At 45.4% G+C, this 72,089-nt stretch overlaps 1 protein-coding gene and 1 long non-coding RNA gene across 8 annotated transcripts; one reads left to right on the top strand and one right to left on the bottom strand.

The window, feature by feature from the left end:
* Positions 1–29,480: 29,480 nt before the first annotated feature.
* LOC126546036 (uncharacterized) lies at positions 29,481–52,794 on the bottom strand. Of its 7 annotated transcripts, none has more exons than XR_011892456.1 (6): positions 52,716–52,794; positions 43,804–44,179; positions 43,270–43,493; positions 41,295–41,495; positions 31,105–31,198; positions 29,481–29,583 (listed from the first exon to the last, which is right to left on the bottom strand). It is a non-coding gene; the product is annotated as an uncharacterized lncRNA (long non-coding RNA). The 7 variants fall into 7 exon arrangements; XR_011892457.1 differs by lacking the exon at positions 52,716–52,794 and adding an exon at positions 52,576–52,693; XR_011892458.1 differs by lacking the exon at positions 52,716–52,794 and adding an exon at positions 52,128–52,562.
* Positions 52,795–54,548: 1,754 nt separating this feature from the next.
* Positions 54,549–56,007, top strand: LOC126546098 (exonuclease V-like). Its single transcript, XM_050194178.3, has one exon. It carries the CDS (start codon positions 54,765–54,767, stop codon positions 55,791–55,793), a length of 1,029 nt encoding a protein of 342 aa, XP_050050135.2. The 5' UTR covers positions 54,549–54,764; the 3' UTR covers positions 55,794–56,007.
* Positions 56,008–72,089: the final 16,082 nt, after the last annotated feature.

Here is a 72,089-nt window from a genome sequence, read left to right as displayed (position 1 = left end):
GCAGATCGAAAAATTCGGATAAAAAATATTCCACGCCGTTTTCCGCTTTACCACTTCGTGACGAGACACTCTGACCGGTAAGCTATCCATTCCACAAAAGAAAGTAGGTACCATGAAAACTGGTTGTCAGTCTCTTTAAGAAAAGCTGCTTATAGTAAGCCCGTTTTGCACGACTAAGTTGCCAATTTAATTGGTTTCGAAAAATTTTTTATTCTTTAGGTGCAATGTAGAACGTGACTATAAAAAAGAATGATACATGTGTATTATGATGATTTATTATAAGGCACTAGGCACAGTCTAGTTCTACTGGCAGTACACGAACGCTGATCGCGCGCACAGCCGACACAAGAGCGCCTTCTTCGTCCTCCTCTTCACTACAATGGCCCCCGGGAGAGAAGAGGAGCCATCCTGGCGACTTACGGCGTAGATAGGATGAGGGGGTCATAGTACGGCTTAAGTCGGTTTACATGAACCGTGTCACGCCCGCGATGCCTAAGGTCGGGTGAAGGCGTCACAGGTCCTACAACGTAGGTGACAGCGGAGGTACGGTCTATGACGCGGTAGGGGCCATCATAGCGTGCAAGGAGTTTGGTTGAAAGGCCAGGGCTGTTAGGCGGGACCCACAACCAAACAAGGGAACCAGTCGGGAAAACTGGTGTAAGCGCGTCACTGTCACGCCGCAGCTTTTGACGACCTTCAGCAGCGGTCGTAAGGGTTCGCGCGAGCTGCCTACAGTCCTCGGCGTATTTGGCGGCTTCAGACACAGGCGTGCATTCGGAAGCGTCGGGTCGGTATGGGAGTAGTGTGTCCATAGTACACGAGGGCTCTCGTCCATACAGCCGAAAAAAGGACGAAAAGCCAGTGGTAGTTAGTGTGGCCGTATTATAGGCATACGTGACGAACGGCAAAACAGTGTCCCAGTTACTGTGGTCCGAGGCGACGTACATAGTCAACATGTCACCGAGTATGCGGTTGAACCTCTCTGTCAAGCCGTTTGCGGGTGGTAGGCTGTAGACTTGCGGTGAACGATGCTGCATGCAGCGAGAAGGGCTTGGATTACTTCGGACAAGAAGACGCGTCCCCTGTCGCTGAGCAGTTCGCGTGGTGCGCCATGTCGAAGAACGGAGTTCCGCAAGATGAAAAACGCAACTTCCCGCGCATAGGCTGCCGGGAGTGCGGCAGTCTCGGCGTAGCGCGTCAAGTGGTCGACACCTACAATTATCCATCCATCGTAATTTTTAAATCTGATCATTTTCAAGTGTTCTTTCGTTATCGACGGCTGTCACGCTTTTATTTCGGCGGTTTTATTTGTTTCATAGGAAAATGCTTTTCATATATTTTTAGAAACGTTAGATACGTTCCCTGTAAGCCTTAGTTCCGGCCAGCCTGCGGGGCGTAGGCCAAGAACAAATGAATTGTTTGCTCGGGCCAGGCGACGATCAGGACTCTTCATGAGCCGGTCGTCGTAACGGTGGGTTTCTTGGACGCAGTCGCGGAATCGCATTGACACGACGATGCCGACGCTGCTGCGTCTTCGCGGAGTATCGGTGACGATTAGCTTGTAGCCGGGATCACCCTCATCGTCGTCGAGGGCTCGGGACTTCGCGCCACCCCACCTATAGTACGCAAAGGTCGATCCGCTGTCGATGCAGAGCTGTCAATAGTTCGCCGCTTTTTGCTATAATTGTGCCGAAGTTGAGTGTTGCTGCCCGACCTCGCCGCGTTGTTTTGGGACTCGTTTGATTGTCTCCCAGCGCCGCCTTTGTATCTGGAGCCTTTGGGCATTTATCTACAAGGTCGGGCGACAACGTATCGCGTCAATTCGGGAACGCCCTAGCTAGATGTTGTCCGAGATTCCTTGTGGCCAGGCTATGGTTCATGGGGTAGCAATGGCTTAATACACCTCCCCGCCGGCCTGTCGTCGTAGCCTGTCGCCCTGGAGACGGTTCGTGTTCCGCTCACCTCGCTGAAACGAGCAGCTTCCAGTGGCACCGGGGAAAGGAACGTACGCCACCCTACACTATGGGGGACTTTACCCCACACACAGCCTACAGAGAAAATCCGCCCGCTCTCACTGTGTGTTCGCGTAGCGTGGCGCTCTCTAATTACTGCCGATATTGTTTTGCTGTGTAATTTTATAAGTGCCCACACTACTAGGCCAAGAAACATTACGCATTTTATGTGCCTTCCAAAAAAAATGGCTGTGGCTTAGCTAAGGGTAAGCCCAGGATGCGAAGCATACTAGCCTTTATTTTAGTTGTTGAACCACTGTTTAGCCTGGTGAACTGCTGTTGCTTGGCTATATTTGGTTCGGCTAGACGAAGAAACAACTCATGCGTTACTCTGCTTCGCCTTCAAGAGTGGAACGCGATAGCGTTCCCGTCGACCCGCCAAGGGGTGTAAGACAATGGGCTACGGCGTAGCGACTACGCGCCCCGCATTGGACGCGGTGAGCGTCGAGCAACGCAGCGTTCGGCGCGGCAACGAAATGTGCGCCTGAGCAAGCGACGCACGCCTGAGCCTTAGAAACAGCTAGTTTCTATGGCAACACCGCATTCACTAGAGGCGCTTTTGTACCGCTTTGAAGCATCGTACTCGTGGCTAAGTGGTAGGGTCTCCGTCTCACACTCCGGAGACTCTGGTTCGATTCCCACCCAGCTCATCTTGCAAGAGTTGAGCCAAAGCCACCTAGAAACAAGCGCAGCTGCTTATATACCGCCGCGACGCCGCGAGCGACAGCGCGAGTTGGAGCCCCGTTTCTCCTCTGTCGTGACGTCACGGTGTCACGTGGTATTGAAGGCGACACCGCCGCGCCTGAGGAGCTGGGTTGAGCTCAACAGTAGTTGCACTACGTTTATCGTGTGCCGCAATCATCAAGGATGATTTACACTGTCTTCTTCTTGCATAGGAATAGTATGATCAATTAGAATTCGAAAATTATATGTTAATAATTTTGGTTAGCATGACGCCACTATTTCTGTTCTATAGGCCCTTATAGAACATGAAAATACCCGCAAAGCAACCCTGCGTCAGTGTAAAAAGAAAAATGTTCTATAGATTGAAAAATAAACTGAAAATAAGTTTGTGTTTACGGCAGCCGAATGCACACAACTTTCTTTATTGGGTTTGTTGAAGCGCTTACAGGAAATAAAGTTATGCAGATCCAACGCACATTGAAATTTACGTGAAGCGAAGCTTCATTTAAGCGATAATAAAAGCTATACAAATTGTCGTGCGTCTAATTGTGCTTATTTTAATCGTATTCAACGTGACACGTCACGCAATGTTTATGCTTACAGCCTCGCACAAGTCACAAGCTCAATCTCATATAATGTTTGCGGTTATGCACTACACCATTCCCAAGGTCAGCGCTGCCGCACATGACTGTCTCTTTGTTTTGCCTGCTTTTTCGTCGTCCCTGCTAACAGATGTTTTAGATATTTCGTAACTACCAAAAGCCGGTCAACGAGTGGGCGTCGGTAAGTTCTTGTATGTCAACAGCGGCGCTTAGCTGGGATATTGGTCTTTTTTTTTTTTTTGTGGCACTAGAACTCATACTGTCCTCGCACGTCACTTCTTATACAAAAAAACAGAGAACCTCTCTATGTAAGATAAAGAAAGCACGAAATGTCAGGCAAAGCTGGCACCCAACTACGCAGTGTGTATTCACACATTGATCGCGCTTTTCAGCAACTTCGGCTTTAATCAAGCCCGATGACGCACATAATCACTGCTTACCTAATATGTCACATTGCGGCAAAATGCCACGTTTTGCTCAAATGCACTGCATTGAGCACCGCAGCGACACCTTAATTTCTAGAGAACTGCACTGCAAACTGCAAATTTCTGCGGCCAACGTTACGTACTATACCGACCACGGAGAGCGCGCTGCACTCAAGCAAACACTGAATTTATTACAGCGCAGATACGGCAGCTCAGGGTCAGTGCTGCGTATCGTCGTCAAGGGGGAGGAGGAGGAGGAGGAGAAATAGACCGGAAAGACAGGGAGGCTAGCCAGTTCTCAGACCGGCTGGCCACCCTGTGCTGGGGAAAGGGCATGACCCAATATATTCACAAATATCTATGCAATGCATCAGGAGGCATATTTATGTCCGCCATGGTGGCTTGCAGATGATTCGAGGGGCGATCCGCACTAATGATAATTCCGACGGCCCATCGTGCGGCGACTTCGCTCGACCTCGCGGTGAACAGTGGTCTATAATATTTCGCACACTTTAGTATAGTATTGCAGACTCGTGAGATTTTAAAAACTCGAGGAGGCCTGGCTGACCGACCGCGTCAAGCAGCGTCCACGCAGCGAGCGCGCACGGCGCGTCGGCGGAGTCCCCGAGACCAAACTTTATATATAAAGGCTGCCCGAGCCGATGTCACGCGGAAGACAGTCACGAGCAAGACAGTGGGCAATGCATTTCTGTATTTCTATATTTATTTATTTCCCTATGTTTATTTATTTATTAAGGCGAAAGCCTTAAGTGGCTCGCAGCAATGGCTCATACCCGAAAAAAGCGGCGTCTAGTCCAGTTATGCAAAAAATCAGTGATGCAGAAAATATCATCATCAGGAATGGCTCATACCTACGTAAGCGAGCAAAGATGCAATGGTTGAATATGAATGAAGAAACGAAAGAAAGAAAGAACCTTCAGGAAGTCCATTAGGTGCTGAATTAAATTCTAGGGTTTTACGTGCCAAAACCGCGATTTGATCACGAGGTACACTGTAGTGAGGGACTCCGGATTAACTTTGGCCACTAGGGGATCTTTAACGCGCCCCCAAAGCGCGGGACGCGGGCGTTTTTGCATTTCGCCCCCGTCGAAATACGGCCGCCGCGGCTGGGATTTCATCCCGCAACCATGTGCTGAGCATGCTGCTCGCATGTGTCGTTCAGCAGGTCAACCTACAGCGCCATACGTTTACTTCACACTGCAGCTCGTTATGTTTTGCAAGAAGTCTGACGCCTCCAATCGTATAACTAAATGCATTGCCACGTGTGCAGTAGGCTTTCACTTTCACGTGTTACAGGAGTGCAACATGCTGCCGAACTTACGCATTCATTCATTCACACCTAGGTGACAAAGAGAGTTGTCACATTATCATCATCATCAGGTTAATATTTAACAAAAGACCAAAACTGATGAAAAACATGAAAAAATAATAACACTGCACGTTTAATCTTCTCAAAGGGTCCCTAAAACTCGAGGAGGCACACTTAGCGCCACCTCTGCGGCAAAGTCTAAAACAAGGATCGGCGCACCGAGCTTCCAAGATTTGTTCGCTCGCAGATGAACGTGCCATCTCAGAGGCCATGCGGCGCATGCCGTGGTTCCAACTAGTTCCAGTAGGTGTTCTGTAATTCCAGCCAGTGGCGGGAGGATTGTTCTTTTCGATTTCTGGGGCCATTGCTTAATTAAAAACCTAGAATACTTCAGCCAGAAGTATTACCTGGAGTTGGAGGGCTTCCTTTGACTGGAGTAATTCGTATTTCAATAGCTCAGAATAGGCCTTTATGTATAACATTTCTGTAATAGGTATTCAGGGAGCTTACGGCGGCGTAAACAGGGAATTGTTATGAGTTATATCCTTTGACCGCGAAGGCATAGACGACGATTTCGTTGGGGTGCTGAGGGAGATATATAAGGACAGCCGAGTACAAATCTAGTTGAAATTCCCCAAGGGCTGAAGCGAGGATTCCCTGCTTCCATTATTTGTTTTCCACGTTTAATGTTAATGGCATAGAAAGACGACTCGAAAACAGTGAATTAGGTTTTGATTTATCTTACATTCGTAATGGAAAAAGGGTGCGTGCAACGGAAGGTTTCCTGGTTGATGTATGCGGAAGACTGTGCTACTAGCGGACAATGCAGGGGTTTTACAGAGACTTGTGAATATATGCGACACTGAAATGACGAATCACAGAGAAATCTAGAATTATTATTTTTAAAGAAAGAAGTAATGAAATCGTATCAACAGCAAGTAATGCCCATAGTCAAGCAACATGAATACCTGAGTGTATACATAAACGAAGGAAAGGCCTACTAAAGCATCCATAAGATCATCTAAAAACCAAACGGAAGCGGAATGCAGCAATAATGAAACATATAGAAATTTAACTGGGGCGACAATAAATACGAGATAGCTCGGGGATCTCGGAAAAGTGTAATGGTGCCAGCGCTAACGCTCGCAAATGCAATTATGTGCTTTAAAGCAGATTTTGTCGGGGTTGGAAGTTAACCAAAGGCTTGGTGGGTCGATTGGCATTGGAGGCCCACGGTAAGACCGCAAGTGAGGTAGTGCAAGGTGACATGGGCTGGGCTTCTTTTGAAGTCAGAAACGCTCAGAGGAAAATTAGGTTTGAAGGAAAACTCAGAAACATGGATGAGAAAAAATGGTCTGCTAACGCGCGCACATACCTGTACCTCAAAAGCGCGGACACGGAATGGAGGAAGAGCCTCAGTGGCGTAGCTAGGTCGTCTGGCACCCGGGGCCCATAGGTCTTCCGTCACCCCCCCCCCCCGGTGTAGCCGGCGGAAAGAGGGGTGCCTTCAGACGTATAAGACACCCTCCCCCTCCACTGGCCCCTTGCACCCGGGGCCCACGGCCCCCCGGCCCCCCCTGTTGCTACGCCACTGGGAAGAGGCCAAGAAAGTTGGCAAACCAGTACAAGGCAACTGAAAGCGTAAATAGGCAAGCAGGGCTCATCAAAAGTAGTGAGATGAACAGAGACAGCAAAGTGGATGCAAAGAAGAGAAACAAAAAAAGTCCATAGGGGTTTACAAAGGGAAAATCTGTGTGTTAGCACAAAGGGCGGTGCCTAGCTTGCTATTTCCGACCCGAGCTGGTTGCCTCCATGCGGACAAAAATTAACATCTGGGGCAAATATGCGCCACAGGAGGAGGCATGTATATGCTGCAACCAAAGTTCGCAAACGACTCAGCATATCGCAGTGGAAAGCCAACATATTCACCCAGTGAGACCTGCAAGCAACAGCTACCTTCCAGAAACGTTGGGATTCAAAGATGATTCAAAGGATTCAAAGGATTAACTAGTATGCAGACGACATCAGTAGGATACGTTTAGAGTATTCGTGGGGAGAATGCAGAAAACAAATTGATAAAACCACAGTCGTTGCAAGCGCAGGTAGTGGTACAAAATATAGATATGGGTTCAGTGATGTTACTGCAGCTCCAATTGCGCCGAACTATGCCGAGAAGTGAACCATGCTACATTTTAGCAAAATACGATAAGCCTGCGCCCACCTTGCGCCGAAGGAGTTATCATCATCATCATCATCATCATCAGCCTAGTTACGCCCACTGCAGGGCAAAGGCCTCTCCCATACTTCTCCAACTACCCCGGTCATGTACTAATTGTGGCCATGTTGTCCCTGCAAACGTCTTAATGTCATCTGCCCACCTAACTCTCTGCCGCCCCCTGCTACGCTTCCCTTCTCTTGGAATCCAGTCCGTAGCTCTTAGTGACCATCGGTTATCTTCCCTCCTCATTACATGTCCGGCCCATGCCCATTTCTTTTTCTTGATTTCAACTAAGATGTCGTTTACCCGCGTTTGTTGCCTCACCCAATCTGCTCTTTTCTTATCCCTTAACGTTACACCCATCATTCTTCTTTCCATAGCTCGTTGCGTCGTTCTCAATTTCAGCAGAACCCTTTTCGTAAGCCTCCAGGTTTCTGCCCCATATGTGAGTACTGGTAACACACAGCTGTTGTACACTTTCCTTTTGAGGGATAGTGGCAACCTACTGTTCATGATTTGAGAATGCCTGCCAAACGCACCCCAACCCATTCTTATTCTTCTGGTTATTTCAGTCTCATGATCCGGATCCGTGGTCACTACCTGCCCTAAGTAGATGTATTCCCTTACCACTTCCAGTGTTTCGCTACCTATCGTAAACTGCTGTTCTCTTCCGAGACTGTTAAACAGTACTTTAGTTTTCTGCAGATTAATTTTCAGACCCACCCTTCTGCTTTGCCTCTCCAGGTCAGTGAGCATGCATTGCAATTGGTCTCCTGAGTTACTAAGCAAGGCAATATCATCAGCGAATCGCAAGTTGCTAAGGTATTCTCCATCGACTTTTATCCCCAATTCTTCCCACTCCAGGCCTCTGAATACCTCCTGTAAACATGCTGTGAATAGCATTGGAGATATCGTATCTCCCTGTCTGACGCCTTTCTTTATAGGGATTTTGTTGCTTTCTTTGTGGAGGACTACGGTGGCTGTGGAGCCGCTATAGATATCTTCCAGTATTTTTACATATGGCTCATCTACACCCTGATTCCGTAATGCCTCCATGACTGCTGAGGTTTCGACTGAATCAAACGCTTTCTCGTAATCAATGAAAGCTATATATAAGGGTTGGTTATATTCTGCACATTTCTCTATCACTTGATTGATAGTGTGAATATGGTCTATTGTTGAGTAGCCTTTACGGAATCCTGCCTGATCCTTTGGCTGACAGAAGTCTAAGGTGTTCCTGATTCTATTTGCGATTACCTTAGTAAATACTTTGTAGGCAACGGACAGTAAGCTGATCGGTCTATAATTTTTCAAGTCTTTGGCGTCCCCTTTCTTATGGATTAGGATTATGTTAGCGTTCTTCCAAGATTCCGGTACGCTCGAGGTTATGAGGCATTGCGTATACAGGGTGGCCAGTTTCTCTAGAACAATCTGACCACCATCCTTCAACAAATCTGCTGTTACCTGATCCTCCCCAGCTGCCTTCCCCTTTTGCATAGCTCCTAAGGCTTTCTTTACTTCTTCTGGCGTTACCTGTGGGATTTCGAATTCCTCTAGGCTATTCTCTCTTCCACTATCGTCGTGGGTGCCACTGGTACTGTATAAATCTCTATAGAACTCCTCAGCCACTTGAACTATCTCGTCCATATTAGTAACGATATTGCCGGCTTTGTCTCTTAACGCACACATCTGATTCTTGCCTATTCCTAGTTTCTTCTTCACTGTTTTTAGGCTTCCTCCGTTCCTGAGAGCCTGTTCAATTCTATCCATATTATAGTTCCTGATGTCCGCTGTCTTACGCTTGTTGATTAACTTAGAAAGTTCTGCCAGTTCTATTCTAGCTGTAGGATTAGAGGCTTTCATACATTGGCGTTTCTTGATCAGATCTTTCGTCTCCTGCGATAGCTTACTGGTTTCCTGTCTAACGGCGTTACCACCGACTTCTATTGCGCACTCCTTAATGATGCCCATGAGATTGTCGTTCATTGCTTCAACACTAAGGTCCTCTTCCTGAGTTAAAGCCGAATACCTGTTCTGTAGTTTGATCCGGAATTCCTCTAGTTTCCCTCTTACCGCTAACTCATTGATTGGCTTCTTGTGTACCAGTTTCTTTCGTTCCCTCCTCAAGTCTAGGCTAATTCGAGTTCTTACCATCCTGTGGTCACTGCAGCGTACCTTGCCGAGCACGTCTACATCTTGAATGATGCCAGGGTTCGCGCAGAGTATGAAGTCGATTTCATTTCTAGTCTCACCATTCGGGCTCCTCCACGTCCACTTTCGGCTAACCCGCTTGCGGAAAAAGGTATTCATTATACGCATATTATTCTGTTCTGCAAACTCTACTAATAATTCTCCTCTGCTATTCCTAGAGCCTATGCCATATTCCCCCACTGACTTGTCTCCAGCCTGCTTCTTGCCTACCCTGGCATTGAAGTCGCCCATCAGTATAGTGTATTTTGTTTTGACTTTACCCATCGCCGATTCTACGTCTTCATAAAAGCTTTCGACTTCCTGGTCATCATGACTAGATGTAGGAGCGTAGACCTGAACAACCTTCATTTTGTACCTCTTATTAAGTTTCACAACAAGACATGCCACCCTCTCGTTAATGCTATAGAATTCCTGTATGTTACCAGCTATTTCCTTATTAATCAGGAATCCGACTCCTAGTTCTCGTCTCTCCGCTAAGCCCCGGTAGCACAGTACATGCCCGCTTTTTAGCACTGTATATGCTTCTTTTGTCCTCCTAACCTCACTGAGCCCTATTATATCCCATTTACTACCCTCTAATTCCTCCAATAACACTGCTAGACTCGCCTCACTAGATAGCGTTCTAACGTTAAACGTTGCCAGGTTCAGATTCCAATGGCGGCCTGTCCGGAGCCAGGTATTCTTAGCACCCTCTGCAGCGTCACAGATCTGACCGCCGCCGTGGTCAGTTGCTTCGCGGCTGCTGGGGACTGAGGGCCGGGGTTTGATTGTTGTATTCATATAGGAGGTTGTGGCCAAGTACTGCACCAGGGTGGCCAATCCTGCTCTGGTGAGAGAGTGCGTTACCGGTTCTGGTCACCGGGATCAGGCCGCACTCCAGGCCTGTTTGTGCAATTTTCTCAACACACGTTTTTTTTTTTTTGTATTTTCCGGTGGAGAATAGCGCGGCACCGGGATTTGAATCACGGTCCTCTTGCACTGGAGACGGATACTCTACCGTCCCCGTAGGAGTTAAATTAAAAATTAATTTATGGGGTTTTACGTGACAAAACCACTTTCTGATTATGCACGCCGTAGTGGAGGACTCCGAAAATTTCGACCACCTGGGGTTCTTTAACGTGCACCTAATTTTAAGTACACGGGTGTTTTCGCATTTCGCCCCCATCGAAATGCGGCCGCCGTGGTCGGGGTCCGATCCCGCGACCTCGTGCTCAGCAGTCTAACACCATAACCACTGAGCAACCACGGCGGGTCCCGCAGGAGTTGTACGCCTCATTTAACCTACAGTGGTGCCCTACTTGGTCAGTCAAGGCCATAAATATTTGAAGATCTATATAAATATATATATTTTTTTTTTTTTAGGAGGGTTCCCGTACAGTGATAAAATAAAGGAAAAGACATTAAAAGAAAGAAAAAAAAGAAAAAAAAGAAAGAAAAAGGGGCAGAAAAAAAAAAGGAACATAACAGGTGATTTGAACTCGTGACCCTTCGATGTTGCCCAGAAAGATAGCTCAGTCGGTTGGTTCGTCAGGTCCCAGGCTACTTTCAAGCGCCACAGCTCCTGCTCCGAGCCTCACACTTACGTGGAAAGAGACTCATGTTGTCCGCGATAGTAGTTGGAAGGCATACTTTCTAGGAAAAATGGCCGCTCAAGGAGAAGAGCCAACTCGAGCGGCTTTAGAGGTTAGGAAAACTGCCTTAAAATATTTAGACTTGAGGGAAAGCTTCGTTAACAAACTATAACACGGCAATCAGCACTCGAATACGACGAGAGAAATTACTGAGACGTGGAAAATTCCCTTGAAAAAAAAAAAAAATCTGGTTTGCTAGGCAAATGCTTGTATGTATTGAACCTCTTAAAAGATGAGGGGTGAAATATGCGCTCACCGAGAGGGCATCTTCGGCACGAGACATCCCCAAGGCACCTTACAGAGATGTGGAGAGCTTCGCGGCCGGAACGAAGCTTCTCTTCTCCGCCGGCCAAGAGGGGGAAACGCGCTTTCCGATCGCTCAAGGTTGCGCGGACAAAGCCTAACTCTAGCGTCTAGGAAAAGCTTAACCAGGTGCGATGGCGGCACGCATAGCGTGGGAAGCTAGCCGCCAGAATAACTATACCAAGGACTGCTGCTGATGAGGGCGAAATACCTTCGTGTAATTATAATAACCCTAATAGGACTACTTTCGAAAAAAAAAAGGAAACGGCCCAGAGGGCTATACTACGAGAGCTATGACTGATAGTTTTCTCTCTCTCTCTATATATATATATATATATATATATATATATATATATATATATTCATCTCATCTATGGGATCGCATGCGCGCGCTGTTGCTTTGTCTCTGCGTGTAGTAGTTGAGAGAGCCAGTTTAAGGGCGGAGAAGAAGAAAGAAGAGAAAAGCAAAAACTGCAGCGCCGTGGTTTTAAAGCGCACCCGTGGTAGAGAAACGGAATGCGATATAAGCGTGCGTAGCCATGATACGCACACGACAAACTGCCTTAATATATTTAGACTTGAGGGAAAGCTTCGTTAGCAAACGATAGCACGGCAATCAGCACTCGAATATAATTATAACCCTAATACTAATTGTAAATATTCATCTCATCTATGGGATCTAATGCGCGCGCTGTTGCTTTGTCTCTGCGTGTAGTAGTTGAGAGAGCCAGTTTAAGGGCGGAGTAGTTGGAAGGCATACTTTCTAGGAAAAATGGCCGCTCAAGGAGAAGAGCCAACTCGAGCGGCTTTAGAGGTTAGGAAAACTGCCTTAAAATATTTAGACTTGAGGGAAAGCTTCGTTAACAAACTATAACACGGCAATCAGCACTCGAATACGACGAGAGAAATTACTGAGACGTGGAAAATTCCCTTGAAAAAAAAAAAAAATCTGGTTTGCTAGGCAAATGCTTGTATGTATTGAACCTCTTAAAAGATGAGGGGTGAAATATGCGCTCACCGAGAGGGCATCTTCGGCACGAGACATCCCCAAGGCACCTTACAGAGATGTGGAGAGCTTCGCGGCCGGAACGAAGCTTCTCTTCTCCGCCGGCCAAGAGGGGGAAACGCGCTTTCCGATCGCTCAAGGTTGCGCGGACAAAGCCTAACTCTAGCGTCTAGGAAAAGCTTAACCAGGTGCGATGGCGGCACGCATAGCGTGGGAAGCTAGCCGCCAGAATAACTATACCAAGGACTGCTGCTGATGAGGGCGAAATACCTTCGTGTATTTATAATAACCCTAATAGGACTACTTTCGAAAAAAAAAGGAAACGGCCCAGAGGGCTATACTACGAGAGCTATGACTGATAGTTTTCTCTCTCTCTCTATATATATATATATATATATATATATATATATATATATATATATTCATCTCATCTATGGGATCGCATGCGCGCGCTGTTGCTTTGTCTCTGCGTGTAGTAGTTGAGAGAGCCAGTTTAAGGGCGGAGAAGAAGAAAGAAGAGAAAAGCAAAAACTGCAGCGCCGTGGTTTTAAAGCGCACCCGTGGTAGAGAAACGGAATGCGATATAAGCGTGCGTAGCCATGATACGCACACGACAAACTGCCTTAATATATTTAGACTTGAGGGAAAGCTTCGTTAGCAAACGATAGCACGGCAATCAGCACTCGAATATAATTATAACCCTAATACTAATTGTAAATATTCATCTCATCTATGGGATCTAATGCGCGCGCTGTTGCTTTGTCTCTGCGTGTAGTAGTTGAGAGAGCCAGTTTAAGGGCGGAGTAGTTGGAAGGCATACTTTCTAGGAAAAATGGCCGCTCAAGGAGAAGAGCCAACTCGAGCGGCTTTAGAGGTTAGGAAAACTGCCTTAAAATATTTAGACTTGAGGGAAAGCTTCGTTAACAAACTATAACACGGCAATCAGCACTCGAATACGACGAGAGAAATTACTGAGACGTGGAAAATTCCCTTGAAAAAAAAAAAATCTGGTTTGCTAGGCAAATGCTTGTATGTATTGAACCTCTTAAAAGATGAGGGGTGAAATATGCGCTCACCGAGAGGGCATCTTCGGCACGAGACATCCCCAAGGCACCTTACAGAGATGTGGAGAGCTTCGCGGCCGGAACGAAGCTTCTCTTTTCCGCCGGCCAAGAGGGGGAAACGCGCTTTCCGATCGCTCAAGGTTGCGCGGACAAAGCCTAACTCTAGCGTCTAGGAAAAGCTTAACCAGGTGCGATGGCGGCACGCATAGCGTGGGAAGCTAGCCGCCAGAATAACTATACCAAGGACTGCTGCTGATGAGGGCGAAATACCTTCGTGTAATTATAATAACCCTAATAGGACTACTTTCGAAAAAAAAAAGGAAACGGCCCAGAGGGCTATACTACGAGAGCTATGACTGATAGTTTTCTCTCTCTCTCTCTATATATATATATATATATATATATATATATATATATATTCATCTCATCTATGGGATCGCATGCGCGCGCTGTTGCTTTGTCTCTGCGTGTAGTAGTTGAGAGAGCCAGTTTAAGGGCGGAGAAGAAGAAAGAAGAGAAAAGCAAAAACTGCAGCGCCGTGGTTTTAAAGCGCACCCGTGGTAGAGAAACGGAATGCGATATAAGCGTGCGTAGCCATGATACGCACACGACAAACTGCCTTAATATATTTAGACTTGAGGGAAAGCTTCGTTAGCAAACGATAGCACGGCAATCAGCACTCGAATATAATTATAACCCTAATACTAATTGTAAATATTCATCTCATCTATGGGATCTAATGCGCGCGCTGTTGCTTTGTCTCTGCGTGTAGTAGTTGAGAGAGCCAGTTTAAGGGCGGAGTAGTTGGAAGGCATACTTTCTAGGAAAAATGGCCGCTCAAGGAGAAGAGCCAACTCGAGCGGCTTTAGAGGTTAGGAAAACTGCCTTAAAATATTTAGACTTTAGACAGGCTTTTAAAAACGGAACGGAGTGCTCAAGCGCTGTTTCTCCGCACCACGGAAAGTGGAATGGCGTAAGCCAGCGGCTGCGCTTACTGCGCGGTAGACCTGGCCAAGTCTAAATTGTGCCGCTGTTTATTCAGTGCTTGTATATAGATGACGTTTTGAAGACAAGGTTTTCTTAGCTAACCTCCCACGTGTTTGGCGTATCTGGAATCTGGCTATCTTGTAACCCCTTCCAGAGAATAAGCGGCCTTTTCGTGCCTCCAGAGCGTCGTAGCGAGTCGCAAGGCGCATAAAAATGTAGGTCTGAACGAGACAAGAATAGTCAGTCGCAGAGCCGGTAAAATTAAAGGTATGGGCATAATTAGCGCCAATATAGTCGAAAATTGAATTGAATTATGTGGTTTTACGTGCCCTAACCACAATATGATTATGACGCACGCCGCAGTGGGGGACTCCCGATTAATTTTAACCACTTGGGGTTCTTTAACGTGCGCCCAATGTACGGTACACGGGCATTTTTGCATTTCGCCCCCATCGAAATGCGGCAACCGCCGACGAGATTCGGTCCCGCGGCCTCGGGCTTAGCAGTGCGATGCCACAGCCACTATGCCACCACGGCGGGTATAGTCGAAAATTTACAACATTGCCCCACACCACTGTAAAATATGCACCGCCGTAAAAATAGACCCTTTTCGCGAAGCGGTTTGCTCTAGAGGAATAAGATGGCGCTTTCGGCGGTGCGCTGCACGTTGCCTCGGCGAAAGCGCACGAATACGAAACCATTACCGCTTCTGCATCGCTGCTGTGCTTATCAGCTGCCGGATATGCAACTGGATGTTCTATAACGCACTGTGCTTTACGCATGCTGCAACATGTGGAAAAGTAGAGGGAAGAAGCGTGCAGCAGTTGGCTTCAAAAATAATATGCGACTTGATCTCGGAAACCCACCGTTTCTTTTTGCGATAGCAATTATATGGACACTCCAGGCACATTTTTTGCCGTCGCCATCGCCGTGATGTTCTGCGTAAAGTCCAAGGGCGGTAACACCGTCGCCGCGCGTTGTATGTTTTATGTGCGTATGAAAGCATGCGAGGGAAGCCGACGATCGCGGCTCAATTTGGCGTGCGCGAAGGAAGAAAGCGGAGAGCAAACGCACCGTCTTCCGTCGCGCGAAAGGCCGTGGGGCGTTGGGAGGGAGGGGCGGGGACGGCGTTGAGCTCAGGAACTGACGATCGCGGCTCAATCTCGCACAGGATGTATGGAGGAGCGGGGAGGTCAACAAGTGCGTACTTTGCACGATAGCAAGCGCCGTATCTTGATAAGGATCTACAGACGGCTCATACCTTTATGAGCACTGTGTTCTCGAGTGAAGCGATAGACCGCACGACGATCACTGCACTCGCTGCTGCTGCCGCGCTTGCTCACACCAGCGTTTTGACAGCGAGTGTCCGCGTTCATCGAGTGTGATGTGCTCATGTTTGCTTGTGCACGCTGACACCATGCTTGTTAATTCAGTTAGTAAGCAAATGTTTCCAAGTTTGTACGGCCGATAAAACCACTATCCTTACTTCGTATAGCTGTCTACTAATTTGCTATCGCAATCGATGCTTCGCCTTTCGGCGAAACTGCGATTTCTTTTTCTATAAGTAGAGATGCACCACAACCTGGCGCTCGGTTGTTTATATGGATTCTCATCTCGAAAGGGGCCTTATAAAGATTTGCGGAGGTCTCTGGGCGCATCTTTCCCTAACCACAGCTTTGGGGAAATCGTCGAGCATCCACCGCCGCTGTGGGAGGCAGATGAGTGCTGCTGCCGGGTACCTACCGGCAAAATAGGTGCAAGCGAGTTCCCTGAGCTGGTGCTCGACAACTAGAGGAGTTCCAGATGCTTGGAGGTTGGCGGTATGGGACCGCCAGACTCCTCTTTTCACATGCGGACTCCTTCCCCAGGCATATCACCCATGAATAAAACCGAGCGCCAGGCCGCGAGACGCTGGTACCCATTATTGAAATACCGGTAGATACTCGGCGGCAGCGAATATCGAACCCACGACGTCCTGCAGCCGAGGCGGACGCTCTACCACGAGGTCACGGTATCGTAACCACTTCCAGAGAACAAGCGGCCTTTTCGCGCCTCCAGAGCGTCGTAGCAAGTTGCAAGAGCTATCAAAATGTAGGTCTCAACGAGAAAAAAAAACGAGAATTAGTCGCAGAGTAGGTAAAATTAAAAGGTACGGGCATAATTAGCGCCAATATAGTAGAAAATTAACCCTATTGCATTATGCCCTTTTAGATACGGGACCTTTTCCTGAGCCTCCTTCGAGTTCACCAGACCACATCCAATCGCGCCACACCTAAGTAAGGAACGCAGAAGCAGATCTACCCCGTTCCCGAGGCGCGGCATGTGCAAACGAGTTGGCGTACCCCACCTCGTGCGCCGCAGGTGGAGCTATTCACTGTTTGACTCTTCCCGAAAGTGTAGCGGGAGCCTGGCACGGTTCCAGGTAACGTGGGTCCCGAGGCAAGACGGCTGTAATGCACCGTGAAGCCCTGGCAGCAATCCCCCCATCCGCTATTGTGACGGCGCTTGCAAGTCAGCAAGGAAATACCGCAGAGAGAAGTAAGCACTCGGACAATTCGGGCCCAAGGAGCGGCCCTCGGCGCCGGGTGTGACACAATCGCACGGGCGCCTACCATTGGCCGAAAATGACGACACCTGAGCGGGCTCGCCGATTGGCCGAACATCACGTGACTTCGAGACACCGATGGGCTTAAAAGCCAGAGACCGGGAGCAGCAAGAGAGCATTCCTTCATTCTTCTTTTTCGAGCTTCTTGCCACGGGCCGCAGCGTCCGAGTTGCTGCCGGCCCGTAATGACATTATGACTGTTAATTTCTTTGTACTCTCACTGTAAATAATGTAAATAAACCTCCAGTTTTCATCTCAAAGTCCTCCTCAACTTCGGCCAATTCCCGCACCCAACGGCAAGGTCCAAAATCTGGGGGACAGCAATTGGGATTGTCCTCCAAATCTTACAGCTCCTGTAAAGGGTGCACCGCCGTAAATAAATGCCCTTTTCCAGGATCAATTAGCTCCAGAGGAAAGAGGTGGCGCTTTCGGCGGCGTGCCGAACGTGGCCTCCGCGAAAGCGCACGAATACGAAACCATTACCGCTTATGCCTTGCTACTGTGCGATCAGCTGTCAGAAATACAACTGGGTGTTGGTTGACGCACTGTGCTCCACTCATACTGCAAAATATGGAACGGTAGAGGGAAGACGTGTGCAGTAGTTGGCTGCAAGAATAGTGGTGTCATATTAAGGAATGAAATGAATCTGTGTGACCGAGTTCACAGACCGCTCCTACATAAGGACTGGACAGCCTGTTTTACCAGCCCTTCGCGATGCACGACTCTTCTCAAGGACAAAAAGAAATTTACTCATCCACCAGCGTTGTACCGCTGGCAGATGAGAGAACGACTTTCATATAAACAACTTCAATCCCGGACCCTCCACAAGAGAGTGCCCGTTTTAAACAGTGAAAAAGACAGTTGAGCCACTTCCCAGCATAGCAAGTTCCTCGCGCGCTATCGACACCCACCGCCACTCAAGCGCAAACTTACACCGGCTCTATCGCCAGCGTATCAGGAATAAGTGAATGGACGTACTATTGAATCAATGCGCCCAAGCATGGATGACGACGCCAACGCCGACAGCACACGAGTGTTCGAAGCTGAACGCTTCGTCACGGTCCACATAGCAAGCGATCGAGTGAGATAATACGTCTTGGCTACAAGCTAATACAGCGCGCAGAACATCTACGTTTCAAGCCCTTGTGCGCAGCAAGAACAAATCTGTCGCAACTGAGCACATCCAGGAGCGATTGGGCAGACAATAAACAAGAGAGAGACCGCGCCGAGGAAGTTACTGATTCAGAAACATGACAAGTCACTGCTCCAATGTGTTTGCCAACAAAAGCACAAGAAGCAAAACATCCTGATCCGACATCCTGACGCGGGCTTTCTTCAATTTTAGCATTAGTTCAAACATGACGTCAAATTATACCCTAGCGGTGAACCGGTTTTGCAAATACTAGCCTCGTGGCCGCTCAAGTTAGCCTCAGTTTAGTTGCGCCTATATTAGGTGGATCCAAAGGGGGTTAAAGAAAACTGCTAGAGTGGAGGGAGCGCCCGTCAAGTGAATACAAGTGAAGCCGCCGCTTCGCCATCTTGCGAGGGGCAAAAGCACGCCAGTCGCCGCAGCTTGTGTTTTTCAGGACGTCGTATCTTGCCGTGCACGGTGCCATGCGGATCCCAAAATGTGCTAGCGCGCTCGGGTGTTTTTAGGAAAGTAGACATACAAGCAGTTGACATGTTAGCGTTATCCTTCTCATTCAAATAAGGTTGCAGGCTAGCACTGCCTTGCTCGAGAATAAAGGGCCAAAGTTTCGAGACCCTCCATGCAATTAATTAAGATGCTAAAGCACCGCCAACACCTGATAATAATGGAGATCATAATGAATACGTATGTTTGTTGCATGTGCTATTTTTATGCTACATTTTCAGTTTTTAATTGCAGTTTGTTCCAACAGCTTTCATGATTGATCAATTTCTAAACTGCACTAAATAAGGTGAATAAATGCTAATTATTGCGCAATTTTCTTTTTTTTTTTTTTTTTTTTTTGCGCGCGCGAGCTATAGCGGGAATTTTGCGGCAGCTGCATATTCACGCCAATAAAAGGGGGAAATGTCCCAGTACTCGGATATCTGCGATCTGGAGACCTCTAATATGGCTCGCCTCATAGCCCACAGAGATGCATTAGAACTTGAAAATCCGTTAAACAATTGAAAACCGCTTGAAAAGTCGGCGAACAGTGCTGCGAAGTTCTTGGCAGGCCGCTTCTTGGCAGGCCGCCGGTTTCACCCGGGTATGGTGGCTATAGCTAGCCACCATAGCCCGGGCCCACAGGCTGGTGTAGGTCATTTCCACTCCAGGAGTTTTTTCTTTAACCTCCTTGGGTGGGTCACGACCACATCACGCGCTGTGATTTAGGCACGGTCTGCGTTCTGAATTACCCACCGTATTGAAAAACCTGTAATTCTTCCAAAAGTATTTTTATGCGAGTGAACTACAAATAATCTTACACCGTTGGTGCATGCCCTGCGTCCAGCCAGATTGTTCTGTCATTCCGATTATTAACATAAAAGCGAAACGCATTTATATGTTTTGCTGTACGGTATTTTTTGTTTAGCATCTAGTGGCAATTAACGAGCTTCTTTTTTTTTCCAAAACATCTCTCTGACCTCTTCTGATGGTGCCTTCTGGATACTCGACAGCGTGCAAAAAAAGAAAAAGACATGGCGGGCGTTCGAAATTACCTTGGATGCTTGCGCAGGGTGCAACCATTTGCGACATCGTTCTTGGCCTCCATATTCTTGTGTCGTAGGCCATTATAGTTCTCTTGCTGTCTTTCTGTAGGAACTCCCGTCTATGAATGCGAAATTAGTCTACTTAGTGTCAAATTTGATTATCAATATCTCTGAAAAGAAACAGTCAGAAGAATCAAACAGAAATGGTGTTGTTTTCGAATATGACTGCTCAAGTTCTTAATATATTTAAACATATACCATAAATCGTAAAATCTTAAAACGTTCGCAGTTTTTATCAAACTTACTGACAACTGCAACTTTAAATGTCCGGTGCAATATATGAAGATAATAAGCGTTGTGGCTATCACACAAAAATATAACAAATTACCTATTTTATAAGGAGGTGAAGGGGGAGCCGCTGCCTCTGCTATATTATCAACATACACTTTTGTTTCATGGACTGTTCCAGCGTAAAAGATTCACCATATATTCGCCGGTTATCGCACCGCCTAAAGAAAATTGCACGCCACAATGACACAGATGTAGTTTTCCGTGCACCTAATAAACTAAGCCTTTGCAGAAAAAACAAGATCGGAGAAGAAAAAGAATGTTGAGCTGTCAAGTAAAAACAAAACAAGATTGTAGAATGCAAAACTTTAATTATCTATCGCATCCCTCTAACGTGTGGAAAGTGTTACGTCGGGCAGTCAGGTGTAAACGACAGATTGCGTGAACACAAAAAAAAATAAGATCGGCAAAGTGACGTCGCGTGGTTTTCTCGCCCTTTATTGCAAACAGCATCAGTGCTCCCCTCTCTTTCACTGAACTGTCATTACTGGTAGAAGTACGTGCGAACTTACTAGAGTGATAATATAAATTGAACAGATTGCTGCTCTCGGGAAAGCGTGTTAGTAAGCCATCGCTTGGCCGATAAGGTATCGAAGTTTTTGCGCGTGCCATGAGTTATCACTCAACGTATCGCTGCTCTAATTTGCGTGACTTATGTACACATGACTATGACTCATCTGAGCATTGAGGGCGAGGACTTACGAAGTCGCCACCTGTCGGAAGTGCCTCCCTTGCGTAGTATGAGGGATCACGCGGCGCGCTCGTCATAGGTTTCGCTTACGGCGCTCAATAAGAAAAAACCACACGGCAGCCCTCCTGGACATTTATGTAAGTACTCTCAAAACGAGGAAAGTTTTCGACTGTCGATATAATAATCTTGGGCAAACTGAAAGCACAGAATCATTTACAGACGCTATTTCTTTACCGAATACGTACAGTGAACGCCACTGCACGCGGTCGCCACGATGGAGCATCCGGAACCGGCTTCTTGCGTGAAAGATAGGCAAACGCTTTGAGTAAACTATGTGAAATACATTCTTATAGTGGGCTGTCTGTATGACCAAATGGAGCATAACAGAATGAAGCCTCAATGCAGCGATCGCACGGGTTCGCAGCGACCGACCGCGCGTCTGCATGCATGTCTGCGTACAATGTTTTGCTCTCGCTGTAAGCGCGTTTCCGCACCGTGCCGTGAGTTTTATGCCGCAGCATATGAGCATTTGACAGTACACAAGCAACCATCGTTGCGTGGACGCTATTAGAACTGTTCAAAAATAATTTCGTTATAGAGACTTCGACGCCGGCGACTGTGATGTGCCGTCGCGACGATTCAATCCTTTTTTGTCTTCTAAATTCTTGGACATTTCAACATTATTTCTCAAGTTTCGTTATCGGTCTTCTCAGCGTGCGATTTCCCTCTGCTTCTTTTTCGTAATCAGTGCATTAATTGATAACACAAACATGACTATATGCCATGCCTTTTTTTAATGTGCGTCTTACCGCTCCCTTTCTGTTTCAGTGGACTTGCCAGTATCTAGCATCAACAAGATTATAGACCAAACCGTCATGACATCAGCCGGGCAGCGGGCGCAGGCGAACGTCTCAGTGCGCGTTTTCTGCTACTCACCGAACATCGCAGTCCCGGCGCCGCAGCAGAAATCGTCCTCGCGTCTGTGCTTGCTGCATAACCGAGTTGTAGCCGATGGCTGCCTGCCAGTTCCAAGTTTCGCGAGCCAAACTTCACGCAGCTCCTTGTACTGCGGCTACGTGTGAATAAGGCTGACGCCAGGATCCATTGCGTACGTTCGGCACTGCGACACCGAGCAGTAGTCTACCATGCTACACGCCTCCAAAGGCAGCCACCTACCTATTATAGTACTTTCAAATGCTGTCAAGCAGACACCCAAGGCGGTAAAACCTCACCACTTAATCAGAACCGCAGCGCAGGTGGGACTTTAAACTTTCGTTTTCAGCTCGCTTCGGCGCTTCCGAAGCAGCCCACGCGGCCGCTGTGTCCACGTGATCCCTCATGCCACGTCACGCCGACGGTGGCGCCAGCTTTTCCAGTGGTGGAGCTCGCCCCCAATATATCTACGACCTTGTTATCGATAATAAAACATTGTTGGAAGTTAGCGCCGTGTGTGCCCTGTGTGTCTTCTTGTGTCCAGTCTTATCCGCGCTAAAAAACTCGGATCAAGAGGCCATACCAACAAGCCCACATTAAAATTAAATTATGGGGTTTTACGTGCCAAAACCACTTTCTGATTATGAGGCACGCCGTAGTGGAGGACTCCGAAAATTTAGACCACCTGGGGTTCTTTAACGTGCACCAAAATCTAAGTAAACGGGTGTTTTCGCATTTCACCCCCATCGAAATGCGGCCGCCGTGGCCGGGATTCAATCCCGCAACAAGCCCAGATTGCTACTCTGGTCATAGTTGCAATTGCAAGGCAAGCTCGAGGGACCCTCGACATCTTGGCCGGAGAGGACAACCAGCTCGTCGGACTCTTATCTAGATGAGGGCGTGAGAAATATATTAAAAAAACGTCGCAGTATCGCCCGAAAGGCGAAGCGTCGATTGCGATACCAAATTAGTAGACAGCTATACGAAGTAAGGATAGCAATTTTATCGGCCGTATAAACTTGGAAACATTCGCTTACAAACTGAATTAACAAGCTTAGTGTCAGCGTGCACAAGCAAACATGAACACATCAAACTCGATGAACGCGGACACTCGCTGTCAAAACGCTGGTGTTAGCAAGCGTGGCTGCAGCAGCGAGCGAAGTGACCGTCGTGTGGTCTATCGCTTCACGCGAGAACACAGCGCGCACAAAGGTTTTAGCGGTCTGCAGATCCCTATCAAGGTAGGGCGCTCGGGCACTTGCGACCGTGCAGAGAGTACGCACTTGTTGACGGAGACGAAGCCGCTCCCCTCCCTCCCGCGCTGCCTCACCGCTTTCCTCCATATATCGCGCTCTAGATTCACTTCCCCTTGCGCCCGGTCGCACTCCATCCCTCCAATCCTCCCACGGCCTTTCACGCGACGAAAGACGGCACGTTTGCTCTCCGCTTTCTTCCTTCTCGCGCGCCAGATACAGCCGCGATCGTCGGCGTCCTTCGCATGCTTTCACTCGCACTTACCACATACGACGCGCGGCGATGGTGTTATCGCCCCTGGACTTTGTACGGAACATCACGGCGACGGCAAAAATGCGTCTGGATTGTCCATATAATTGCTATCGCAATGAAACATCCCAGAAATAGAACTCATGGATGCAATGCACAAAACTAATGACAGAAGACTGCCATATTGCACTTCATCTGTGTAGAGGCTGGGTACACGAAGGTTGTTGGATTCTTCCTCTTTCTGCACTCTTTAAAAAGTTTATACGCTTTGGGGTGTACATCCGCCACACAACAATAATTGTCATCTGCCTTGCTTGCATTTCCTTTCTTGAAAACGCCGCGCCCACTACTTTCCTGTCGGCAATGCTATGTCATGCTGATAACACGCATGCCGTTCTTTACTGGGAAGTACCGGCCTCGCAGCATTAAAGAAAGGAAATGCGGACAAGACAGATGACATTTATTGCTGTGTGGCAAGATACGATTCAAAGGGTGTAAACTTTTTTAGAGTGTGGTGTGTCAGAAGACGAGGACACAGTGCAATCACTGTTTCACCAATTTGTTGTGCACTGTGGAAGCGAAGGCATGCATAGAACATCTGCAGGGATGCCTGACAAGGATTGTATGGAGAAGGTACTTTAAGAAATATTTCCGAATGTAGACTTCTACATTTGCTTGTTTCACGTCCTGCACCCCTTTAAGAGGGAAATTACATCACAGAAAATGTCCATAACACCAGCACTTAGAATCAATTAAAAAAAAGTGGGAATGTGCTACGCAAGGACAGACGAAGAGTACTCGCGACTACTGCAGAGCCTTCAAGATTTGCAGTGCCCTTCTGTGGTGACATACTTCATGAACAATTGGCACCTAATCAGACATGAGTGGTTGTCAGGAATGCAAGGGGCTGCTGACCTTAGGCAACAGGGCAAACAACAGAAGTGAGTCTACCAACCACGAAAGTAATGCAGATCGTTTCGAAATACAGAAGTCTGCCTCGGCTTTTCAGTGATCTCATGGCACTCTTAACCAGCTTTCACATTGAAAGGGACCAACGTGCTGTGGAGTCCTTATTGAAAGCTCCCGCACTCTTGAAAGATGAAACCAAGTTTGCACAGCTTCTCACACCATATTGCTTCAAGAGGGTGCGTGACCAACTGAGAGCATCTGAAAATGTGAACCAGGTGCCCCCTTCAGTGACATCAAGTACTGACCACTGCATATGTCGTACGCTAATAGAAGGTCACGTGTCAGGTCATCCTATTTGCTGCAATACTTTTGCCGGGTGGCAGCATCAAAGGTCACTTTTCATGACTTGCTGTGTTTTCTACAGAAGCCCCCCCACTTTGTCCCTATACAATACATTATTCCCAACCCCTTGCATGCTGGAGTTTAGGTGATTCAGCTATTCAAACATGTGACACAGATAAGCAAGCTTAGTGAGGAATGAAGGGTCTTTGATAGGCTCTCCCAGCCCCTTGTTTTCTGCTAAAAAAATACTTCCTTCCAGAGCTCAAATACCCTGAGCACTCTTCCGTGCGACAGCCAATGCACCTCTGTGTGTAGGAGCAGGTGCTGGTGTTCTGAACCCATCTTTTCGCACAGCACTTTGAAAAGACGACTGGCCTTAGGCCTTCCACTGGTGCTGTTCACAACTTTAACAACATGCTGCACCACACTCGCAAGCTCTTGGCTCAGTTTCTTTGATGCCAAAGCCTCCCTGTGAAGCATACAATGTATAAATACAACTGAACTGTCCATTTGCTTGACAGGGCTCAGCAAGCTTGCCAATCTGCCAACCATCGCACAGGCACCATCAGTGTACTACGACAAACGTATCCCAACTAAGTCCATGCAGAACAAAAAACTTAATAGCATTGAAGAAGTCCTGACCTTTCGCTGTCATTTTGAGCTCTTTGCACAAAAGCAACTCTTTGGCAATGACGAAGTTATCCACGAAACACACAAACACTATGAGGTATGGGCTGCCACAGGTGTTGCAGCTCTCAACCATGACAAGCGAAAACTTCCTGGCAGATTTTAGCTTATCAGTCATCTAGCTTGTGTCATCTGACATAGTGTCATCTGAAATAGTGTCATCTGACACTATTTCTCACTTTTCATACAACCATGTCACTTGAGTATGGTACTTTATTCCAATTTCTTTTCAAGTGCTCAATCTCAATGACAGTGCCGACAACTTCCTTCATGCAAGGCACGGTCAGCGTCTTGCACATGGCGTGGGGCTTTATCTGTTTCACTATGTTGTAGCTAATCACACAGTTTATTGCCACTACGACTGAATTAAGAGCTCACCAGCTGGAATGAAAGGAAGTTTCGTACAGTATAATCTATGAAAACGGTTTGGGCAGAATGTGGCAACATGAAATAAAAGTATACAGGTGCGTTGACAATGGCATGCAGTGTAGGTAGCAACATTACATAACACACTAAAGCAGCAAAACAGTGAACAAGACATACTTTTACAGTTCTGCATCCCCTAATGTGCCAGCAGTTGCAATCACAGCATGCATGAAACCAGCAGCACGTGCTGCTTAGACTTGTCCATAACATTGTGCGGGGAAAAAATAAGTTGATATGACTGCATTATGATAGGTGGACTTGCGCAGCTTAACCATCACACTGACCTCAAGGCAAAGGTTGCAGAGGCCTGGGCCAGCGTTTGCCTCACACCATGTGCACCATCTTGGCCCCCACATACTCATCTTGTGGCAGGCAAAATGGATTGCAAATGAACAAAAACAAAGAAAGAACACTTAACAATGCTTGGGCATCAGGCTGTCTGGCAACTTTGCCAGGCTCCTTAATTTTTGAGCCCTTGTAGGCTTGAAACTGTGTCCCCTGATCACCATCGCATTCTAGTAAGCTTGCCTTCACCTAACATCTTAGATCAAAACCGAATTCTTGAAAAAAAGCATCTGGCATGCTTTTTTTGTTTTGAAAACGCATGCCGTGCCAGTGCATGCAAATGCAAAGAAACTCATCACACAGCAACCGGACTCCTCTTGCACTTTTCTGGACACACATGCTGCAAGTAGTGGCACTGCTGAGAAATCGGCGCCTGGCCTCCGAGAAGAGAAGTGTGGTAAGCTGGTGCCTGTGAATGCCGAAAATTGCTCCCTCACTGGCCGCACACTCAGTGGTACATACTCAGTGACACAAGTTGGCAAGAGGTTCATTGAAGAGTGGCACATACTCAGTGCATTCATGGAATCGGATTGCTGTCCTAGTGATGTGGGTTCGATTCCGCTCAGCATCGGAGTAAGCTATCTTTTTCGTCATTGTAGAGCAGCACATTCCCAATGGCACTTACCTAGTTACCCAAGATGGCAATGACAAGGTTTGTTGAAGACCAACCAGACCGAGTGGCACATACCCACTGCTCCACGTCGGCATCAAAGTTTCTTTGAACAATGCTATCTAAACCAGTCTCACATCTACAGTGACCCATGTCAGCGTGAAAGAGGTTCATTGAAGAGCGGCGCATTTGTACACATTACCACATACTCAGTGACCCAAGTTGGTTCAATGTTTGGTTTCGAACCCTGTTCCCTCAGCACAGCAGCCTGATGCGCTACACATTCGACCCACTGACACAGGTAGGCGAGAACACGGTTATAGAAACATGCATAGATTCAAACTTAAATACATAGCTAGCCCCTAGAAAGGTGGTTAAGCTCTGTTGCACATTTGGCTAGGCCAGGGCAGTACTACTGTAACGGCTGCGGCGTGGTCACAGCTGGCTTGTTGGTTTGATTTAGCTGCGTTTTGTGGCTTACCCATACTTGGCTGTAGTTGGGGTAACAACAGTGACTAGAGCTGCTGAGAGCTCCTGAAAGCTGTTAACGATACTTGATGTCCGATTGGAGATAAAGTTTTTTTGTATGCTGCTGAGTGCCATCTGAATGTTTAGTGGTGCAGCAACCGTTCCCACAGGTTTCTTCAGAGTTGCCACCATTGCAGGTGGCTGTGAAGTAGAGTGCTGCAACCACAACGTGATTTGTTTTGAGGTTGGGGCTCTTGTATCCAGTCAGAGACTGTAAGACAAAGATTTATTCTCTGCTGTAGATCTCTTCGGTGTTCTTTCAGTCTTGTCATCACCTCCATTAAAAGCTGTAGCTGGCGCTGTATGGAGGTGAAGTCTTGTATCCTGTTAGTCTGGTTGTCTACGATGTGCATTATGGTCTGCGGTGTGCTAACTTTCAACAGAACTCTGCATGCTTGAGGGCTGTGGCATGGCGAGGCTGTCCTCAATGGTTAAAATATCTGGGATTGCCGAAGAGGCTTTGATGCAGGTTGCAGCTTCGGGAAGGCCGCGTCATAGTCATCAAATTGCAGTGGGTGTCACCTGCTGTTTCTGCATGGACAGCTCTAGATTTTGCCTTTGTGCATGTCTTGGCACTGTCAGCTGCGGGGGCGGTGTGCTGTCTTGGCTCACTTCTGTGCTTTTTTAGTCTGTGCTTGTCAGCGAGGGCATTCGTGGTCAGTTGCTAAATGGTCCAAGGTTTTGCATAGGACGCAATGCAGGTCTTCATTCATGCAGATGTCCATGCGTTTTTGTGCAGGGTGCCGCATTAGCTGAACGTGCCCTTGTTTCAGTAAATGTCTTGTTTATGAACCAAGCTGTGGCAGTGTAAATTTAACCGACAACAGGCCTCTGCTCGTACGGGTACATTTTCAGGGGCATGCAGCAGTAAAGTATGTGAGCCGGCGTCCTGCAAGCCTCCATCGTGACAAGGGCTGATTCAGAGTTTCGATGGGCAAATAGCAACGATTGTTTACCCTTCCAAGGAGAGCTTCACCATGAGCTTTTCGTTCGTGCTGTCCTTTGCAAACCCACAAATCACAGCTTGGTGCATGTCTGCACAGGATTCACTGAAACAGGAACACCACACTATGCAGTTGAACTCACAGAGCTGGCTGGTCAATTGCTTGGCGTGATTCAGCTGGGTCATGGGTAGTGACGATGTTCAATAAGAGCCTTGTTTGGAGTGAAGGCATCAAGTATCATGGCAAGATCCTCTATCACAAGCTTTGTCAAATCAGCTTGTGGTTTCAGCCTGATTGAGAGCATTATTTTGGGCAAGGAAAGGTACCTTTTGTGTTTGTTGCTGAGCTTCAGGCGTGTGCTTGGTTTTGATCATTTGGAAATGGCAATTAACCAGGCGCTAAAATCATTTCCAAGCATTGATTCCTAAGCTGTCCAATCCACCTGGAACAAAACAATGCAGACTTCATGCTCTGAGCATCTTTTTGGGGTTAATTGTCTTCGGACTCCCTGTCGTAAGTGTTGTCTTGTACTGTTGCCTGCGTACATATGGTCTTCAGATTCTCAAGAACTTCCGTTTGGTTGAGATTCTCCAGAGCATGGTAGCTCAGAAAGAGAGCGACTGGTGAGGGTTCTTACTTGCAAGATTGCAAACATGGCTACGTTTCTGGTGGGCTGGTGTGGGTTGGAAAACTGAAAGGGCTTCAATTTTTTATGTCGACTTGGCAGTCGTCATTATCGTCTTGTGCTGTGGTGGCTCCTGCAGTACCGACTTTATGGAAGCCACTGCTACAGCAACAGCGGCCATCAGCGAAGCAGTGCAGCTTCTGCAGGTAAAACTTTATCTACGAGGCGGTCGATGCCTCTCTTCATTCAGCTTAGCACCAGTGCCCCGGCATGGTCTACTCATATTATATCTGGAACACTAACATGTACACTGTACGATAAGGTCTACGAATAGAAAGAAAGGGGGGGGGGGGGTCGTAGCTCTGGTTAAAATACAAGCATAACACGGCTGAGACAAAACGATTCATGTGCTGTGCAAAACACTGCCATGAAAGGTTGAGCATCCAGTCGAGATAAGGTGCCCTGGTAGCATAAAGCATTGCTACAACCTTGCAGCAGTGATGCCTTTCAACTCTGTCACATGGATAATGTCCTCTCTGAATCACATTTTAGCAGTGTTAGCATGCAACATTGTAATAACGTTCCACTAATGGTTTAGCAACATTGCTTATATATTTTAACACTGTTAACATTTCAGAATGTTGCTTTGTCAGCTTTCCAACATAAGGGAAACATCTGCACATGCTCTGCATCCCATACACAGCTGACCTACATTTTGAATAATGAAGTATTCCCTCATGCATGGTATCTTTACAGTATGCCATTCCATTAGATAAGAGCAGCGAAGGAATGTTGACCAGCAGTCAGTATACACTACTAATTACACAACTACTTGGGTGGAAAAAGTCACTTTATTGTTTCTGAAAGCTTTGCTCAAAAACTGATTTATTCTATACACTATCGGCACAGCTGGAATCCTCCGGTGCACTCTAATGCTGAAAAAAAGACAATACAAAATGCTACTCATAACAAGATTAACATGAACCTTTCATAGCTCATATTGACACATGTACTTGTTTATCTTGCTCCGGTGATCGCTTTTCATAGACTAACAAATGCGAAACGTAATCGCTCAGTGCAGGCACACCTGCACACACCTGCATATTTCGGAAGTTTCCCAAATGTTATCAATAGTTCTATTTGTTGTCTGTTGTCGCCAAACCCAAACTTTGTGTAATCCAATTGCGTGCGCAATGAAAATTGTGTAGTACTTTCTGGAAGGCACGCAGTCACCAGCAATTACACTGAACCTTCGACTAGTCATGTATAAAAGTTGACATGCTTCACCTGCAGATCAGATTAAGACGATCGCCGACTGTGCTCGCCACTATCATTGAGCTTTGAGTGCAGCCTGTTTTCCTGAGCACAGTTTTGCCTAATAAACAGCTAGTTTCACAATACAGTTTTTGCTGCTGTGTTCTTCAGTCAGTACAACACGATATTTTGTGTGATGCAGAGCACAGTTGATGTAACACACAGGAAACTAGCAGAGCACATGTGATGAACAGAGCATAGCACTGCACATTTAAAGGAGGTATTGACATGAAAATTGCTTCTGCTGCTTTTCTTTAGGTAGTGTCTGACTAGTCAAAATTAGAGAACACATTTTATGCAACCTGTTCAAATTATGCATCAAGCACAGGTTTCAATGTGGCAACGGAGACAGGTAACGACACTGGAAGATTAGATTGTAGCCATGTGGTATTGCAAACTCTGAAAGCTACGAAACTGGTCCTGAACATAGGGGGACATGCTCCCTCCTCTTGTCCATTAAGTGGTGAATGGACTTGGTTTTTTCAAGCATGGCCACAGTGTCCGTACACCTGCCCTGGTGGCTTGGTGACAACGGCGCTACGCTGCTAAGCACAAGGTCACTGGTTCAATTCCCAGGTGAAGTAGCCGCATTTCGATGGGGGCAAAAAGAAAAAACATTCGTTCACTTAGATTTAGGTGCAAGTTAAAGAACCTGAGCGGGTCAAAATTAACTGAAAGTCCCTCAGTACGACATGCCTCAATCAGATGGTGGTTTTCTCACGTAAAAACCAAGAATATTGTGGCTTTTTTTTTTTTTGCTCTGTATGTACGCTTCAATGGTACCTGGTACTACGAGACCACTGCAAGAGGTTTTGAAGCTGTGCTGTCATTTTTGACATCGAAAGTCGTGCTGCTCATGGTGTGCATTTTGAAGTGGTCGCACTAAAAGGCAACGCAATCATTTGTTGTACTCTTGAGGAAGTAGCAGCATCATTACTGGGTCGGGGGCTATGAAATAAAGGAATAAAACAAGACACATTCTTCTGTCAGTACTTCTTTAACACTGATGAGAAACCTAAAGGCTCTTGGGTCTGGCATACGCATGAACTAATACGAGCTCACATGCCACATACCCTAGGTATATACAGCTTACAGCAATGCTTTCAGAGTACAGGCAGATCATTTGAGAAAAAAACATGTACCCTCTCTAAATCGTTGATGAAGCACAACACAGCCAATCAGCAGCATATGACTGCACCATCATGTCGGTGGCATCAGGGAACTTCTTCACTGCCTCTGGAAAGTTGCAATACAAAACCGTGGAAGCAGATTTAGGTTCTATGTTCGTATATGTTTCGAATATTTCACGATTTATTTAAATCCCAATGTTTTTTTACAATGCCGATGCCTCATATTCATACATGTGCAGGCCAAATTAGCTGAAATTATTCCTGGCAGCTAATTTATCTCTAGGTGATTTGGTATGTATAAGCAATAATTCAATTTGCCTTTGTGCAATATAACAAGGTTCGACGGTTCATTTCAGTTAAGGCAGGCACAGCAGCCCTGGCTTAGCAACAAGTTGTCCTCACGCTTTGAGGCTGGATGTGAGGTGTCTCACTTAGCTAACATGATCTATTGCGTTAAAGAAAAAAAAAACTATTTTTTTTTTAGTATCACAGCAACATCATAAGCAGCTTGGAATGGCTGGCACTATAATTATTATAGGTCTTGAGGTTCATACTGCGACCGGAGACAGCACGTGCGTGTGGGTATCAATCAATCAATCAATCAATCAATCAATCAATCAATCAATCAATCAATCAATCAATCAATCAATCAATGAACTTTATTTCTCTTGGAATAGGAGGAGTACAGGACTAAAAGCTTGAGCAGCTTGACGAGGTCCCGATCCCTTTACAGTTTGCAAAACAGCAGGATGACGGTCAGTCATACACAATGAGTTCAAATAAATCAATGAATACTACATAACCTCTAGCAACAAAAAAATGTTTGTAACAAAGCGCAAGAACAATATACAACCTAATTGCATAGGCTTGAAATGGCATGAACATGAAAAGCAGCGATTGACAAGTAGAGGGGAAAAAATTCAAAAGGATGTACTATTCCTGAAAATAAATGGACTGGGCGAAACGTTTAATGAGAGAATTTTGATTACACGAAGGATCAAAATCTCCATGGTTTAATAGGTTCAGAAGGGAAGGTAGCTTGTAGGACAAAGATTGTTCATCATAAGAAGTTCTAGGGGTGGGTACAGTCCACATTTCTTTGTGCCTGGTTGAACGAACACTTGTGTTTGCTTTTAACTTAGCAAGATTAATTATGGTACTGATACCATACCTAAGAAAAGCTTTATAACACAACATCAGCCTACAATTATATAAACAGAACACTGGAAGAATTTTGTACTTTGTAAAAAGAAGTTTTGTATAAGAAGCATAATGTACAGCAGCAATATGTCATATGGCTCTTTTCTGCAGCAAATACAGCTTGCACAAATTTGTTACACCAGTAGTACACCACACTATGCTGCAGTACTGCAACATAGAGGACACTAATGCATTGTAGCTCAAAATCTTCGCCTTTGTAGGAAGAATACATCGCGTACGTGCAAGGACACCAATGGCAGACGACATCTTTGAATGGAGAGAGAAAGAAAAAACTTTATTTTCATGTTGGGTGGTATGGTGAAAAGGCCCTCAGTCCAGAGCCTCGCTTGCAGCATTCTTCAGTGCAGCACTGATAAACGCCGCAAGGTACTGTTGGTCGTCGGCGCTGGCTGCTTCTGTCAGCCACCCGGCATGGGGTTTAGGGGGAAGGTTTGTGGAGGCAGGATGTGGAGGTGGGGGTGGTCCACAGGACCAGAGGATATGGGATGTGTTCGGGTGTTCGCCACAATATCGCCAGGGTGGGGGATCTTCAGGTAAAAGGCTGCGGAGGAGGTGCATTCGCGCTGGTGTAGGGAGTGTTTCAGTCTGGGCCTGACGAATCAGTACACCCTGTTCATGGGTGAGCACTTTGCTGAGCTTGGAGAACTTGCGTCTTGCCTCTTGATATGGCCGCAGAAGCAGGGGAGCCCACCTTTTCGTCTGGGCTGGTCGCGGAATGCAGGGTGCCTGGTTCAAAGTCTCGCAGGCGAGCTGATTAGCTCTTTCATTTCCCGGCAGCCCATCATGACCAGGTATCCAGATGATTTCCAGAGGACCCTGAAGGTGCTCTTGAATAAATGTCGAAATGTGGGCCGGGAGATCGTTGTGCAACAATTTTCTGCAAGCTGCCATGGAGTCTGCAAATATGATTCTTGGGTAGGCTGAGTTACTAAGGGGCATGTGTTTGATCGCGGTTGCGATGGCTGTCAGTTCCGCTAAGGTAGGATCTGTCTCTGGGAATAACTCAGTATGTACAGTTTGGAGGTCGTTATTCAGGACTGCTATAGCGGAGCCCCGTGCACCAACGCTAGCATCAGCGTAGAAGTATATGCCGTCAGGGTGTCTTGCTGTGTACCTCTTGAAGTAGGCAACTCGCTGTCGTCGCCTCTCCTTGCCTCGTTCTGGATTCATATGGCGTGGCAGTGGAGCTATGGTTAGGAGTTTGCGTTGTTTCGGGGGTAGTGGGGGCATGTTCAGAAGGGGCGCAGCTTCTGGATGATGACCGATGCTATGGAGGATGTACGTGCCTTGACACGTGCACTGCAAACGCAGTTCTTGGCGACAACGATGAATGCTGACTAGTTCCGCCACCGTGTTATGGCAACCGATGTCAAGGAGGAGCTTAGTGCTGGCACTAAACGGGATGCCAATGGCCAGCTTTGTCGCCTTCCATATGAGCGCATCAAGGCGATTGATATCTTGCTGACGGAGATTGGTATAGGGCAGGTGATAGCGCAGGCGCGACATAATTAGTGCGTTTCTTAGTTGAAGCATATCCGCCTCTTTCACTCCATTTGCTCGGTTGGAGACCCTACGGATCATGTGCAGCACCTCTTCTCCTTGCCTGAGCAGGTGATGCACCGTCGCCGCGGGACCTCCATCTTTCTGGATATGGAGACCGAGGATATTAATACATTTTGGTTGGGAAATCGGCACGCCTTCGTTTACAATTTGTATGGTAGGCGGTCTCCATCTTTTGTGATGGACCAGTAGCAACTCAGATTTTTCCGGTGCACATCTAAGGCCAATAGTTTGAGCAGCCTCATGCACCCTGTTCATAGCCTGTTGGAGAGTTTCTTGGATATGCCCTGGCGAACCCGTGTTGATCCAGATCGTGATATCATCTGTGTAGATCGCATATTTGATGTCGGGGATGTCTCGTAGCGCTCTATGGACTACGCACATGGCAAGATTAAAGAGTGTGGGCGAGATCACAGAACCCTGTGGGATACCTCTCTGCGGATGGGGATACTGTTGTGAGGTGATGTTGCCTACTCGTAGCGTGTATGTGCGACTCCGTAAGAATTCCTTAATATAGTTATAAAGCTTGGTTCCGCAGCCAGTAGCTTCGAGCTCTTGCAGCATAGCATCGTGGTCAACATAGTCAAAAGCTTTCTTGAGGTCTATGGCAAGAATAGCTTTAAGTTGAGCGCTGCTTGTTTCCTTCGTGATTTCTTCGTGTAGCTGCAGCAGAACGTCTTGAGTAGATAAGTGATGTCTGTATCCAATCAAATTATGGGGTAGGTGTTGTGATTGCTCAAGATGACTAAGAAGTCTGTTAAGCACGATGCGCTCCATTAGCTTACCCACGCATGATGTTAGCGATATTGGACGCAGATTCGCTATGGCTTGAGGCTTGCCAGGCTTCGGAATGAAAATGATGCTGGCTGTCTTCCACTCTTCTAGCAAGCTGCCCGTGTCCCACACATCGTTAATTTGCTGAAGTAAGAATGCATGATCGGCTTCTGTAAGGTTGCGGAGCTGTGTTGTCGTAATTTGGTCTGGTCCTGGCGCTTTATTCGGCTTTGCTTCTGCTAAGGCACACTGTAGTTCCGCTAATGTGATTGGGCCAGTGAGACCCTCATTTTCAGGCTCTGTGCTTTAGTAGTCGGCGTACTGTGGTTGCGCAGGATCCGCAGTGTGTGTTGTTATAAGCTCGTTGAATAGGTCGTCGATATGCTCAAATGTTTCGAGCAGCTTTCGCAGCTTATGGGACGTTTCCGTCTTTGTCTGGGTTGGTCAATGAGCGATCGGATGAGATTCCATGTGGAGCTCATATTCAATGTGTCATTGAGCTTGTTGCACGTATCGTACCACTGCTCACGAGTGAGATGTTCAGTGTAGTGGACCATCTGCTCATTGAGCATGTTGATGCGTGAGCGTAGTTTTCGATTGAGCTTATTTCTTTTCCATCTCTTAATGAGGGCATGTCGTGCCTCCCAGAGATGAAGAAGATGCTTGTCCGTGCTTGGTTGCTCCCACTTCTCTATTATTTCCTTTGTGTGTGACTGGATTCGTTGCCTGACCATCTCTACCCAATCTTTCAAGTGCATGTTTTGGAAGTCTCCTACATGTGTCTTGCAGAACTCATTCCAATCCCTGAGGCGATGCTTGCACTGGCATTTTGGGAAGCCTTTGATTTGCAGAAATATCTGTACGACAATGTGGTCACTCGTTAAAGTATCGTGCATGTTAACGCATTGCGCTGACAGTCGTCCTTTAATGAAAGTGAGATCGGCCGTGGTATCCCTTTCTATGGAGTTTCCGTGCCGCGTCGGGGAGTCGGCCTCGTTAAGGAGAGTTAGCTGGGCCTGTTGCATATGGTATAGTAGGGCGGATCCTTTGGAGGAGTTTTTTGTGTATCCCCATGAAGTGTGTGGCGCGTTGAAGTCACCTGCTATAAGGTGATCAAAATACTTCGTTGGCCGCAGATTCGCAACCTCCTTGAAGAAGTCTACTTTCTGTTTTGGCGGGCTATAAACATTCGTGATGAATAAGTGGGGCTGTGCCTTGCTCTTGACAATTTTAGTTGGAAAGACGCGTACAGTGAGGCTCTGTTCTGTGCTGTGGACAACATTTGCCGCTATATCATTACGAATAAGAATGGCCAGTGCCGAATTATGGCTATACGCCGTATAGCCTGCAAAATGAGGTGTTTGGTTAGTTTCCTGGAGTAGGAGAATGTCGGGTTGACGATCTTGAGCGGCAATGTACTGCGTGAGAAGGCCCCGTTTTTGAGCAATCCCTCTACAGTTCCACTGCCACACCACCAGATTAGTCGCCATTGTTCTACTGATGATTTTGCGGACCGCCCGCTGTAGGGTAAGGAGTAGGTCACGTTACGCTGGTAGATCGACGTGCTTTGAGTCATTCGCACTCTTCCCGGCGCGGTAATGCGGCCATCGCAGCCTGCACTTGTGTAGAGACCATCGCCTCTACCTGGCTGCTGAGGAGCTCGTTGAACAGGGAGCGCATTTGGCTCATCATTTGTTGAGTGTATCTTTTTAGCGCCTCCTCAACTTGAGCAGCAACCTGTTGAGCTATCTTGGCCTCTAGACTGGTTTGCATTTCTTTCATTTCGTCCCTTAGTTGTTTAAAATCTGCTTCAAGGTGTTGTAGGGCTGTTGTGTGGTGCCTTGCCTTTTTCACTGCCGGTTGCAATGACGCTGGTTCTACTTCCTGTACTAAGGGTTGCACTATATCACCCAATGGTGTAGCTTCAGGTGCGTGTGCCTCTGCTTGCATGTCCATGTCTTCGGTAGGCTCTAGTGATTGTGACGATAGTGTTGACATTTGATTAGGTCTACAGGTTTGAAGTAGAGCGTTCTTATAATCCTTGGCTACCTTTTGAGCTCGTGTTTGAACTTGAGATGCATAGGTCACGGGGGGGAAAGGGGAGGTGCCGGGTGACTGACTCACGTTTCGCTAGTTGGCGGGTTGCTCGTCTTGTTGACCTCGGGAATGGTTGTGATCCAGAGACTGGCTGCCACCTCTGAGCCGGTTGCAGTCCCCGGAGTGGCCGCCGCTCCCGCACTGGCCACTGCTGCCGGTCTGGCTTTGGCCCCCGAAGTGGTCCCGGCCCCTGGAATGGCCGCGTCCCCTAGATCGGCTGCGGCCCCTGGATCGCCTCCTGCCTCTGGAGCGGCTGCGGCCCCTGGACTGTTGACGGCTTCTGGAGCTACTTCTGTCTCTCTATGTGTTGTCGGAGTTGCGTTTTGGGCCTGGGCTTCGGCTTGCGATGGCGACTGTTTTCATTTGCTTGTTGTCCTTTAGTTGTTTCAAACGCTTCAGGTAGGCCGCTTCTCTGACCGCTTTATCAGCGGCTCGTCGCACTTCACAAGTTGGGTCATCGGCCTTGTGGTCCTTGCCACAATTAGGGCAGCCTGGTTTGCAGTCATGATCCCCTACAGGATCTCCGACAGACTTCCCACATGTTCTGCACTTTTGTTTTCCATTGTCGCGACAAACGTCTGATCGGTATAGCAAAGCACGTTGAGCAAAATTGCGCCTTGGGTCGATGAGGGACACAGCGGTATACACCTCCGCCGAAGATGACCTGGCGAGGTACATGCGAGCCCTTGAAAGTTATGATTGCAGTGGCTGTTTTACCCATCATACGAGCCGCAATAATTTCATAATTTGGGGCTTGGAGTTCACGCATCAATTATTCAGTTGAGGTGTTCAGTTCCACGTTGTGAATCACACCTCTACACGAGTTGTGGGGCGAAGCGATATAGATGTGGACAGGGTAAGTTTTGCCATTAAGAGTGGTTTCGTTAATGCGCTGGAGCTTTTCTGTTGCCGAGGAGTCATCACTGGTTATTATAGCCAAGTTCTTTTCTTTTTTGATGTCTACTGTAGCGACGCGAGCCTCTGCAGCAGTCAGGGCTGCTGAGACGCTTAGCGCGTCGTGAAGTGTTCGTGGGCTCCGCTGAGATAGGAAAAGGCCAGTTGGCGGATGCAAAATGAGCGTTGCAACGTGCTGCGTACTTTGGGAATGTTTTGATGCTCGGGTGGTCCCTCCATCAGCGTCGGTGACAAATTTCGGGGCCATTGCTGCTGCAGGAGTGCGGGCCTTTGGCGTACTTGACGGTAGGCCTACTCTCCCAGCCGTTAGGGCTAGCTGAGCGCCCTGCCAGGTCCCTGACAAAAGCACAGAAACTCACAGTACGTTGGTCCGATCACAGCAGAAGTTAGCCAGAATGTTCGGATGATGTTCTGGAGGAGCCGAGTCGCGTCTGAGGACTGGTCCTTGTCGAATAAGTTGGCATTCGGGTCTTTCCTGTATAGTGATGCGAAGGCACGTGTGCTCGGACAGGAGCGACGCTCGCATCCCCTTTGAATGGAGGTTTTCAACATGTACATTCCATGCAAGGTGCTTTGAAAAATGTATTCCAAGGAATTTAACAGAATCCACCAACTCTAACGGCTGAGAGCCCAAAAATAAATTCAACTTCTTTGTCAGCGTTTTTCCTTTAGGTGTGTACAAAATAACTTGTGTTTTTGAAGGGTTTATTTTTTGATAAATTCGCCGTGGCCCAGGCATCTAGGTTAGACAGCGTTTTGTTGGCCATCGCTTCTATCTCTGTTTCCAAGTTCCCTGTAATAAAAACTGGCATGTCATCAGCATACGAGACGAATGTTGCATTGTCTGTGCAGTGTACAATACCATTTATGTAAATCAAAAATAAGAGTGGCCCTAGAATGCTTCCCTGTGGCACACCAACAATGACCGGCTTCCTTGCAGATGTTTCATTGTTTGTATTGATGAATTGTGTCCTGTTTGAAAGATAGGATTCTAAAAGTGCATGCGCTGTTCCACGCACACCATAGTTTTCTAATTTGCTAAGAAGGATGGTATGATCAATTAAGTCAAATGCCTCAGAAAAATCGACGTATATGCCTAATGCCATTTATTACGACTGAATGCACCTATAATTATTTCTTTTTGAGTCAAGAGGGCTGTTTCGGTAGGGCGATGCTTCCTAAACCCAGGTTGAAAGTCTTGAAACAAATCGTGGTGATTAAAAACTGATAGCAATCTGATATGCATTAATTTCTCAATACCTTTCGAACACCCTGGAATTATTGAAATGGGTCGATAGTTGTTTAGTTCCCCCTTATCACCATGCTTGAAGACTGGAACAACGTGTGAAGTCTGCATTTGTTTAGGAAATATGCCTGTAGTTAATATTAAGTTATAGATATGGTTAAGAACAGGGCATATAATATCAAGCACATACTTTATGGGGCGAATCTGGATGCCATCGGCGTGCAGGGACCAGCTGTTACCTATATCGCTGAAGCAAGAAAAGACTTCTAAGGGACTAGTTTGGGCAAGAAATAGAATGCTACTAAACGCATTTACAGGCAAGAACTGAGTATAGTTGTTCAGGCCATCAACGTCATTTAACTGTGGTTTTAATGTGAAGATTTCATTAAACGCGTTTGGTATAGCATTTCCGGAAATTTTCTGCCCGTTATGACACAAAACATCTGGAATAGCTGAAATTGAATTGGGCTTTAGTAAAGCATTCAATCTGCGCCAAAGAACATCACTTTTTTGATTGGCTGGGTCACTACAAATTCCCACGTAATAAGCATGCTTAGCAGCCCTAAGCTGATTTGTGAGATTATTTCTATATTTCTTAATCTCCGTGAGCAGGGCAGGATCTCTAGATTTCACAAATCGAGTATACATGGCGTGTTTGTGTTTAATCATACCAAGGAGCTCAGGTGTTAGCCAAGGTTTTCGTGCTCAGGATGGCCGTGTCATTTTTTTCATGGGGAAGTGTTCATGGTAAACAGTTCTGAAAGTGCTCATAAAAGCAGTATACGCCGTGTCACTATCTTCTGCTCGGTAAACACTGTTCCAAGCTACATGAGTATAGCTTGGCGAAATGCTTCAAGATTTGATGAAGTAATGTATTGAATAAAGACTGGTTTTTTTTTAGTTTTACTAGCAATGCAGTGAATTCTATTTACTAGTAATATAATACCCAAATGATCACCGATATCAGTGTACACAACTTCGGCCTCTAATGAATCAATATTAATGTTTGAAATGAATACACCTAATAGGGATGCACCTTCAATAGTCACACATATTGCAGTAGACATTGTTTGAAAAACCATATGTTGTGACAAGAGATTGAAAATCCTTTTGTAGCAGGGAAGACGAAAGAGAGTTTATATTGACATCACCGCCTAAGATTAGATTGATCTTCTCTTCTAATGTATAACTGAAAAGTTTTTCAAGAAACACAAGAAATCGGGTTGCGACACCTGATGGTGGTCTCTACACAACGGAAAACATATTGCTATGACACTGCATTGTTAACACCTCATAGTCGGAAGTTATATCAGTGAATTCACCTACAGGCTTAGTCACAATATCGTCCCTGAGCAAAAGTGCGACACCGCCCCCACGCTTAACCTGACGACTTCGGAAAAACTATTGATAGCCAGGAGCCTGAAACATGTGCGATGTGGGCATCAACCAAGTTTCAGTTAACATTATTGCTGTAAACGGTACTCCGAAAGTGTCGATTAGCAAGGTCAAGTCACATAATTTATTTGGAAGTGATCGAACATTTTGATGAAAAAATGTCAGTTCCGGCTTTTTAACTGACACTAATAGTTTTTTTTTTTCGGATGGAACATAGCCCATTATCAAGCCAAGTGAAGCATGGTTAGTCCCAATCAGCAAATTTTAGACAGGTCCCTTGCGCTTTCAATGACACACACCTGGCTAACTTCTGTTTCCCTCGCCTTGATGCGGCAACCATTGGTCCACATAAACTTCCATTTTCTTTCTCTCTTCAGGGCCAATGCCTGGGCAAAAAGACGCTTATTGTCGGCCATCAAGTGTTCATTGATAAAGACTGGAGTGGCTGGGGTCCGAGAGAGATCAAGGTCTGTCGTAGTTAACCTAGCGTTTCTAGCTTTGCTGATAAAATCAGCCTTCTTTGTTCTCAGGCAAAATCGGGCTATTATGTTTTTGTCTTTCTTGGCGGGTACCCGGTGAAATACGTGAATACCTGCAGAAGTCACTGGTAACCGATTTTTTGCAAAATGGCATTGCAGTCCTCCCCTTGCGTGCACGGCATACCCTTAATCTCAACGTTGATTCGAGAGTACTGCTCCGAATCGGCGAGCCTTTTGGCTAAGTGCTCGTTTTCTAGCTTTAAAGCTTTGTTGTCCAATGTTAGCGCTTCCTGATCTTGTTTAATTTTTTCGTACAGGGAGTTGAACATCTCTAGGCTTTTGCACATTTCAGCCACTTCTCGTCGAAGTATGTCAACCTTGCGCGACAATTCTGCGTTCGTAACCATCGTTCACAAAGATACACCAGGTTGGCAACAGCAGGTGCGGCAATATGAATTGGGTGGAAAGATTCAATTAATGAAAACTAACCTGCGTAGTGAAATGCGTGGGCTTACCGGCAGAAACTTGTTGCCAAAGCCGCTGCTGCCAACCGAAGTGCAGAGTGATGAGCGCGGTTTAAGTAGTGTCGATGGCAGCGCCATGTCAGGGTCCACTTCCTCTCGTCACTGCAAGCAGGTGCACATGTCGATCTGTCGTCCTCAAGGGATGATACCAACGGCTTGGAATGGTGACCGCTGAAAGCAGTGCCTCGGTGCCTGCGTAGTGAAATGCGTGGGCTTAGCGGCAGAAGCTTGTTGCCACAGCTGCTGCTGCCAACCGAAGTGTATAATTAAGGAACGGAGTATAAGGAAGTGGGTATAATTAAGGAACGCACACAATGACCCGTTACAGTGGCTCCTTCCCACTTTTATATGCTTCACCACATTACAGGCCTCTAATGCGGCGAAGCTGACTTCAGGAAAACCTGTCATTTTGCAACACGTATTAGACCTTTGCCTCTGGTGCAGTTCTCAATGCAAGCCTCGATCTGAAGTAAACTGAATTAGGCCTACAATGCCTACAAAGTAGTGGCGTGGATTTAAATCAGATTTCGGCTAGCCACCTAGTGCATAATGGCAATTATGATGTGGCTGTTCTGCATGGTGCGTATCTTTATTTTATTTCCTTTTTTTTCAGTGAGCTGGGGTAGTTTTACAGGGAAATTATGGCCTTGTCCGTGCAATCGGGAGTCTCCCAGACAAATTGGTAGAGTTGGCAGGTATGGTATACCTGCAGCAAACAAGAGAAAAAATAAATGCTTTAGCTGGCTTACCAGTCATGATACTGAGAAAGTGCAGGCCCATGATTGCTTTCTTCCCTTTCCTCCCCGTCATGCTAAAACGTTGGGCATAACTGTCTTGCATGCACTTCTGCTCTATGTGGTGCAGGGCATCCCTCAGAGACGATCCTCCTATCATTGACAGGCAGAAGACCTAAGAACAGAAGTATTATAAAAGACCACCAGAGCAGCATATTATTATTACTACAAAATAAAACTGAGTAAGTGCCTAATAACTTGCTATAGGCTGTCGTAAGAGCCCTGATGAAAATGGACGATGCTATAACTTCAGTCATTTTTGCCAGTCTTGTAGGCTACATTCAGAAAATGAAAATATGTTAGGCGTCAATGACCAGATGTACAGAATTATTTTACAGGCAAAATATTCAACTTAGGGCAAGTAGTGACCACGGACGCAAATCATGAGACTGAAATAATCAGAAGAATAAGAATGGGCTGGGGTGCGTTTGGCAGGCATTCTCAGATCATGAACAGCAGGTTGCCATTATCCCTCAAGAGAAAAGTGTATAACAGCTGTGTCTTACCATACTCACGTACAGGGCTGAAACCTAGAGGCTTACGAAAAGTGTTCTACGTAAATTGAGGACGACACAACGAGCTATGGAAAGAAGAATGATGGGTGTAACGTTAAGGGATAAGAAAAGAGCAGATTGGGCGAGGGAACAAACGCGAGTTAATGACATCTTAGTTGAAATCAAGAAAAAGAAATGGGCATGGGCAGGACATGTAATGAGGAGGGAAGATAACTGATGGTCATTAAGGGTTACGGACTGGATTCCAAGGGAAGGGAAGCGTAGCAGGGGGCGGCAGAAAGTCAGGTGGGCGGATGAGATTAAGAAGTTTACAGGGGCAACATGGCCACAATTAGCACTTGAGCGGGCTAGTTGTAGAAGTATGGGAGAGGCCTTTGACCTGCAGTGGGCGTAACCAGGCTGATGATGATGATGATTCAACATATGCAACAAGGCATATAATACCACAAATGCCGCATTTGAACCTTATTTGGAGCACATCCTGCTGCTGGAGGTAAGCCATATATAAACAGAGTGAATAAAGGGCCAGGCTTTTACCATGAAAAAAGTACTACAAAGATGACAGCCACAGTAGCAGTGAATACTATTATATGGCTGAAATGCATTAAAAATGAGTGCACAACGCTGACTTCGAACAATAATAAACATAAAACTTACACAGTTATTCCTGCTCTGGGCAATAGAGAGTTGACTCTCGAGCTCCTGAAACCCTTCACGGGATGTCAACGGTAGCACATCAAGGACGCTGTTGCCAACAGGTCTGGAACTTCAGGCATGTGCTTCCAGCGAGTACAACATTTCCAACGTCATTAAGATCTCTCCTTATGCTGAGAGCTCTGCTCTCATCTCTTCCAACTTCTTCAGAATTTTATTCTGCAGTCCTGTTAAGGAAAGGCAAAGCAGTGTTTCACATTAGTATATCAGAGATGACAACTAGATTTTCTTCAAGACTAATGAACGGCAATAAGAGTTCTCATACTTCTTAAACAATGCACAATGAAAGCTACGAGACCTAATGACAAAATGTTTGAGTAGCACCACAACTGCTACAGCAGCTGCTGGTTGCTGAGTGAGCTCACATGCAAGTCAGAAGTGAAATAAGGTGGTTCCATTTTGTCATTAAAACAAGTAATCAGCAGTTACATTTATTTGTAAAAACATGTACAAACCGCCAGTGCTCCTTCTACTCACTCGACTTCTGTGAATCCCTCTCTGCATGTTTGACCTTGCACTGATGATGCAGGCATGGCTGAAGATCCAGAGTGCTCAGAGTTCATCAACATGAAAGGCACATCAGTCGAGCGGCTACTGGTACTATTCTGCGAGACTAGAGGCTCAGGAGGGACAGCGAAGCTTGCTTGCAGACGTGAATGCGTTGGAAAAGTTTCCCTTAAGCCTTGTAAAAAGCCACCATTGTCTGCACCAGACACACGCTCCTCATCTGAAGAAGTCAATCATGCGGCACACCGTCGCCGCCGCCTTCTGTGCTGGTTGCTGTCATCTTCAATTGCCAGGCCCAGTGTTAAAGCAGCCAGCTGCTCTTTTTCTCATGCTGCATTATAAATGGCTGCAAACAAAAAAATAAATAAACAAGCACATGAAATAAAGGAACAACATGAAATAAAACATCTCTGAAACGAAGTCAACATTACAGGGCTAGGACCAATTTCTATGAATGTACAGCTTACTAAACTCGCACAGTACACAACAGCTGCATTCTTCCCAAGCAGTCATTGGAATTTCCTAGTTTTTTATTGCCAATGATATACTGAGAAAATTCTTATATGGTGGCCAAGCAGCTTTCCATCTGCTTATTAGCCACGTAGATTGTATGGCAGACACCTCATGACTTTGTTTAAGTGAACAACACAGAATCTCTGCAGTGCTGAAAAAAATGTTGCAGTTTCACCCAAAAGGTGAAGCATCGACTGCGATAGCAAATTATTAGACAGCAATATGAAGTAAGGATAGTAGCTTTAGTGGCCGTATAAACTTGCAAACATTCACTTACTAAATTAACAAGCAGAGTGTCATGTGCACACAGGCAAACTTAAGCACATCTCACTCTACGACCGCGGACATTCGCTGTCAAAATGCTGGCATGAAAAAGAGCAGCAACAGCAGCAAGCGAATTGCCCTTCATGGTGCCTCTCACAACGTAAACTAAGTGGCAAGAACACAGCACACATGAAGCCATCAGCTCTCGCTGTGCCTAGACTCAGTACCCACCGCAGATTGCTTTCAAAACAGGGCTCACACAGCCGCATTCAGCTGCCACCGGAGCATAACTGCCCCCTGCTACCTTGCACACAATAGAAGACAGCATGCTTCCTTCCCACCTTCCTCCCTTGCACATGCGAGATCGAGCCACTATCCTCCTCAGCTCACCCTCACACCCACAGTATATGGTGTGAGGCTGCGATGTTATCGCACTTGGACTTTATATGGAATATGATCGTGATGGCAATGACGATGGTGGAAGTGCGCCTGGGGTGTCCCTATAGTTTCCATCGCAATAAAATGCACAAAAGCATTTCAGTACAAGCAAGACAAGCCATGGCAATTGAAGGAAGAATACAGGCATAAAATGCTATAAGTTCTCAATCAGACCTCGGTAAGAGTACAAATAATGGCTGCATTAAATGTGAACTTTGCTTAATTCACATAATTCTGAGTCATAGCCTGCATTATGCCACATTTAATTTCACAGTGCTTGGACATGTGGTCTCAAGCAGTGTCCCTCACCAGCAGCCTAAGTCCATCTCAGGCCAATGATTTCCAAGTACTCCTGCTCTGCATCAAACAAACTAACCCACTCCATAACATTTTTATCTCACTAGTTTTCCAATTGTGTGCCACAGGAAGGAAAACCATGAGAAAAAGTAACAAGTTCTCCGTTACTCTCAACTTAATACACCACTGGTTACATGTACTTTCCTAATTCCTAATCTACAGGAAAGCATACATGCCAATTTGTTTATAATTACGACAAACAGCTACACCTCAGTCATAGAAAATTGAGAAACTCACAAACCATAAAAAGGGATTCAGTGTTGCATTGCCTCTAGCTTTTATGTGTGCAGAAAAGAAAAACTGCATAGAACACTGGTCCATACGGTAGACACACACACTTGCGTTCAATGTCAGTTATGCTCCACACAGAAAAACCTGTTGAAAGCTGTGGAGCTGCGAAGATGTTCAAGCTTGCAGATAGCAAAAGGCTGATGGTAGAAGCTGTCCAGTCTTTAAAAAAAAAACATAAGCTGATCCTTTATCGTTGCTTATGATGTTCACTACCTGGACAATGTGCCCATCTTTTAACTTCACATGTGCACAGTTGTCTCCCTTGTCAGCCGTGAAATGGTGCCTTTAATTTTAAGTGCAGAATATTGACTGCCCTTAAAACCAGGAGGAACTGGTCCATTGCAGTGCTGGCCAGACAGTTGGTATGCTGGCATAGAAGAAAATCGCACTGCATAACGCCCTGCTCCTTTTCCCCTCAACCAACACACAACTTGTAGTAGAGCTCGAACATGCATCTTCAGCAGTGCCTTTATCTCATAAAGATAACTCTCAAATATAAAAGCTCAGTATGCATCAAGAGGTCCAAATGTTACGGCTTCATCAGCTATGTTCAGTAAGGAAAGAACATTATATAAATAAATTCCATTTCCATAATGCTCACCAGCCTCAGCAATAAACCCTCTTAGGAGCGTTTATTACAGTATCAACATGAGTAGCTGAAAATTTCTCACTTGTAAAGATCATAATCGTAACAGTTCAGAAGGTGTTTCCTCATCACACATAAACAAACCAGGCTCATACAGACTTTTGGAAACTGGCTTAGTAAACCTATGCTTAAACACAGCAAGGCTGATTAGCCACTGATTTATCATCATCATCTCATCAGCTCTCATCAGTTTGCAGGGGACTCATAGAATCAGGAAAAATAACTTTGCTGTTTGTGCACGAGTACACACCTTCTTGAGTAAATTTCTCACATCCCTACTAAGTAGTGGGACCCACAATACATTTTAGAAATGCTCTTGCAGGCATATCGCAATCAATGCATTTAGCTGAACCCTGAAGGAACGATCATTATAGCCGACACCTTCATTTAAAACTGCATTCATCCCTTCCGTAATGTCGTGGATGTAAGTGTGCAAGTTCTCAGGCTTTGTTTCCTTCATAAAGGGTGGCAATGAAAGGGGTACCGATGACACTCTCATTCACAATTACAAGTAACGGCCAGAAATGCCTTCTCGAACTTCTTGAAATGGGTATCCATCTACATTTACCATAAATGACAAAGTGTTGTACACCTCGGGGAATTTTTGGCTACTGGTCCTGGAGCACAGAACTTATTCAAAAATAACAATATAAGCCACCATCCGTTGGAACTATTCACATCACTCTTCGGGTTCTCAGCAACATTCTTGCATCTACAGGCAAATCAAGGTGATGAGGCTTGAGGATTTTCAAAAGGGAGCTCAAGTGAGGGGCAGTATTTTTGTTTCCAGTGTCTAGTGCTGTAATTACAGTTGAAAACTGTCCTCCTCAAGGAACTCTCCTGTCCCTAGATCTTCATTAACAGCCGTCAAAGACCCATCGTCGCCACTTGCACAATCGGCCGCAGAACACTGCACTTCAAGACATGGTCCTTCTCTTGGAAAGCTAACATCACAACTACCATGGCTGGCGTATGCACTACTGGCAGAACAGCCAGTGGTTTCTGTAGCTGTCGCAACTCCGTTAGGAGCATCACCAAACCCATCTCTGCTGCTATGATCGCAACAATCGGATCCACCTTACAAGATAACGTCCAGCTCATTCCGGACACGTTCCGCAATCTGTTGCTCTCTCTGTAGAGAGGACACTTCACTGAACAAGCTTCTTACCCTTGACCTCTTTATGTTCACATGGGAAGGTATAAAACCAACTGAGTTAAAATGATCGACGGAACAGTAACCACCGCTGTCAACACAAAAACAAAGTAGGACTGTCTATAGGGCCTATGTTACTTTATGATTAATTTAGTTCTGGTGTTTTGCATGCCAAAACCACTGTCTGATTATGAGGCAAGCTGGAGTGGAGAACTCCAGATTAATTTTGATTACCTGGGGTTTAACGTGCACCCAAAGCACGGTACACTGGCATCTCTGCATTTTTGCCAATCGAAATGAGGCCGCCATGGCTGAGATTTGATCCCATGACCTCGTGCTTAGCAGCGTATTGTCCTAGCCACTAAGAAACCATGGTGGGTGTTACTCGATGATGGGACTGTCAACATGGCTGTGTCGGCAAACGAACTGAACAAACCGCGACGCACGCAAAGTGGATTGGGAATGTGGCACCACTCATAACATTTTTAATTTACTAGACTAAATAAATCTGCATATAAGTTTTAAGAAATGACACATCTGCACTTATTCACAATAAATATGAAATATTTCTTTGGTATGTTCATCTCTTATTTTCTGTACACCCATTCCGCGAAAGGAGTGGCACATGGCCTCCCAGGTTGTGAACGCCGGCAGGTTTTGCTCTGGCTGTCCCATTCACACAGAAAGAGCGTAAGTTCAGTGGTGGGCATGGCCAGTTTCTTCTCCTCACTATAACAACCGAGAGCTTTTCATGCATCGGGGAGGCTTTCGAGCACACCGGTACTATCGGTGTGGCTTGTAATTGGTGAGAATTTCTTTTGCACTGCTATGTGATCCTTTACTGATTTGTAACACCTGGCAGTCTACTAGGGGCAAACTGCATGCTGGCACCTATTTATTCTCAAATACATTATTTTCTTTCCACACACATACTCCCGGCCACCACATTTATGTTGGCATGTAGAAGTGGAACACATCTGCAAGAGTTCGTCATGTGCTGGAAATGCAGTATACTTCACAGTTTGCGAGTTATATGCATGTTCATCATTTTGTGAGCTGGTTCCAGAGCTTTAAACCAATCACTTGCTGGTGTCGGCACTTGCTTTCATCTATGCATTTCGCCATCGCGATAGGGTGGGAAGCAAGATGGAAACAAGCATGACCCGCCCACACAAACATGCTGCAATCGCTCGTGTACTTAATATAGGTGAACATTAGAGAATCCAATGTGGTTAAAGTTAACCTGGAGCCCTTTACTATGGCGTTCCACATAATTATGTCATGTTTTTGGTATGTATTCCCCAGGATCCATTTATTTATATTTAAGATTTTTTAAATTTATTCTTCACTTATATACTTACACTCTAAAAACAGTTGCACCCTTTGGGGTGTATATTTGCCACACAACAATAATCGTCATATGTCTTGTCCACATTTCCTTTCTTTAACGTGGCGAGCCCGGTACTTTCCAGTAACGAACGGCATGTGCGTTATCAGCATGACATAGCATTCCCGACAGGAAAGTAACGAGCGCAGCGTTTTTAAGAAAGGAAATGCGGGCAAGACAGATGACGATTATTGTTGTGTGTAGCAAATATACACTCCAAAGGGTGTAAACTTTTCTTAGAGTGTATTAAGTACACCAGTCAAAAGGCAAATATTCCAGGTTCAGTGTCACCAAAATGTGCAAATGCACAAAGAATGTTTCACCTAAGGCGCAGCACACTTTAAGAAAGGTGTTTTTGCAGATTAAAGAAAATTCGTATGTTCTGTTGCTTAAGTTTGCATGCCGTTACCTGCTGCGTGTCACAGTCACAAGGCTGGATGAAGCAAGAAATTGCACGCCAAGTGTTAAATGACACATTATGCAATTATTTACTCTCTTATTAATGAGCGTAGTTGCCACCCAAGCAGGCATTACCATAACTAAAAACAGTAATGATTTAAATGTTACATAGAATACAAAAATGCTAGTTGCTTTTCTGCATGACTGCTTAGGGCATGTTTACTTTTTTAAATATATTTATTTATGAATATATTGTGCGGCCTTCAGGAAGGCATTTGGCTTACCCAATGCCTTTAAAAATTCAAATTCAATGGGCAAGTAACGTTACATCAATGCAAAGTAAGTGTTAATCAACAAGGCAAAAAAAACATCACATAACAAAAGAATTATTCACAGAATGCGATGGGAAGCAACATGAAAATAAGAACAGGAAAAAAGGACCCATGGTAAGATACAAGTAAATATTACACGAACATAACTGCACAACAAGGTAGGCCTACAAATGCAAAAACTGTCATATCAATTGATGAATCATTGCAATGCAAAGTGAAAATAATAATAACTAGGCAGATGACAATTAAACTCTGCGCTTTATGATGAGCTACCATTTCAGACAATGAATGGTGTGTGAAGCCACACATGATCTGTTTTGAAAAATAAATTATTGAACATAAGTACAGGCTATATAGATACTACAAATTCAATGGCTAAATAAATGGCTAACAACAAAAGAAGATAAAGGAAAACATAAGGTACAAAAGAACTAAATGGTTGAGACAGCAAAATGTTTGAGGTAGAGCACGAGGTCGAGCTAGCCTGTGAAAATCTCCTACAGCACATGAAAAGAGAGGCAATGCGCATGTTGAAATCTCGAACGGTCAGCCTTCCGCTGCAGTCTCGCCAGATGGATGGATGGATGGATGTTATGAGCGTCCCCTTTGGAACGGGGCAGTGGATTGTGCCACCAAGCTCTTACCTAATGCCTATATATATACCTACCTACCTCTACCTATATTGCCTAATGCCCTACCTATGTTAAATAAGAAAAAAAAAAAACCCACGATGAATACCCATAACCAAAGTTTCTGAACCCCTATTGCGAACTTCGTTTTTGTACGCCTCCATTGTTTGTAGTTTCCCTTCTTTTCTTCCACCAATCTTCCCATCACCTCTTACTAATCTCTATTGCAGACATGTTTACTTTGCCCCTGGTCTCGCTGAACCCAAGGACTTCAAGGAGGCCAGTGGTGCCTAAATCGACCGCTGGGCAGATTTCTTGACATTCTAATAAAACATGCTCCATCGTATCCCTAGCTCTAATGCAGCAAGCACATGCTTCTTCTACCTTCTTATATCTCGCTTTATAAGTGCGTGTTCTAAGGCATCCTGATCTCACTTTGGAAAGTAATGAGCTTCCCTTTGAGTAATCATAAATTGTTTCTTTCCTGATTTCATTTTTTCCTTTTAAGTAATTACTCAGGGCAGCTTTCTTTTCCACTGCCACCACCCATGACATTATCTCATCCTCTCTGACTTTCCGCTTGGCATTCTTTGTTGCTGTGTTCATCACCATACTTGCTGGTAAGCTTCGTAGTTCTTCTCCTCCATTCTGAATCAATGTTTTTCCTGTAGATATACCTTAACGCTCTCCCAGCCCATTTACTTTCTTTCATATTCCTCAGTCTTCATATTCTTCATAATCAATTTTACTGTGAGCTTCCCTCACTTCAAAAATTGTCCACCCCATATCACCCTGCGCAGCTTCATTTGTAGTCTTCCCGTGAGCACTCAATGCAAGGCATCTCACTGACCTTTGGTTCCCATCGAGTCCTGATTGTAGCCCTGATTTAAAGCAAGCAACCGCATTTCCAAAAGTAAGTCCTGGAACCATTACACCTTTCCACATATCTCGGAGGACCTCGTACCTATTGTATCCCCATAGCGCTCTGTGCTTCATTATGGCTGAATTTCCCTTCCTGTTCACTGTTATTGTTTTTTCCTGTGTTTCCATATATCGGCTGCCGTCATTTATCCATAACCAAGGTATTTATATTCTTTTACACGAGATATTTGCTGGCTCTGTGTTGACACTGTCTGTTCACTGTTTTCATTGAATACCATAACACCTGATTTTCTAACGCTACATTTCACACCTAAATTCTCACCTTCCTGTCCACAGATATTTGCCAGACGTTGCATATCACTTTGCTTGTTAACTAGCAACACAATGTCATCTGCATAAAACAAACCTTCAAGTTGTTGCTCTCCTAATTTACCCGTCTGTCTGTATAAAGGTTAAGCCCTAGGCTATATTAATTCCTTCTAGTGCTCTTTCCATCCTCACCATGTACATCATAAACAGCAATGGGGATAACGGGCACCCCTACCTCAGTCCCTTGTTGATATCAACTTTCTCCTCACGCCTCATTCCTTCCCATTCAACGCAAAGGGTATTTTCTAGGTAAATCTCTCTCAAAAGCTGTAGACAATCATTGCCCAAGCTCCTGTAATGCTTAAAAAGGCCACATATAACGGTCTCCTTTCTAGTCTTGGTATTTCAATACACTGAGTAAGGACAAATAAGTTATCATCCAAACGCCTACCTATTATGAAGCCATTCTGAAGTTCTCCCGAAATGCCATTATTCTCTGCCTATACTTGCTGCTTTAATTGAATTGCCTGCTTTTCTAACCTGTATATTACCGATGCAATGGTCTGTATGAGTGAATTCTGTATTTCTCCCCATTACCTTTATAAATTAAGTTCATTCTACTTTGTCGCCAACTGCCTGGTACTCGTCTATCTTCTAAAGTTTTTTTTCACTGCTTTCAACAGAGCTTCCTTACTTTTTGGTCCTAGTTCATTAATCAGCCTAACGGGAACCTCGTCTAGTCCTCTGGCTGTGCGTTTAGGAAATTTCTCTTCGGCTTTCTTCCACTTGAAATTTGTCTGCACCAGCTCCTTTTCCATTTGGTTCTCTTTCATGGTATGCGGCGTAAGCCCCTCCATCCACGCGCCACCGCATGGTCGGCGAAAACGTGTATGGGGCCGGAGCAAAACCGGCCAGCGCACGCTATCTCGGAGGCCATGAAGCGCATCTGCTATAGGTCGCCTGCGAGCCGCGATTTTCTTCCCTTGCATATTTACAATCACGAATTTAATCGATCATCTCGTCGCGTTGCCAACCGGAGAAAACGCTCACAAAATCATAAAATTTTCTACAGGTGGGACTGCAACAATGGACAATGCACACAGAGCTGATTTTAAAAAAAGAAGAAGAAAGAAAATCCTCACCATGTTCACTTTACGTTCACTCACGCTCATGGAGGAAAAAATTTCTTTTTTTCCTCCATGCTCACATTGCTGTAAGCCATGGCATGCATGGCATAGAACACTATAGTGAGAAACTCTATGGCATAGAATAAAGAACGAACTTTGGCCATGGTCCGAGACACACTTGAAGACGGTCGCATTGTTCACTTTAAAACCATGCCAAAACTATGGCCAAAACAATTACCGATGGCCATGGTGATCGCACTTGATCAAAAATAATATGTTGCGCACAATGTGACAGCGTGCTGGAACTGTTTCTGAAATAAGTTTACTTTCGTGTGAAAAGCGTTTCGCATGCCTGGTAGTAACAACTGGCTTTCTCGCAGTAACAAATGGCAATCTCGAAGGACATGCTTTTCTATACTGCAAGCAACAGAAACGATTGGAAGAGGCGAAAGTACGCTTCTTTATTCTATGAGTACGCCATATCTTCAAAATATCGATAGTGACGGCCTCCAATATTTTATGCATATGATTTTATGTACCATCTACGGCCTGCATAGGTGGTGTCTGAATCCACGTCCCAGCGACGGCCCCCAAGATATGCAAATCTTGAAGGCAAGTGCATACGGCGGCAGCGTTTGCGGAAGTCGTAAACCCGCCAACTTTTGCACACTATCTATCCCACACTATGATTCAGTAAAACCCGACGTCTATGACGGGTTTCAGGCTCCCAGAATTGCTTCCGCCGCTTTTAACTATAGATTTTAGCAAGCAGAAGCATAGCCTTCAATTAAGATTTCAATTTTTAATCCACACGTCACCTTTGTTCTTTTAACTGGTGCAAAAAAGTTTATCTTCGCGCACTTACACGAAGCCATTTTTCAGAGCAGTAGTGTAGCGGGCAAAGTACACTTTCTGCACCGTACTTTCGATGAGTGTAGGTAGCAGACGACAAACAGGTGTCGCAAACAGGTGGCACCATTTTGTCTAGGACTCTCGGTACTGATATGGCGATGATAGAGAAGGTACCTGCATGGATAGGCATCGAAATTCCGCCGTGACCATGTGTCACAGATCACTGCACAGACGGTCACAGGGGAAGGTGAACTAATCCTCCAAGAATACAAAATTATCACAGATGGTGAAGACTGATTCAGACTCCGCGTGCATAGAGAAGTCGTCTTCAAGGGCTGTGCATTCGCGATATATTCAGCTGCAATTTGTTTACATTTGTTGCTGAAAGGAAACGCGTGATTTGGCAATTAGTTTCAGGCAAGGGCATATACGTAGCCAGTAAGTGCAAAGTCAGGCACTTTTCGTCTGCTTATGCAGAAAACCACGAATATAAAGTGGCGCCCTCTTAAGTTAATTTTGGGAAGTTGAAGTCTATGCTCATGGCCTACGAGATTTGCGCACGCTGACAGCTTGAGCCATGCTTGATCCCGTGCAATCCCGGAGGCCATGCTATGCTTTTGCATGTTGAGTGTGCCGGAGGCGATTGTGGGAGCCGAAAACGCCACAGACGTCTGGTTTTGCACATCACCAATACCACAGCACACGTACAACCCCATCGAGGAAGGAAAAAGACTTCCTTTTTTCATGTATGAACCCCTACGCCTATCCACTCAGGCGCGGTACCCGCAGGGATCCACAGTAGGCAAAAACCAACGTTACTAGAGCCAGCTCTCCGTGGTGCTACATAGTGATGCTAGTAATATTGCGCTATAGCCATCGAGAAAGGACAGGCAATAACATGGCCTTTACGATTTGGTTTTGATACTTTGAAGGGGTTAAAGAGGGGCGCGACGTGGGCACCACTAACGTTGGGCACCACCCGCACCACCACATACACCATTTACTTTCCCAAATATAGTAAAGTTGTTTTCAAAGGAACTTTAATATAAATATTCTACTATGTTGTCATATAAAGTTATTGGTATTTTATTTAGCAGGTTTACAGTGGAACCGAACAATAATATTTGGCCAATTGGCAACTATGAGCACAACAAGTTCTGACTTGTGCGAGCTTGTGCGCGCGCTACATGACGCGAGTTTGCGTTTGTCGGAGTGTGCCGGAAGGCCACAAGAAAGCTTTTTGCCTTATGTTTTACCGAAGTGTATGTGGATGTTATTAGTGGTAACATGTTCCATGATAACAGTTGATCTGGCTGTTACAGTGCGTTCTGACAACCGCTGAAAACATAGTAATGGATGACAACAGTGCTTGGGACGACCCTGAAGGTGACGATATCATAGCGAAACTTCGATGTGACTATGTCGCCGATTCAAGACCTCCTCTACAGAAGTATCGGAATGGTCGGATTTACGTGTCTGATTTGTCTAGTCAAATGTACTGTGAGCAGAAATTGCTGTATACGCTCATCGGAGTTCCTCGTCTGAAGGAAATGGGCTACGAAGTTGAAGAAGGCGAGAGTCCACAAGTAACTCGTGGTTCGGATATCCACATGGCGAGGCAGCTCGAAGTTCAAGATGTGATTGCTGTGGACACAGAGACACGGGAGGATAATATTGCGGTCCTGTTTATGAATCTGTTGCATTCTATTCGCTCTCTGCTGAGTGGTGAACCTATTGCCAGAGAAGTGCCTGTGTTTGGAAGAGCCTTTGGCGGCGACATTTTCGTCAACGGAGTTGTGGATGAAATGCGTTGCGACTCAGATACGCTTCAAATCGACATCGTTGAACTGAAAACGACAATGGGCACTAGGCTGCCAAACACATCGGTGCGCCACTCGCACCGGTTACAAGTCATGCTGTATCATCATCTGCTGAGCAACCTTATTCAGGGCAACGTGGACATAAAAGATATTGAAAAAGGATTCCGAGTAAATCTGGATGTGGAGTTGAGCTCTGTTGTGCTTGAGCTGTTGTCACGGGATGAGCGGCATTTGAACTCCCTGCGTCATCTGGTACCGTTCGTATTAAGTGCGGTTCAAGCGTTGCCTCTTCCCAGTCAATTGCTTGTGGAGTATTTCAGCCAGAAAACCAACACCACGCTGTGTTTTGAAGGTGTTGATTATGATGAAAAGTGGTTGATGGACACTCTTCAGCAGATGTTTCCATTCTGGACTGGTGAGAGGCCTGCGGAAGGAATTCAAGACATCGAAGATGCATGGAAATGTAATTGTTGCCCGTTTCAAAATATGTGTGAATGGCGTCAGGCCAAAGAGGCGGAATGCATTAGGCGCAACTCAAGCTGCTTTGTACAAACAAAATGAAACATGCAATAGCAGCTTTTAACTTGTTACAGCAGTAGTGACCTACTACAGCTGAATGTTGATCTTTCTTCTTTTGTTACTGCTTATTTGTACCATCATATTCCTCATTCATGAATTCCATCAAATGTATTTTTATCAGAAGTCATTTATGGCGAAATAGTGGAATTAAATGTGATGTAATTTTGTGGAACAAATAAATGCAAATTAATTAATACATTGTGGGTGTTTATGGGCCAAAACCACAATCTGATTATGAGGCATGCCGCAGTGGGGGACTCCAGAATAACTTGGACCACGTGGGGTTCTTTAACATGCACCGAAATCTAAGTGCACAAGTGTTTTCGCATTTTGCCCCCACCGAAATACAGCCGCCTTGGCCGGGATTTGGTCTCGCGACGTGTTTAGCAGCCCAATGCCATAGCCACTAAGCAACCACGGCAGGTTAGTGTGCAAGTCATCTCTACTATAATAGCTCTAGAAGGAGTATAAATGTTGCTAAATGGATTTGTCTCCAGCCAAGTCAGCTGTCTTCAGCAAGTAATTAGGGTGAACTTAGTTTCATAAATATGGCATTATGAGCATCTCATCAACATTGTTTATTACATGACTGTTAGGCTGTTGAGTTCATTTGTAGCTGACCTGCATAGGACTGATGTGCGCATTGTTAGATTATTATTTGCAACACTGATGGAAAATGAGAAGTGTTTAATTTTTATCAAGTGCTGTGTTATGTGTCCACTGTACTGGACATTTCTTTCTTAAATTTTGGACATTTTAGTTTGCAACGCAAATTTTTTTAATGCATTGGCTGCCACAAAGTATGCTTGAATTTATCTGCAGTTTAGTGATTTTATTGGCTTTATTTGCGATTTTATTGGCTTTATTTGCTGTGCTTCTCCAGCTCAAAATAGAGGTATTTAGTAGTAATCTATTTCATTACCTTTTCGAGATCTGTGAGGCACCAAATTTGCACTTTTTCACTTCATTGTATGCAATAGAATTGTGCCCTGTCATTCATGTGGACTTCTTCAGATTCGTTGATCAAGTGTGAAAAATTTTAAAAGAGTTGAATGTTGGGATAGTTGGTATTTTGACATGAGAACCGTCTTGATATGGCGCGCAATGGGACAGCACAACAGAAAGGAAGACGGACACAGGTGCAAACGAACAACTAATTTTATTGAAGCCCGACCCACAGGTGTGTATATCCACAAGCTGCGCAGATGCACTGTTACAATCGTCATACAGGAAGTGATTAAACCAGGAGCAAAAGGAATTTCATTTCTGCATTGTACAGTGCAATAGAAGTTTTGCTTACACAATTCTGACCTGCTTTTCTCATAAAAAATGCCTCTAACATTTCACGAGCAGTTTTTTTTCTTGCTCTTGCCTAGGATTTTCACGCTACAGAAACGTGGTTCACAAATGGGACACCTACTGCAATGTTCAGCAAGATGTGTATCCTCCTTATTAGCTAGATTTCTTGCTTACTCCCCTAGCCAGTCATTGATGCATCGTCCCATCGGCCGAGGTAGACTTTTCTGCAGGATAGGGGGATCTCATACATGACGTTGTCGGCACACTCGATAAGACAATTCTCATGGTTCTTTCTACAGCCCACTTTTTTGTCTGTCTATTTTGCAACGCTGCACGATTGGACGAGCGGATTCTGCGGTTGTAATTCTATCGGCTTTCACGTGTCTCATGGCACAGCTTGCAGGAGAGATAATGCACATTAGAAGAAACCTGTGGAAATCTTCACTGTAATTTTGGTTTAGTTCTATCACATCCTCAGGTGTGGGCTTGTTTACATGCCCTAGTTCAGTGAAAATTTTTCTTGCTCGCTTTAAGCATGCCAAATGCATAATGCCAGTTGCAAGTCTAAATTGTAGAAGCTTATTTATACAGCAGTAAGCATTCAGGGAAAGCCATTTTGACAGAAATTAATTTATTTCATTTATTTATCGTATACCCACAGCTCCTATCATAATCACAGTATGTGTTTAATCTTAGCACAGTTTACAGACATAGGAAATTTAAGGCAGGTGAACATGACATGACATGGGGGTTTACATGCATAACTATTTAGAGTACGCTCATTTAGCTAGTTTGTTAATAATTACCTGAACTGGTAATAAAAAAGTGTTGGGCTAAATTAGTAAGTCGAACAACAGTGCAATTTTACAGTGGGTTTGATGGCACATATCTTGAAACCTGTGCCATCCTCAAAATTTGTTCCTAGTGGATATGCCTTGCAAACTGACCAACTGCAATTAATAAGTTGAAACACGTGCTGTAAGGTAATTAACTGAGAAGTTACTTCGTAAATTTTCGTCAATTAGTTCATTAGTTGTCTGGATTTCTCATGCGAAGAATGTCTGCCTCATAGAATATTCCAGCTCAAGGAATGGAATTATGATATCTGCCACAAGTGATCTTTAAATTCTGTCAAACTTCAAAATTATCATCCCATGTATTCCCCTAAGTTTATGCTGTAACTGTGTCTGTACCACACCAGTCTATGTTGTTTCACTTGCTCTCTCAGCAGCATGTTCTACAGCAGCTTCTACCGCTCTAGGAGCTTACCCTTACCTGTGCCATTTCACCATCTAAAATTCCCTTAAGTCCTGCAAATGCGCGGCTTTGCGCTCGCTGCAGCCTCCCAGTTTCGGTTTCATGCCCTCCGATAGCCAAAATTTGTGCCGCAGTTCCGCGGGTAATCGCATTTTTCTAGATCCAAAGTTGATATGGCTTGTACGGAGAGCTCACTCCAGTTTCCCAATTATGATGAGCCCACTAAAGCTAATAGTGTGAAAGTTCATTAATTAGCAATAATAATTAATTAGCAACTAATAATTCATATAACCCGTCACTCGTGGTCACCACCACTGACGGCTTGTCTCTGAAGGAACCGTGCTTTTATTTCAACACAGCTATTTTTAAATGTTATAATATTAGTATACTTAAAGTCTTCATAGCAACACACGGTGCTACTAGAATTACTGTATATGCTACCAAAGGTAGAGGTAGCATATACAGTAACCATGATGGAACCAGATCCATGACACCTCGTACAGGACGCGTTTCGGCGGTTTTGATGTACGGTGAACCGATCTACATTGCTTTAATGCTAATTACAAAACCATAATAGCTGCCATCGTGAGATGGGTTCTGCTGCATGTTTTAGTGTTCGCTTCAGCTCGTAGAGGCATTGGGCTATACCCTAATTCTTTTTTAGAATAGGGGAGGGGGAATGGGACGGTGGTCAGCTTTGCCACGAAATCGTTATTCGTTCTATGGATCGTAACAATGCTTATAAACAATGCATCACAATATGTATTTTTCGCTTCTCTGTCATTAAACGACAGCGAATGTAGCGTAGGGTATCAAGGTACTTTAAAGGGCCCCTCACCAGGTCTGGCCATTTTGAGCTGACAAGCGCAGAGCATACATTGTGCGATAATAATCGTGTCTGCAAAGTATTACATCGCTACGCGCCGAGGAAGGATCTGAAATTTAAAACTGAACGCCGATTTTCCTCCTCGCGGCCGCCGCGCTCCAAGCCGGAGGATTATGTATTCGTGTGCCAACGCCTACGTACTGGTGTCCGCAGTGTGACGTCACTCGTGGTGACACGTGACTTTGAGAATTATTCAAGACATCTGTTATCTGTGCAATCTGTTGCTTGAATTGACGAATAAAGTTTAGAGAAATTATAAAACACGCAAACGGAATGTTTGCGTGTTTTTTGTTTTACTTCGCACTGAAGCAAGGGGATGTACTTCCGCTTCGTCTGCTTGTTCCCACAGTCGTGCGGTCACGTGCGCAGGTACCGAAACTATGCCATTTTCTACAGTGTTCCAGCGCGTGATGATGCTCTGCGATCCGCTTATTCTGCCTCAGTATTCGTGTAGCACTGAATTATACCGCTAGTCATGTTTCGTTGTGCACAGCGCGCAAAATCGTGCGCTACACGAACGAGACAACGGCTCGTGCGCGACGCCGTCAGCGAAAGTGCGTAGTGCCGAAAAAAAAAAGCGAAGAAAAAAAAAATCAAGGCGGGGCCTGTGACGTATGCGTCACGCGATCCTCGAGGTCCGGTATGGGAGAACGCAGGGAAGGAATTTCGCTTGCAGAGGCTAGACGGGGCGAGTGGAGAGAGCGCCTTGCTTGGCAGTGGAGCCCGCCTGCTGAAATCATGGGTTCGCGGCACTGAAATATATCTCGGCTGTCAATGAGCCGATTTGAGAAATTTTTGCGACAGAACGCTCCCTAGAGGACACGTAACAACTTCCAGCGTATAACCAAAATTTGCTATGGGGCCTGGTGAGGGGCCCTTTAAGACGTAGAAACACCAGAAAGTTCAAAGTTGGAAGAACGAACTTGTGAGATATACCAGCACGCCGTGTGAAATTAGATGCTCGCATAACTTCATTTTTACAATCATGACAACGACATAGCGAGTTTGTACCGATGTTCTAAGTTCGCGTAACTTAATTATTGACGTGGAGAAGGGCGCGCTGCTGCTGCTGGCTTTGCGAAACGCACCTCTTGATTCGACTTCGTACACGTCAGACGAAAAAAAAAAAAAAAAGAACGCCATGTAACAGGAGATAACGTTCTTTTTTGATAGAGCACGCCGACTGGCATTAGTCGCACTCAGCTTATCGGTAAATACTTCTAGAAAATATTTCCGCAAACAGTACGAGAGATTTCGAGGTAACTCGCATTTTACATAACCGCTGACTATGGGGGGTGCTCCCGAGTTTTCCGGGTGGGCTGAGCCCCTCTCCCCCCACACGCGCACACCTAAAGTTCCACTGCCAGAGCTTTGTCATCCTCATCATTTGAGGTTTCTTTTGACTTTCCTCGACCTTTCCATTTGACATTTTACTGGGACTAATAGCTCACTGCATCATTGTTGGCGCGGACGTGCACGGCTTTTAATTCATACTTTCGCTTTATTTCTGCAAATCTTGGCAACAGAAGGACACGCGCATTGAAGCACTAGCGGCGCTGCCTCATCCGCATTTTCTCACTTCAACGCTGTTTTAAATTTCCACCGTAAACACCATGCATATATACAATATATTAAATATACACAAAGCACAAACTTTATTATATTTTTGAAAGAGATGGAGGTAGCCTATTAATAAAAATTATTTCTAAAAGTATGGATAGCCTATGCCTAGAGAATGAATATGTTGTTGTGTGTTCACCGCGCTTCAAATTGCTTTGCCTGCTTTTTTGACCACGAAAAAGACCTGTAGACTTCAGTGACACCTTGAACAGAGTCTTTTTTTCAGTGCCGTGTGAAATGCACATGAATGTTGTGTGTCTCAGTATTGCTTCTCTTTGCAGTAAGCAATGCTAACGACTCATGAAAAAAAAAGCATTTCTAATAATTTACAAGATTTATAAGTGGTGGAAACATCGTCACTTGCACTCAAAAGTCATAAATATGTACAGGGTGTCCAAATTAACTATCATGCACCAAGTTTTAAAAAAAGAGCACTGCGTTACTCGAAGAAAAGCTGGTGCATATTGTTTACAGTGCAGTGGAGTAGCTGCTAGTAAATTTTTCGTTACTGAGATTTAATTAGGTAACTGTAATTAATTATCTAACTCTAGACGTACCATCCTAATTATCAAAGTGTCAATGAGGCATTTGAAGGCACAGCCAAGGGACATCTAACTGCGGTATTTTGAGCGACGTAGTAATTGCGTCCTAATTTTTTTTCCGCCTGATAAATAAACCCCGGGAAATATGGAGAATACCACGTGACTGCAGTTCCACTCGGATCATAAAGCAACGCCCTCAAACAGGCTCCCTCTGGCTTAGCTTGAACGAAATAAAGGAAATAAAGAAAAACATCGTGATCGAGCTAGTTCCTTATCTGCCGCGTCCCGGCTGAAGTAACCCGTCGTGTTTGGTCTTAGTTGGCAACAAGCTGTGGTAGTTGTTGCAAAGTGCACTGACATTGTTTTCTTTTATTATTATTTTTTTTCCCACGAAACCTATCCCCACAAAAGCGAATTGACAACGTCAGTGCAAATGTGTAAAGGTGCGTTTTGTTTCGTCCCAGTCGCTATGTCTTTCTGTAGTGAGCAGAAGATAAAAATGATCCTTGCCGTGGGAGCTGCAAATGACAACAAGAGGAAGGCCGCAAAATGTATCAGTCATGGAAGTGTGGTGGTATACTAAATGCTTCGACTATCATCAGAAATTATGAAAACCTGAGACACACCGGCAGCTTCAAGAAACAGCGGCGTAGGACTCCGTCTTTGAGTCCTAGCCTACGCACGGATGTTCTAACATTTATGGCCTCAAACCCTCATGCTAGCGTGCGGGACGTTGCCGCCCAGGTACCAATTTCCGAGTCATCAGTTCGGACGATTCTAAATGACGACCTTCACCCGTACTACCTTAACCAGCACCAATGCTTGGAAGATAGGGAACCGTAGAATCGTTTAGATTTCTCGAATTGGGTCCTCACAAAAGTCGGTGAGTGACCGGACTTTTTGAGCAACGTCATGTGCACAGAAGCCAACTTTCGCAGAAACGCCTAGGTAAATTTGCACAATGCACGCTATTGGAAGGACTCCAATCCACACTGGGTAAAGCGCAATCGGCACCAGTACCAGTGGTCGCTCAGTGTGTGGTTCAGAATTTACGCCGGTGCTATAATCGGTCCCAGCTTCTTCGATCACACACTGACTGGACAGCGTTACGTGAATAAAATCTTGCAGGAGTGGTGCATGAGTGTCTCAGCGAAGTCCCGCTGTCACATCTTCCACTTCTGTGGTGTCAGCAAGATGGGGCACCCGCACACAGCAGCAGCCAAGTGCGAAACTAGCTGGATGCGACTTTTCATGCGCAGTAGATTGGAAGGCACGGGCCTGGAAATTGACCGACTAGGTCACTTGACCTCTCTCCACTCGATTTCTTTCATTGGGGTTATGTAAAAGATTGTGCTTACATGATCGAGATGGACGTCACATTAGTTCAAGGTAAGGATAACGGATCTCTGCCGTAGAATTCCGGGGTCAGTCATCAAGAAAGCCACTGAAGATGTGATGAAACGGACGCAGTACTGCGTTTCTGCGAAATACCTATTCGAACACATTCTCTAGGCAACAAATAATGTTCAACGGAGCTTACGAATTCATAAATATTAAGGGCACACTGAAATCTGATGGGGCTTTTTTGTTTCTTCTTTTCGTACAGATTTAAAAATTATGTGGTTTCACGTGCCAAAACTACTTTCTGATTATGAGGCACGCCGTAGTGGAGGGCTCCGGGAATTACGACGACCTGGGGTTCTTTAACGTGCACCTAAATCTAAGTACCCACGGGTGTTTTCGCATTTCGCCCCCATTGAAATGCGGCCGCCGTGGCCGGGATTCGATCCCGCGACCTCGTGCTCAGCAGCCCAACACCATAGCACTGAGCAACCACGGCGGGTTTTTGTACAGATTTCGTTTCTTTTTTTTTTTTTTTTGTCCAGTAGACGTCCTGATTGCCAATTCGGCTCATTTAGAAGTGGTACATTTAATTACTTTCTTTTCTCTACACGTGAGTTGCTTCTTGGTCTGTTTATTTCGCTTTTATTTTTTGACACGAACCTGTTTTTGCAACACGTATACACTGTCATGAAAAATAAAACGGTAACATTGGCTTTGGTCCGACGCAAGTTTCTGGCACAAAATTTAGCTTCGCGCGCACTCTTTCCCCCCGATGCGGTGCGAGCAAAGCCACGATCTTGAAACATTCAATGCCTATTACATTGCTTTTCTCATTTCGTGCGTGGTCAGAGTAGCGCTTCGGTCCCGTTGTCAAGGGACTTTTCTTATCAATGTGATCCTTCGGCCTTGAGAGACGGATAATAAGTGTGACGTAGGAATGAGAGGAAGGAATAGCGGCGAAGCGGCGAAACGTGCTGTTGGTGCTCCTTCCGTACCATTATCAAGGTGATGCGCTGTCTCTTGGGGTTTCGGCTTCTTGGGGTTTCGGCCTCAGGGGGGCTCGGGCCTCGGAGTGCTAGCCAGCGCCACCACTCACAAACCCTTGCGGCAACCACCTGCAGCAAGTTGTTTTTTCATCCACTTTCATTTCCTTTAATTTATCATTTCTTTAATGCAATTAGAAAGTACAAGTAATTTCCCCGATGTTGTCCTTGGTGTCACTATTTGTTGTTGGCTTCTTACAAAGTTTCGCTCTTTTATTGCTTATGCACTGCTTAGACTCCGAGAAGATGAGGCTGACACGTACGATACAATCTAAGGAATTTTTTTTTTTTTTTTTTTTACAGGCCGGGCCTTGTCATGCATACGCGGGCCTGGTTAAGCTTAGTTACGAGCGGCTGGCCTCGAGCCGGGACCGGGCTGGGCTCGGTCATGTACGCCTGGGCCGTGGCTGGGCTCGGAATTTCATGAAGTGGGCACGTGCAGTGCTCTATCGCATGATGCTTCGTATTTGTCAAGCGAGCGCCTGCTACCAACAAACAAGCGCGCCCTGTTGAAACTCGTACGCTCGACTCCTAATAGATGGCGCTTCGTACATGAGGCGGCCGTTTTGAAATCGCTATGAGATCTGGATTCCAAGGCGGAAACTTATTGAATTACCTTCGTGCGCCCTCTGCGCCAATATCGCGTATGATCACAGCACCCCACAAAAAAAGAAAAAGAAAAGACAACGCATTTTTCTAATCTTGTATATTACAATGACACCATTTCAATGTGTGGCAATACTCTTATGTAGTGAGCTGCATTTAATTTGCCGAATTGTGCCGCCTGCCAAGTTGTTTAAGATTGTTTAAGACTTAAGCCGCCTGCCAAATTAAGATTCCTTGTCCGTAGGGGATATCTTGTACAGGGGGTTCAATGTACAGCGGGTGCAGCGGGTGCAGAGAGAGAAAGGAGACAGGCTTCGCTATCGATTTACAGTGTACGAATATCGGCAACACCGATAACTGAGAGCGATGGCGACAGCAAACAACAAAAATTATATTCGAACGAGTTTAACATAGACAGAAAGTAATTTTTATGTACGCGAGTAAAGTTTGGTTGCACGCACATGCACGCTCATAAGCACGGGCACATACACGAGAAGAATCTAAAACCTCTACGCCATACTGCTAAAAATTTAACAAAACATACACTTAATGAAAAACAGAGGAGGCGGAAGGATAGACAACGAGGTTAGCCTTTGTACATACCGGCTGGCTACGCTGTGTTCAGAAAGGGGTAGAGGAAATGAAATGTGATAGATGGAGAAACGCGATAAAATATCAACATGCTTGGTAGCCACTAAGGCGTACTGAATTTATTTGAGCTCACGTGCCATTTACGCCGATTTCGTTACAGTGGTTACCCGCGTTGTATCGACTTATGTAATTTTTGCCCCACTGTGCTTTTAGAAAAATGTAACTTTATTTTTGTTCACGAATTCAATAACGTTGTTTGTATATATTTATTATATGTTTTTCTATCGACACCATAATCTGCGGACATATTCTAGAGAATTGACGGTCTTTCTTATGTAATGATAAACGATATAAGCGATGAACGAAGGCATGCCGTAACAATGTGGTTTGCCTTCTTCGAATCCGCAAATTATGAGTAAGCGTTGCTCAAGTTCAATGCTCCCGCTCATATTGCTGCCAACTATTCAGTCATCAGCGCTAGCGTTCAGCTTCACTCAAAAAGACAGATAACTGCTTCACACGCATATCCGCTCATACTACCAGGCACTCGGACGCGTTCGAAAAATAATATCGACTCGGGCTTTCCAACACCTGCTCACGCTGACTCGCACTGAAAAAAAAAAAAAAAAAACTAATTCGCGTACATGTCCAAAGACACTGACCAGCACTGAAAGTTTTCTGATCACGCTCACAGACTCTCACTCACACTCTACAACAGTGCTCACGCGCACTGTCGCTCACTCTCACAATCTCTCGTGCTGGCGAGCACTCACTCACTTCCACTCGGACACGTCGGTACTTATAAGTTCGCAGCTTAACTCACACTAATTGGCACTCATTGCATTCACTTGCAGTCACACTTATCGGCACTCACTAACGTTCACACTTGCGTAAGCTGACTCTCACCCGCTCTCACTCACGTGAGAGCGGGTGAGAGCCACATAATCACATAAACTCAGTCTCCCCAGCACTTGACTTTAAGAATCACTGGCACTCACTGGCTTTCATACTCACGTCCACTTAGACTCACTGATACTCACGCACGTTCGTATTCTACAGTCACGTCTTCTTACACGAACTGGTATTCACTGCGGTTCATATTCACGTTTACTAACACCAAGAGGTACTCAATCAAGTTCACACTCACGTTCTACTCACATTTGACGATGATCACTCTCGTTCATACTCACGTTCACTCACACTCATTGGCACAATTACTCACGTTCGTACCGCTGTCCATTCACGCTAACGACCTTCACTCGTGTTCGTACTCACGCCCTCTCACACAAACAGCTACTCGCGCACGTTCACCCTCACGTGTACCCACACAAACAGGTACTCATTCTCACACCGACAGGTACACAGTCGCGTTCACACTCACGTCTACTCACAGTCGCGATCGCTCACTCACATTTTTGCTCACGACTACCCACATACAAAGGCACTCACTCACGTTCTCACTCACGTCCACTCACTCACGTTCACGAGAAAAATAAGGTCGTAAAGTTGGTCTTTTGTAACATCCAGGTACCTGATACAGACTGAATATTTGAGTAGTTTTTCAATGTTTGCTTTAAGAACCCCCCTCCCCCATCCCAAGAATATATTGCATTACAAGAATCATTAAAGCAATGATCAGCAGTCTGTGTATATTCAAGTAATTTGCACTCTGTGTACTAGGGAACCACATATCTTAGTATTTTAGAAGCGTTGAAGTATAAAGCTTAAAGATGAGTCGGTTCCCGGAGACGTATACATTTTGTTAATACGATTCAAAACATAGAACCATTGATGATTTCAGAATGTAGCATGGTATTATTATTATTATTATTATTATTATTATTATTATTATTATTATTATTATTATTACGTAAACATCAATACCAGCCCTAACTGATGCCTTGACTCTTGAGCTAAATAAATAAATGAGCTATTGAAAATCTCGGGCCAAGAAATAAAACAGCATCAAGCAGCAACCAAGAAGTTGCTTATAAAAGCGAGGGCGTGCAAGTTTCTCCCATTCTTACCTTGTGGCATCTATAACGCTTTAAGACGTTGTGTTAGACTGCACACTACCGTAGGCCTCCTGATAAGCCCACATTCCACAGGGCTTTCCTCGCAACAGCTAGCGCTACGCAGACGCTTTGCGACCGACTTCGAAATCGTCCAATAGGTTGTAAGGGAACAGGATGTATAACGTTACTTTGTCGGAGTACAAAGGAACTCCATCGTCGTCGGGACCGCCTTGCTTGACACACATAACTGCTCTCCTTACACAAACCCGTCGGAACATCTGCTAGCGCTTTGTAGAACCCCAAACGACGCTGACAGCCTGCAAAATACTTCGGATGACATCGATTCCCGCAGGGCGTGGGACCTACATCATTTCTCATCTGCCGTTGAGGTTATCGATGACTTTTTGATTATAATACAGTTACATGCCCACGACTGCATGCTTTACTTTAATATCTAAGACTCGAATGGTCAAGAAAATTTAAGTCTCGCCTTTTCACCATAGCATTGGGACCAGAATAACAAATGGCGGATGCCGAGTTTCAAGATGACTGTAGCATTGACTTCTACGAACGTAAAAATAAATATGTAGAGTACAGCTACAGCAACAATGCTAGTAACTTAAGCCGTGTTTATGAGTTTAAGTAAATATAAAAGTCATTTTAACACCGGATCTAAAGTGGCATATTAGATAATTTAATCCCGGTTGTCCCACGTAACGCGAGTCAAACTTTAAAAATATTCAGACACCACGTAGCTGGACAGAGCCAAGATAATGGTGCTTGTCGTCGCTTGGAGATGCATAGATATATTTTTTTTGCATTGCGCCTAGTTAAATAATTAGTACTAACTAATTAACCAACTTCTCAAATGTTGTAATTAGAGAAAGGTCTCAATGAGAACATCGTAGAGCAACATGAAAAAGTCCTGATCCAGCTTTCTGTTGCTCAATGCGCGCAACATAAAAGTGTTTTCCCAAGCATGAAAGAAGCCCACGAGCCCATGAAAATTTGCCGCGCGACTGGCCGCTCGCGGCCCTTTGCGTGTATTCGCGGGCTTCTCTCATGCTTGGAAAAACACTTTTATATATCAAGTATTGAGCAACACCGGTATTTAAATGGTATATTAGACATAATCCGCACAGAAGCTAAGCGAAAACTAGGTTGCTTGAAACGTCCTTACTTCAATTCAATGCGCTTCGGTTTTGTGGTCCCCCCATCATGTATGCGATATAGAAAGACTTCAATATGTGCATAAGAATGCCATTAGATGTATTCACAGATACGACCACAACATGTCGCCTCCACCAAGAGAAAGCACGCTGTCACTTCCTGCCCTTAAGTGCAGACATAAATATGAGCGAATCATTCCGCTTTCTGATATTTCTCCTCTATTTATTTTGTCAACTTTTCTGCAATGGCTACTCGACGCACCCGCTCTTTAGATATATTCCTTTAAGGCCATATTCAGATCGATTTTTTTTTCAAGCACTATTGGACAGTTGAGTAATTCAGAATGTTCTCTATATGACTTAGCTCTTGATGAGTCTGTAATCCATTCACCGAGTCACATTTCATGATGTCCTTTTTTTATATATATAACGACAGCTTCAGTCAACTCTGTATTCTCTGCTTCTGTTTTCGCCTTGAACCTGTACTCACTCATGCCACGACTCACAATGTAAGATGACAGTCTACGTAAATAAATCATGGCAAAGAACGAAACGAACGAAGAGTGAATAAATGAAGGAATATATTTTATACCCTAGATTTTCGCAGAGCTTCTTTTATATCGGCTGCGCTTTCCTTATCTGTTGCGTCGTTCACCTGACCGCGGTGTCAGAACACGCGGAGCTTCTCTGTGAGCGCGAAGGGAATCTTCTCTCGAACATATCTGATGTACACGGATTTGTGCCACGATGCCGCGCCGTTAGCTCTCGCCAGCGAGGGATCCATCTCAATTTTGCACGAGCGCTTCGGCGGCTTCGCGGCCGCCGCCATTTCCGCGGCAGGAGTGCCGCCCCAAATGCGGGTATTAAGCAAAGCCACACTCTCCGAAACAGGCGGCGCAATGAAGAAAAATAAGCGGTGCAATAAGAGTTCTTATTTTAACGCTGATTGAATGATCGCGGCCCGATCGAACCGGATCCCGTTCGCTCGCCGGAGGCGCAACACGAACCCTGCCTGCGGCTCAGGACTCGAGCCGCAGCCACCCTCCCTTCTTCTCAGCTGCCGCCTTTCTCGGGGCGCGCAGCTATTTGCCACCGCCGCGCAGTGGCGACACCTCGTTCCGACTAGCGTTCGGTCTCTGCCCGACGTGTCCCTCGCTCCTTCCCTTCTTCTCACGAGGCCGCGCACTGGCCGTCGGTAGCCGAAGGGAGACGGGCCACTTCTGCGATCTTCGGGTTCGGTGATGCTGCGTCTGATGCCGCGTTGCCGGTGATTTGGGCTGATCTGGGAGATAGGTTCCCGCGCGCACCGTTACGCAACGCAGGCCTCAGCTAGGGTCTTCAAATTGCGCCACAGTCTGTGACAGAACATGCGGTGCTCGCGAGCACACAAGAGCAAGATGCTGCAGACGGGTCACTCGCATGACCGCGTCGACAGGGACCAAGGTTAGGGCCGCTGTGGCGGTGGCGTCGACCTCAAGGTCGCAGGTTCGATGCCCGGGCGATAAAAGTGCGCTGGACAAATTGCGAGAAGGAGATAAAGAAAGAAAGAAAATAGAGCAACTTTTCTTTGCTTCGAGAGCGGCAAACCGGCAGATGAGTGCACGATGATCTCGTCACACGGAGTGTCACGCTGACCCGCCAACTACGCGCAGGTAAAGAAAATTATATATATATATATATATATATATATATATATATATATATATATATATATATATATATATATATATATATATATATAGAGAGAGAGAGAGAGAGAGAGAGAGAGAGAGAAGAAAGCATACACTGTCCCGGCGGTAGTATTCACGCGAAAAAAAAAAAAAGAAGCGATTTAGTGAAATGTGTAACGTAGCGTACAAGAATACAATAACCGAAAGCATAAATGTTTGGTGCTCACTTCTCTTCTAATGACTATTCCGAGTAACGCCTGGGACCGCTGGTGTCGCGGCGCGCGGACGCGTAATCATGCGGCTATTTTCATATTTCGCGCGCTTTCCTTATAACGTGGGAAAAATAATTACGCGAGGCACAGCACACTGAAAGCAGCTGAATCGCGTGTTTTACAACGGAATTGCTACTTTTCTATCAATATTCGCGCCTTCAGTTCAGTAATTAAAAAGGTCGTTAATTCATCTCATCTGATTATCTATAGTTCAATTACGAAAAGGAAAAATCCTCCTGGTGCGGCAGGTCACTGCTGGCATAATACCATTGGCTGCGTCCTCGTATATTCTATATCTGCTGACCTTGAAGAGCTTGGCTAACGTATGCTGGGACACCCTGTATAAGCTGCAGAGTGTGGCGTCAGCCTATCATAACAGCTAGAAGCGCTACCTCCAGGAGCAATAGGTATCTCATCGTCGGAGCGGTTGGGAGGCAAAACGTCCGCTTCAGCGGGCTCCAATGCTAAACCAACTCGCTCAGCGTTCAGTCATGGTTACGACTGCCAATCTGTGGGACTGGAGTTCGAAGCCAGGCGAGTCATTCCGCGTTTTTTATTTACTTATTTTTTTTATAGAAATCCATCGCAAAGTTCTTGGGGATGACGGACACCGGTGCCAGTGGTGGGCAAGGGTGAAGATAACAGATATCGCTGTAAAACATGGAAACGTATACGGCAAAATGCCCGTCGGGGAGAAAAGGTGTAAATCCAGCAAGACAGTTTATATGAATTCATTTAAACAGCCTATTTATAGGTGTAAGATGGTGAGTTATGCACTCTAAAGTTTGCACCTTTTGGGGCTTGTACACAAAGAATAATCCTCATATATCTTGCGTGTCATTCACAGCGCCCTGGAGTTTCAGGGCATGAACAGCATGTGCTTATCTGTGTGACACAGCGTTCTTGACAGGAAAACATCCAGCACAAAGTTTTAAAGAGAGGAAACGCGAGCAAGACAGATAACGATTATTGTTTGGGGACGAGATACGTTCCAAAGGGTGCAAACAGTTTTTAGAGTGTACAGTAGACACATGAAACTACCCTTAAGGACGCCAATTTCTTTAGTGCGTGGTTAGAACATCGTATTGGTTTACGTAATTTTTTCTTCTATAATTGTATAGTATATATATTCTTGTTTCCGTGGCCCTTGTTTCCCTGTCCACGAGTGTTGTGCTTTTAATACGGCTCTCACGAGGGACGTGTTTGCGCCTTCCTAGGGGCTATCTTATTTTTTAACTTTGGAACGAACCTCACTTTGTTTTACTCTTGTTTGCTTGTAGCACTTGAAACATTTTGTGCGCAATTATTATGTCAGTTGTCAAAGGAGAAGAGTATCTGGCGCTGCCTACAGCCTAACATCTCTCAAAAGAGAGCTGTTTAAGATAAACACCATGGTTAATAAAACACAGCTAATAAACGTTGATTAGTGAGTTTTAGTCAGGAGTGTAGCAGTGTTTATCATACATTTTCTTACGTATGCCCACGCGTATAACGTATCGCCGAAAAAAAAGAACACCTTTGTGTTTCTACTGCACTGTTCTTAAAATTGAAGTTAAATATGCTTCAAGCTACACGTTCTGTTGATATATATTGCAGTTGATGTGTGTGTGCCCACAGAAATTGATTTCGCAAGTGATTTCGACTTCGAAATTTTGTGTCACTACTCTTTTAAGAATTACTGCGCCACCTTATAACACAAAAAAAAGAAGAAAAAAGAAACTGCACCCACATTCAAAATCGCGACATTGCAGCAAATGTTCGATAGGGAAGACTAATGGTTGGGCCACGTAATGAGATGAGACCCGAGCTACGTCGGCACGAAGGCAATAACGATCCACTCACGGGACGAGAAGAAACGATAAAGATTGGTACAATATGAGCTGACTAGCCCAGAAAAGAGTAATCTTAAAGGGAAACCACTTGGGGTAAAGGAAAGATGACTAGTACTACACCATGTAGGAACA

Source organism: Dermacentor andersoni, chromosome 1, assembly GCF_023375885.2.
Source record: "Dermacentor andersoni chromosome 1, qqDerAnde1_hic_scaffold, whole genome shotgun sequence".
NCBI classification, from domain to species: domain Eukaryota; kingdom Metazoa; phylum Arthropoda; class Arachnida; order Ixodida; family Ixodidae; genus Dermacentor; species Dermacentor andersoni.
The sequence above is the reverse complement of the archived record's forward strand: the minus strand, read 5'-3'. Positions and strand labels throughout refer to the sequence as shown.

Coding starts and splice junctions, on each gene's coding strand:
- LOC126546098 (XM_050194178.3), top strand. CDS start 54,765: ATGGATGACAACAGTGCTTGGGACGACCCTGAAGGTGACGATATCATA.